The sequence below is a fragment of the Oenanthe melanoleuca genome, unplaced genomic scaffold (genome assembly GCF_029582105.1).
Source record: "Oenanthe melanoleuca isolate GR-GAL-2019-014 unplaced genomic scaffold, OMel1.0 S058, whole genome shotgun sequence".
NCBI lineage: Eukaryota > Metazoa > Chordata > Aves > Passeriformes > Muscicapidae > Oenanthe > Oenanthe melanoleuca.
The window spans coordinates 1-70231 of record NW_026612707.1 but is presented as its reverse complement, the minus strand read 5'-3'; the positions used below and the strand labels follow the sequence as shown (position 1 = coordinate 70231).

General features: G+C 48.2%; 2 protein-coding genes across 2 annotated transcripts in view; both read left to right on the top strand.

Annotated features, from left to right (window-relative positions):
- The window catches only part of LOC130266483 (phospholipase DDHD1-like), a 23767-nt gene extending 4427 nt beyond the window's left edge, over positions 1-19340 (top strand). The window contains exons 3-8 of the mRNA XM_056515752.1: positions 5914-6176; positions 7528-7603; positions 11587-11736; positions 12954-13206; positions 16099-16278; positions 18288-19340. Of these exons, the coding sequence (XP_056371727.1) occupies positions 5914-6176; positions 7528-7603; positions 11587-11736; positions 12954-13206; positions 16099-16278; positions 18288-18469 (1104 nt within the window). The 3' untranslated portion in view covers positions 18470-19340. The remainder of the gene's footprint in view (positions 1-5913; positions 6177-7527; positions 7604-11586; positions 11737-12953; positions 13207-16098; positions 16279-18287) is intronic.
- A 17543-nt stretch (positions 19341-36883) lies between these two features.
- On the top strand, positions 36884-70220 carry LOC130266484 (fermitin family homolog 2-like). Its single transcript, XM_056515754.1, has 4 exons — positions 36884-36988; positions 38182-38350; positions 56246-56479; positions 67913-70220. Exons 1-4 carry the CDS (start codon positions 36923-36925, stop codon positions 68089-68091), a joined length of 648 nt encoding a protein of 215 aa, XP_056371729.1. The 5' UTR covers positions 36884-36922; the 3' UTR covers positions 68092-70220.
- Positions 70221-70231: the final 11 nt, after the last annotated feature.

Genomic DNA, 70231 nt, shown 5'->3' with positions numbered 1-70231 from the left:
ACACTGCTCTGGCACCCCTCAGTGATTCCATCAGGGGATGTGACAGCTCCTGTCTCCTGGGGGCTCAGCAGCCTCACCAGCTCTGCTGGCACCTTCTCCTGGGCCAGGTGGAGCCAAAACTCCTCATCCTCCCTTTGCCAGCCCTTCACAATCCACCTTGAGCTGCTGCTCCTCCCTTGGCTTTCAAGGACCCTCTCCCCCCTCCTGCTGCTCACACTGCCTGGTGCCTGCTGGCTGAATTTCTGATTTGCACTTTCTCCTGAAGTTCTCTTGACATTTGGAGAGAGCTGCCTGCAGAGCTCACCATTCCTCAGATCTCCTTCCCATTCCTCTCCCACTGCAGGAACAGGCTGCAGAGTTCAGATGTCCTGCTCTCCCTTTCCTGAGGTACCTGTCTCTCTGTTTTATTTTTCATGGGCTTCACACTGTTCATGTGGGAAGATGGTGAGGATCCTGTGGAGACAGCACAGAGAAAGGAGCAGCACTCAAGCTCAGTGTTACTGCTGTGCTCAGGTGCCAGCAGGGGTTTCTGCTCCTTGTTTTCTTGGAAAAAAAAAAAACCTCATTTCCTGGATATTGGGAGGAAAATGTCATTTTCTACACTGTGCACTGAAAAGCCTCTTCAACCACAGTGAACTGCCCACAAAATGGATCAGGGGATGTAGTTCTGGATCTCCTTGGTGTGGGTCCATCCACAGATCCCAAATTCCTTCTGCTTTGCCAGGAACATGCTATCCATGCTTATTTTTGCTGGTGTCTTCAAGGCTGCTTTTCCTCAGAGGAGGGTCAACAGCTGTTTGGGGTGCTGGTGCTGGAATTTAGGGGTTGAACAGCTGATTGGGAATCTGGTGCTGGAATTTAAAGGTTGAGCAGTTATTTGGGATGCTGGTGCTGGAATTTAGGGGTTGAAGAGCTGTTTGGGATGCTGGTGCTGGAATTTAGAGATTGGACAGCAGTTTGGGATGCTGGTGCTGGGATTTAGAGGTTGAGCAGATGTTTGGGGTGCTGGTGCTAGAATTCAGAGATTTGGATTTTTCCAGCCTGGCACAGGATGCTGTTAATGCTCTGCACAAAGGGGCAGCAGCTCTGGATGTCTCACTCCTTCCCCAGTTCCTTGTTCCATCCTGATCCAGCAGTTCAGGCTTGCCCAACACCCAGGAGTGATAAAAGACATGATTCTGCTGCCCTTTTTATCAGTGTCCTTCAGCCTGGGGTGACAGGGATGTGTCACCTGACTCAGGCTCCCCATCTTGGCTTTACAAAACCCAGGCCTGTGCCACCAGGATTCCTGAATGGATGGCATAGGCTGTTATTTTTTGACTTCTTGGAAGTCACATAGCTGGGAAAGCAAAGGGCATTTTTGGCCTCATCAAGTCCAGCCTCCTGCTCCTTGGTCAGCACTCTGGTTTTTGGCTTCCCCCTGGAATTGCATGACCCTCAAGCCAGCTTTGCATGAATGTGCAGAAAGATCATTCCTTACTCTGCCTTTAATTTGGTTTCTGAAGGGCAGAGAGCTTTTAACCTCAGTTAGTCTGAATATGAGCTGCTGCCTTCTGAGCAACTTGATCCTGCAGGCTTGAGTTTCCTGCAAGGAGGATTTATTGGCAAAACTTCAGCTGATAAAGGGAGATAATAATCCCAGAATGGTTTGGGTTGGAAGGGATTTTAAAGCCCATCTCATTCCAATCCCCTGCCATGGCAGGGACACCTTCCACTGTCCCAGGCTGTTCCAAGCCCTGTCCAGCCTGGCCTTGAACACTTGCAGGGATCCAGGGGCAGCCACAGCTTCTCTGGGCACTCCCCACCCTCAAAGCCAGGAATTCCTTCCCAAATATCCCATCTATATTCTCCTCTATCAATGGGAAGCCATTCCCTCTTGTCCTGTCACTCCAGGCCCTTTCTTTGAAATATTTCAGTGTCCTCAAGCTAAGTGAGGTAGGAGGGCCAGCTGGGAGGGTGGGATTTGTTACAGCTTTTCTGGAAGAAATAGGAATTGTTCCTTTTGTTGCAGTGTTTGGTTTGCTCAGAAACAGGCAGGTAAAGGTGCTGCATTCCCCTGCTCCCTCTGGAAGAGCTGGGGGTGATGGAGCAGAGCAGCTGACAGGGAAAAACATCAACTCAGTCCACTGCTGCCTCATTTATTCTTTTGTTTAGTGTGTGGGAGAAGCTTTAGGAGATGGGCAGAAACCCTTAAAATGGGCTGGGCAGAAACTCAAGGAATCTCAGGGCTTTTTGTAAGGAAAGCTCTGTGTAGAGCTGGGATGGAGAAACAGCTCCCAGTGTCCCCAGAATGAGCTGGGAACTGGGAGGGAGGATGGAAGAGGGGGGTTGGAAAGAGAGAAGTGGGTGGTCATACTGCATTCCACTATTCCCACCATTCCTGGGATTTTTTTGGGGGTGATTCCTGCTCTCCTGTTTTCAGGCAGAGCCAGCAGGATCCCATGGAGCAGCAGGTGCTGAGGTTTGGGGCTGGCAGGAGCACCAGTGGGAAAAGGGCTGATTTCAGCAGGGATTCCTTGGATGGAGGTGCAGAGAGAGCAGGAGGAGCTGTCAGCAAGCTCAGGATGAGGAACCCACCACCTGTAACCCAACCATGGGATGCAGACATGGAGCAGCCACTTGCGTGTCCTGGGTTTGGGAGGCTGAGTTGTTATTCTGTTATTTTGAATTAAAACCCTTTAGAGGGAGTAGAAAGACAAGCTGTGCATAAAAAGATCAGCTCTTAAAAATTTTATTGTAGTGATGCCATTTAGGAGAGAAAATTTGATAGGCAGTCATATTTTTCATGTTTAAATCCAATGAAAAAATTCACTGATTTTAGGCAATGCAAAGCCACAAAGTATTTTTATATGGATTGTTAGGAAATACCAAGCTGTAACTACAAAAGAGTTGAAAGCAGTTCATTTTGCATTTACTGGACTAAAACCCTGTTCAAACCAAACTTTTCTTTCACAAGTTGGAATGTTTTATGGAGACAAGGAAGCAAATCAGGATTAAATCATAGAATGGCTTGGATTGGAAGGGAAAAACATCATCCAATAAATATTACCTTTATTTCATATACTGCTTAATCAAACAGGTTTTAGCTGGGACTTTGAATGAATATTCATTTTCTTTTTGGTTCCTTTTGTTTTTCTCCTTTTTTTTTTATCCTTACTCTGCACCACAAAGGTTCAGTTTCCAATCTTAGGACTGGCACAGGGCTGTTGGCAGGACACCAACCTGCATTAAGAGCTCCCTGCAGGTGGAGGGCTCCTGGTTTTGGCAGAGCAGCAAACCAGCCCATTCACAGTGCCTGGAAATCTGGAGCCTTTCCCATAGCAGACCTTCCACTCCACAATTACCTCAGGGATTTGGAGTTTAGGAATGATCCCCATCAGATCATTTGGTTGGACTCTGGTCTGCAAAATTCCAAGTGTGCACCTATTTGGAAATCCATGAACCATTTCTTTGTTATGTCCATGTTTGTGCCTGACTTCCCAAGAAAAGCAGGTTTTTAAGGAGGAGGAGGATTAAAAACAAGGCTGGATTCAGTGTCCAACCAGGATTTCCCAAGAATATTCTGTTTAAGCCCTCAGATTGCAAGATCAGATCTTTATAATGGAAATGCCATGATGCCAGAAGATTATTTACCCCTTCCTGGCAGGAATCCCCAAACACTTTGATTTCAATTGGTTCTTGCTATATTGTTCTGGATTTTAATCCAAACCTTTTTAAATGGAAAAAATACCAGCCAGCCACAGCTCATCCTGATTTGACATTTTCAGCTCTTGCTGAAACCTCTGTTCATATGTGAAAGTTTGTGCCCACAAACTTTCTGTGTAGACCCAAATGGAAGAAGAGGCAGCATCACAGTCAGAAATACTTGAAAATGGATGTTCTGATACTCCTTTCTGCTGCAAGGCTCTGCTAATGATTTCACAGTGCTTCAGGCAGAGGGTTTGCTGTGTGGATTTTCACTCAGTAAAATGTGTATCAAACACTGGCACTTCTGGTGCCATTCATATTTATATTCAGTAATGACTCAGGCTCTTGAAAAATCATGTTGAAATTATATGTTCCATGGCTTTAATTTCCTGTTGCTAACAAGGGAATAATTTGCACTGTCTTGTTTGTCCTCCTCCCTGCCACAGCCTGGAAGCATTGCTCAGTTTCCATGCTGGGATTCACAGGCAAAGCTGCTGCTTTTTTCTTTTTTCCTGTTTTTTTTTTTTTTTTCTGGCATTGGCCAGTTCCCAAATTTCATGGTTTCCAGTGTTTCTCTCTAAAATACTTTTGGGAAGCTGTACATTTTATCCTACAGTGTAGGGTTTGGAGCAGGTAAGCTTCTCAGAGACTGCATGAACACAGGACCAACATTTATTTATTTATTGCTGTGGTACTATAGGATTAGTCTGTGTCAAGAACTATGTTGAACCCCTGTTTTTCCCCAAAAATCCCTCCTGGAAACCTATAACCAGAAAACTGTTTTTTAAAGGAGTGTTTATATCAAATGTTCAAATTCTGACTCTGTCCCTTTTTTGCCTTCTTTCCTCCTATATCATCCTCTTCCCTGAGATGAGGATTTTTATTTTTTAGCAGCACAATTTCATTGTGATTCCTTGGGAATCATTTCCAGCAGGTGCAGGTGTAGGAAGGGAAGGAGAGCAGGGGGGAGGAGGATGAAAATTGATGAGTTCAAACCTGCTTTACTGACACTCAAAAGCAATTTGAGGATATTTTCCCAGAACCCATCCAGGCTCTCACTGCAGTGTCTGAGGACATCCATTTTAGGGGATTTCTCTCTTCCCAGTCCCAGTGACAAAGGGGAAGGGGTATGAGCTGTTAGTGGGGTGATGCTGAGGTTGTAGCAGAGATGTGAGTTGATTCCAGGTCATGTGTGGTTCAGGCTCCTTCCATCCTCCTTAAATTAAAAAAGGAGCTGAACCTCTTGATACAAGAGGACTGCTCAATGCAATGCTGCAGAAAATGGAAGAGAATCCAGCAAGAAGGGAAATAAATACCAAAAATTGTGCCAACAGTCAGTGTTGTGCCAGTGAAACCAGGTGTTGCTCACCTCAGAGGGTGCTGTTCAGTACTTCAAGCCCAGCTGCCATTTATTGAGGTGTTTATTTCAATTTGATGCCTTGGGCTGTGCAGTGCAGCTGTTTTTAGGGTCACCACGTGTCCTGTGTGGCTCTGGAGGGGAGGGTTGAACCTCTGGATCATCACCAGGCAGCTGCTGCTGGCCATGGGATCGAGCTCTTCTTCCCAGCCTGATTTAACAGGAATGGGTCAGTGTGGGGTGGGAATGTTCCTGAACATCAACTGGAGCAGCAAGATGTTGATGCTTGTAATGGTTTTGCTAGGAAAACCAGTGAGAGACTCCAAGTCAGAAATACAATTTAATAGGAAAAAAAGAGAAAAATAAAATACATGCAATAGTAGAAAATAAAAACCACTGACAGAGTCGGAATAGAACCTGACACCTCTCTAGTTCAGGTGGTGGCAGCAGTCCAGATGAAGTTGAAGCAGTGATCCTATAGAAAGGTCTGGTAGTTTTGTCCTCTGGAATCCAGTGGGTAAGGGCAGCTCTGGTTTTCCAAATCTCAGTTTTTATCTGGGTAGGAAAGGCTTGGCTCCTCCCCCTGGCTGGAGCATCTCCCAGTGGGATGATGGAATTTTATCAGTCATGCACTGGGACTCAGTGGCCATTAACAGGAGATGTCTCCTGGAGGGAGGATGGGGAAAGATGAAGATCACTGCCCCAGCTGGTTTTTAACAGCTGGCCCATTAACAGAAGATATCTCCCACAAAGAATCACTGCCCCTCCTGGTTTAACAGATGGTGATGGAATACACAATTTTGGGCACATCTTTCCTTTGTAACCCAGGACAGTACTAAAGCCTCTGTGCTCTCCTCCCTCCTGCCCAGCTGGTGAAGGGGCTGCAGCAGGAGCTGAACCGGCTCTACTCGCTCTTCTGCTCCCGCAACCCCGAGTTCGAGGAGAAGGGAGGGAAGGTCTCCATCGTGTCCCACTCCCTGGGCTGTGTCATCACCTATGACATCATGACTGGCTGGAATCCAGTCAGGCTCTACGAGCAGCTGCTGCAGAAGGAGGAGGAGGAGCTGGAGGAGAGCTGGATGAGCTACGAGGAGCGGCGACTGCTGGAGGAGCTGTACATAACCAAACAACGGTAATGCCCCTCTGGCAGGGTCAGAGGAGATAAACACATCCCTGGTAACACCCTCTGGGTGTTCCCAGAGCCCACCAGGGCTGTTATCTTTGGTGGCCGCTGTTCTGCTGCTGGGGCTGGCTGGTGGATGCTGAACACAGCACTGGAAGGGCACAGGGAGCTCTGTATCCACACAGAGCCATGGAATGGTTTGGGTTGGAAGGAATTCAAGATCAGCCAGTTCCAACCCCCTGCCATGGGCAGGGACACCTTCCACTATCCCAGGTTGCTGCCAAGTCTCATCCAACCTGGCCTTGGACACTCCCAGGGTTGGGGATGTTGTGGTGCTGTGAGACACCCATTAGGGAATCTAAAATCAGCAACTTCAGTTGCTCAAGTGGGACATGACAGATGATGAATCACAAGTTTTTGGTTCCTTCCTGAAATCAATCTGGGTATTGGTGAATTGGGAAGCATGAATATAGCAGCAGCCCTGCTGAGGTGGGAATCAGGCTGTGTCTCACTAGGGATGGGTGCAGGATGTCTGTGTCAGCTGCAGGGCTGGACTAAATGCAGGATTTCTGAGAAAAGGGAAGTTTAGAAACCTAATGAAGTGTTGCAGTGATAAGATGACCCTTCAGGCATGTCACAAACATATAATCAGGGAGAAATGGCCATTTTCACACTCTGCTCCAGCTCCTTAGGCATCCTCTGAAGTGCTTCCTCAGAAATCCCAAGTGTCATTTGACAGTGGCACTTCTGCACAGAAAGAGTGGCTGTCCCTTCTGTGAGCAATTCAGTGTGAAATGATGGAGAATAGACTGCTGCCATCCTGTAACCCCTGGAGTTTACTGGGACTGGGAACAGCTTTACCCCTCCACATGTGTGCTTTGTATTGTAGCTGCTTTTTTAATTCAGGCCAACTAGAAAAGCAGAACAACCTTTTTTCATGGGAGTTGAAAGGGTGGGACGCCATCCTTCAGAAATTCCATCTCCATGCAGAGCTCCATAGTGCCCAGACCATTTCTTGTGGCTTTGTTGTTGTTTGGGGGGTTTAAAACAAAATCAAGCAGGTGATTTGGCTGCAAAATCACCAAGGAAACAGGAGGTGAGTCAGCTGCTCCTGAGGAAGGAGGGTGGGCAGATGCTGGGGGTGGTGAACAGGGGGATTGTCCTGTCTTGATTGATTCCTTCTGTGGCCAGAGAAACAGGATTTGACAGACATTGATTCTTAATGCTGCAGGAAATACTGACTCCATCACTCTCTCTTCCCAGCAGACAAAACTGTTGGACCCCACAGGAATGCCTGGTTGGATCAGAGAGGTTAAAGCTGCATTTTTTATTGGATCTCAGAAAGATCTCTATTTTCTAGGTTGAAAGAGATAGAAGAGAGGTTACATGAGTTAAAGGCATCCACCATATCAAAGCCACCTGTCTTAAAATTTAAGGTATGTATGTTTAAGAGGTTTCTACTGAATTTTTCACACCTGCAGTGTGAATCATTCTGCTTACTTTTATTTTTTTCCCATGTCCCTAGACGTGATTTTGGCAGAAAAATTTAGATGTTGGATGAAGTGTGTGTACTATATGTAAAAATGTTGATGTATTCATAGATAATTGTTATTTATTGCAATTCTGTATTTGTAATAAATTCTGAGCAGCCTGGTCTAGTGGGAGGTGTCCCTGCCCATGGCAGGGGGTTGGAATGGGCTGAGCTTTAAGGTCCCTTCCAACCCAAACCATTTTGGGATTCTGTTATATTTGTTTACATGAAATTATATGTAAATATATAGATTGTAAATGCATTTAATACATAAAGCTACTTGTTACATTATACACACAGTTCTGTGGGAAGGTAAAAACCATTTGGCAGATGACATCAATCACATATTTTAAACAGTTTCACTTCTACTCCATTGAATAATCCATCTTCCTTGGGGACTCCTTCTAGCATGTCACATCTCTGAGCAAATCTGATTGAATTTCCTCCAGGAGTGGATTTTCCTTCCAAATTATTCTGCTCTGACAGCTAGCACACTTTCAATCTCATGAAGCAGGCTGCTTGCTAATCAGCTGTGCAAATTGCTAGAATTCCTTATCTTTGGGAAAAGGCATTTCCAGCTCCTGGGTGGGATGTGCAACAACTTTCTGCCCAACTCCATCTTGCTCAACTCCATCCTGAAGTATTAAACCATAAAAATGTGACATGATAGATGAGAATTAAATGGATTATTGTTTCTTAACTTGCCATTTTTCTTTCCTTATGAGTTCAGAAGGGCTCCTGAAAGCCAAGGTCAATGTTGAGCTGTAAAAAAAGAGGAAACCAGCCATAATTCATGTTGTCACATTCTTCTCCTTCTCATCAGCACTTGAAAGCATGTGTCAGGCTATTATCTCTTCCATCAAGGAAGCTGGAGTCAGGCTGGTCCTCCCCCAGCTCTGGGAAAGATTATTCTTCACTCAGTTTAAACTGAAGGGGTTTTGGACAATTGATTTTTAAATGGAGAGGAGAAAAGTAGAAAGAAATTTTAGATAAAGACTTAAGTAGATAAACTTTATCTACCTCAATAGATGGGATAGATCTGTAATCTTCAGGTGACATTTCCACTGCAGTTCATCCTTTTTCTTGCCCTTGCTGACAGGGAGATGTTTTCTTTCTGTGAAGCCTCACACTGGTTGGTCCCATGGCTTGAGACAGAGCTCCAGAGGGAGAAGCTTTCCATGGAAATGATGGCAAGGGAATATTTCAGCAGTGTCTGAAATAGAATTTCTCAGCAGCAGCCAGTCCAGCTCACTGAGGGTGACTGGTTTGTTGAAAGAGAACAGCCTTGCTCAGAAACCAACCACCCATCCCTTGGCTCTTCATGGCAGCTCTTCCATGGACTGGAAAAAAATAAAATTTGGGTTCTCAGGGTGGGACAGAGTCACTGGTGCCACATGAAGGAGAGTTGAGCTTGATGTTGAGCCAGCACAAAGGTTGCTTTGGGCAAGACAAATGCACAAAGAAATAGATCAGCTTGCTTGGTTCATGTTTAATATTAGAGAAAATGAAATTATTGACTCCATGGGGAGGAAAAATCCCACAAAACATGAAGATAATGGGGTGTGTTGTACTCTAATAAAATATTGAGCAAACCACCAGAATGGGACCTTGAGTGGGAGGGATCTTTGTCTCTCTTCCTCTGCTTCTCCTCAGATGGGATCATGGAATTATTTCCTACTAGACCAACAGGAGCTGTGGGGGTTAAAAGCAGAGCCAAAACCTCATTGTAAATTAAAGATTTAGAATCACAGCCCTCTCCCCATGAGCCTTGGGAGAGGAGCTGAAGGATGAGGGGCAGAAGAACAGGGGAATGGTGTGACACCAACCCCTTCATGCCCCTGGTGTGTGAAAATAGGAAACTTTTTATTGCAGGATGATTTTCAGTCATGGTAGGGAAGAGGAGAGGATGTACCTCAGTTGCTCCTTAGCACTGACATGGAAATCCATTTAAATCTGGCCTTGCAGTGTCCTTGCCCAAAAGACCTCAGGGTTCCTCAGCACCTCCCACTCAGCCAAGGCTGCAGAAACTCTGCAGGAAGGTCCAGCTCTGCCTCCCCTTCCTGTGTGCCCAGCACAGAGTGGCTCTGCTGCCTCACTTCTGTTGACTCACTCAGCTTTTTTATTTTTTTTTTCACTTAATTATGAAAATACTGCAGTGCTAAGTTGAATGGATGACTACTTGGCTCAGCTTCTGCTTAAAATACAAATAAATTCATTAAGTCTTGTGTTTATGAATCATAACCAGGAGAGGAGTGCTGCTCTCAAAGGTCATTTTGCAAACATGTCTCCTGTGTTGTTGAACATTTACAGAAAAATGCCCCATTCCTGATTCCAGGAGAAACACCAAAATTTATAAATATTTTCTAGAAAGATTTTGATCTTCTATTCCCAGTAGGTTTTATAATACAGCATCCTGTTTTTCAGCCACCTTGCAACAGCACTGACATTAAAGGATTAATTAAAGGATTTGGGGTTTAGAGTCACAGAATTAAGGTTGGAAGAGACCTGTCCACCACTAAACCATGTCCCAAGTGCCACATCCACATTAAATCCCTACAGGGATGGAACTGCAGCACTTTATCCATAGAAATGATGGGACAGCAGTGGGACAAAAGCCATGGAACCACTGAAACCAGTTCCCTTTTGAGGCTTTTCCCAGTTTCTTTTGAGTGTCCTGTGCTAAGGGCAAGCTGGCAGGCACTGTCTGATTCCTCCCTAAAGCAGAAAAAGAAACATAATTCTGCCTTTCAGATGCTTGACTGGGAATATCAGATAGGGTTAGTGGTTCTTATTCAATTTTTAAAGGATTGCACTGGGAATGTCTCTTTCTGTTGTGTTTGAAGATGAAAAAGCTTTTTGTCCAAGCTGCCAAAACTTGGGCTGAGGAAAGGAAAGGAGCTTTGCACCAAGTGACAATTTTAATGACACACCATGCAATAACCATGCTGAAAGTCCAGTTTTTTATTTTTCCATCAAGTTGGGACTTCTTTTGGAAGGAAGAGGTGTGGTACCAGTGCCAAGGCAGAGGAGGAGGAATGTTCTGTGCAGCACTGGAATCCAAGAGATGAAAAGATCCATTATTCCTCATTCCATGTGCTGACAGACAGGGAAGGCACATGGCATTCCAAGGATCTTACATTTAGCAAGAAGTCAGCAATTTCTCTTGCTGGCTGAGCATCTGATGATGGTAAAATTAAATTTCCAAGTAAGAAAATAAAGGTTGAAAGGTGATTTTGACTTAGGGAAATGTCTTTTTCCAGCGAGTTTTCCATTTGATGGTTTTGGGAGGTGATGTCTGAGGGTTGCTAGTGGGGGGGTCAGTGTTGAATCCTGACCTCAGGTTGGTTGTAATGACCCCAGAATGCAGGTTCAGTGATTTCTCAGCTGTGGCAGCTCAGATTTGCTCAGCTGGTGTTGGAGGCAGGTTTGAGAGCAAGGCCACAGCAGCCTTGGGTGACATCAGAGTGTCTCAGTGGGCTGTGCCTGTCCTGGGGCATGGTGGCACTGGTGACAAACACCATTCTGATCACTTAGCACCAGCTGTGAGCAGCAGGAAAATCATGGAGAGCTTGGTAGGATAAGAATGAGAAGGTCTGACAGGAAAATCAGGAGAAATCAGACTCATTTCTTGAGTGTCTCCCAAACTCTTCTTGCTCCATCCTCTCCAGTGCTGATGGACCTCTCTGATTTCAAATACCCAACTTGATTTTTGGTTTTAGCACCCCAACATGCAGCCAAGGGCAGTTTAATTTATTGATTTCATAGTGTTTGAACCCACCAAGACTTTGAGTCCCCCTGTTAAAATCAGGTAGAGAGAGAAACCAAACCCAGCCATGTTGGGAAGCACCATTCCCATCTTTATTTACCATGGATGAAATCTCTCCCCAGGTTGAGAATTTCTTCTGCATGGGATCCCCCCTGGCAGTGTTCCTGGCGCTGCGGGGGATCCGCCCTGGCAGCAGTGGCAGCCAGGACCACATCCTGCCCAGAACCATCTGCAACAGGTTACTGAACATCTTCCACCCCACAGACCCCGTGGTGAGTCTGGCTCTGCAGCCTCAAGCTTTTACCTGGCCTGCTTCTGAGCTCTGGGCTAGTGTGGGACCTTCAGTGTGTGAGTCAACACCAGTGTGTTCCAGCAGAGGATGGAAATGTTTATTATACAATAGCTTGGGGTTTGTAGAATTAAATTTCCTGCAAATCATTGCTGTAAATAACATGTATTTTGCTTCTCTTTTCATAGTAATAAGCATAAGATTTGGGATTATTCTGATTTTTTTTTTTTTCTAAATAACTATTTCTTCTTCAGACAAGGATTTTGTGTTTGACTTTCCAGCTTCCATTAAAACATCCAAAGATGTTAAAAAGGCTTCACAAGTAGTTTATAAGATAATATAGAAAAGCACAGACTGGAGTTTTATTTCCATAAGGATCCTAAAAGTAAAAGTTTGTTGGTGGAATTTGGGAGAGGATTATTGGTGTAGCTTTGCCTTTTCCTTATTCCACAACAACCAGTGTTGGCTGTTACCAAATCAGATTCTGAACCTTTGATCTGCATCCCCTTGGAAACTTCTCTGATGCAAGTTTGATTTGGAATTTCATGTAGAACAGCAATTTGGGGATACTTTGCTATTTGAAGTAGCTGAATTTGAGTATATTCAGATTTCAATCCAAACATGGTCATGTTCAGAATTTTCCTGGATTTTCAGGGACAATTGGCTCCACTCTGCAAATAGTAACTTCACTTAGTTCTAAACTAAAGAAGTGCAGGATGCTTTTCTACATCTAAGTGGACAAAGAGAAATAAACAATCAATAGGAAAAATATTTTTAAAATAAACATAACTCATGGTTTGCACAGGGATCAACAAAGAGCCATCAGACAAAAGGTTTACACAGCCAATTCCTCTTTATTGTGTTAGAATCAGCTTAACTTGACATGAAGTTTGTTCTCTAAGTAGAACCATCTGTGTGTTGGTAACAACATTTATAATCCAGGTGTTGCAGAGATGTGCAAAAAAAGCTCACAAGCAGCTGTACAGCTGATAAAAGTGAATATTTATTTATTTATTCACTAAAAGTGAATCAGATCATAACACCCCTGTTAAAGGTTATGTTAAACCTTCTAGGCTTTGCTTAGGACAAATATTCTGCATTTGAGGTTGGAGAGGGCTCAGGATGGGAAGGGAAAGTGATTTTTTTTTCCCAGTGTAGACTCCTAATACTGATCTTCACCCCAAACTCCCCCTGTTCCAGGCCTACAGATTAGAACCCTTAATCCTGAAACACTACAGCAACATCTCACCCGTGCAGATCCACTGGTACAACACAGCCAACCCCCTCCCTTATGAGCACATGAAGCCAAGTTTCCTGAACCCCAGCAAAGAAGCTACCTCAGCCCCTGAGCCTGACAGCAGCTCAGCTGCACCCAGCCCCACCACCTCCCCTGTGCTGGTACGGCGCCACTATGGAGAGTCCATCACCAACATTGGCAAAGCCAGCATCCTGGGTAATGTCCCTGGGGTATGGAGGGGAGATCCAGCATCCTGGGTAATGTCCCTGGGGTGGGGAGGGGAGATCCAGCATCCTGGGTAATGTCCCTGGGGTGGGGAGGGGAGATCCAGCATCCTGGGTAATGTCCCTGGGGTGGGGAGGGAAGATCCAGCATCCTGGGTAATGTCCCTGGGGTGGGGAGGGGAGATCCAGCATCCTGGGTAATGTCCCTGGGGTGGGGAGGGGAGATCCAGCATCCTGGGTAATGTCCTTGGGGTATGGAGGGGAGATCCAGCATCCTGGGTAATGTCCTTGGGGTATGGAGGGGAGATCCAGCATCCTGGGTAATGTCCTTGGGTGGGGAGGGAAGATCCAGCATCCTGGGTAATGTCCCTGGGGTGGGGAGGGGAGATCCAGCATCCTGGGTAATGTCCTTGGGGTATGGAGGGGAGATCCAGCATCCTGGGTAATGTCCTTGGGGTGGGGAGGGGAGATCCAGCATCCTGGGTAATGTCCTTGTGGTGGGCAGGGGAGATCCAGCATCCTGGGTAATGTCCCTGGGGTATGGAGGGGAGATCCAGCATCCTGGGTAATGTCCTTGGGTGGGGAGGGGAGATCCAGCATCCTGGGTAATGTCCCTGGGGTGGGGAGGGGAGATCCAGCATCCTGGGTAATGTCCCTGGGGTGGGCAGGGGAGATCCAGCATCCTGGGTAATGTCCCTGGGGTGGGGAGGGGAGATCCAGCATCCTGGGTAATGTCCTTGGGGTATGGAGGGGAGATCCAGCATCCTGGGTAATGTCCCTGGGGTATGGAGGGGAGATCCAGCATCCTGGGTAATGTCCCTGGGGTATGGAGGGGAGATCCAGCATCCTGGGTAATGTCCCTGGGGTATGGAGGGGAGATCCAGCATCCTGGGTAATGTCCCTGGGGTGGGGAGGGGAGATCCAGCATCCTGGGTAATGTCCCTGGGGTATGGAGGGGAGATCCAGCATCCTGGGTAATGTCCCTGGGGTGGGGAGGGGAGATCCAGCATCCTGGGTAATGTCCCTGGGGTGGGCAGGGGAGATCCAGCATCCTGGGTAATGTCCCTGGGGTGGGCAGGGGAGATCCAGCATCCTGGGTAGGATTTGGGGTGGGGATGAGAGATGCACCATTTTGGGTAATGTCCCCTCTGTCCCCAGGCTGGGATATCCAGCATTTTGGGTAATGTCCCCAGACTGTAAATAGGGGATCCCTGGGGAGTTTTGCTCCTCCCTGGGGTTGGGGTACAGCCCTAAGGAAACGCAGCTCTGGAGCCAGGCTGGGAGAGCTGGGGGTGTCACCTGGAGAGGAGAAAATCCAGGGAGAGCTCAGAGCCCCTGCCAGGGCCTGAAGGGATCCAGGGGAGCTGGAGAGGGACTGGGGACAAGGGATGGAGGGACAGGACACAGGGAATGGCTTCACTGCCAGAGGGCAGGGATGGATGGGATAGTGGGAATTGGGAATTCTTCAATGTGAGGGTGGGGAGCCCTGAGGTTTTCCAGAGCAGCTGTGGCTGCCCCTGGATCCCTGCCAGTGTCCAAGGCCAGGTTGGACACAGCTTGGAACAACCTGGGACAGTGGAAGGTGTCCCTGCCCTTGGCAGGGAATTGAAACTGGATGAGCTTTAAGATCCTTTCCAACCCAAACCATTCCATGATTCCTGTCCCTTGCACAGAATCAGAGAGTGGCTGAGGTTGGAAATGACCAGCCCCAAAATCCTCACTGGCAGAGGGTGGTTTCAAAGAGTTCTGTAGGTGTGTGGCTTGGTTTAATCCCAGCTGACATTTACTTTTAAATAAAAAATCAGTTTATGTGCATTGGAGTCAAAGTTTGGGGCAGATGATGCAGTTCATGCAATTGCTGCCTTATTTTTGTCTGCCTTGTTGAAGTAACATCCCAGTGATTTAACAGTTTCCACTCTGCTTCATGGAAAAAAAAAAATCACTTAAAGCTTGTCTTCTGATTCCATTTTCTGGTATTGGCAAATAGCAGAAAAATCACACCTTATAACCCATTACACCTACCTTTAACTCATGATTCTACAATAGGAAATTCAGGCTGGTTTAATATAAAGTCTGCTCCTTTCTGGCTTTCTGAGTCAAAATAAGCCCTGGTTTAAGTGAGCTTAAATTCCCTTCACTGGAGCTTATACTTGATCATGCACTTGCAGTTTTTGTTGACTCAAGGCTTTTCTTTAGCACTCTGTGTGGGATTTGGGAGAATCTTAGTGCCAGGAGTCTTCCCAATCAAATAAGAATATAAAAGCAGTTTGTCCTCAAGTAGAAATATGTGGTATTTCAGAGCAGAGTGACTTTTTGGGGGTTTCTGTAGTAACTTTAATGTCTTGTCCATGAGGTGGCAGCAGAGTCGGGATAAAACACAACAAAACTACTCTTAACTTTTATATTCCTCTTCCTGAGCAACCAAAATAGTCCTTTTAAAGGGTGATGTAACATTTTTAAAGGTCTGTTAGGGCAGTGAACCCTTAATAAAAGAAATGTCTTAAATATGCTAATATGATTTTTTAAGTGCAGAAGGCACCAATATTGTTAGAAAGCATTTTTATCTTAGAATTTATGAGAGAGGACTCACAACATATCCTTCAGAGTACCAGATTTCTCTGTGAAGATGTATTTCATGCCTTTTTTTTTTCTTTTTGCTCCTTAACAACAGCTTCCAAAATAGAGTTTTGTACATGAGATGAGCTGGGGGATAAACAGAGCCCACTCCAGTCAGATATTCCCACCCCTGGAAAGCACCAGGAGTGTTTCCCATCCCTCAGCTCTAATTAATTTGTTCTGCAGTGACTTTATTTGCAGTGACTTTAATTTTCAGTTTGATTGATGCATCCTTGCTGTTTTATTTTCCCCTCTGTGCTGGCTGCAGGAGCTGCCAGCATTGGGAAGGGCCTCGGTGGGATGCTCTTCTCCAGGTTTGGCAGGTCCAGTGCCACCCCCCAGACCATGGAGGCAGGAAAAGATGGACCTGAGGGGGATGACAAGAAGGCCACCACTGTTGGGACCCCACCTTTGCCACACAGCAGCTCGGGGATCCTTGAACCCACAGGTGAGTAAAGGGAAACACGAGTGGGGTGGGGGGCTGGAAATGCCAGAACTGCACATGAAAGGATTTGCTGTTGTTTGCTATAAATAATAAATGGTGAATAGCAGGGCCAGCTTGGAGCAGCCTGGGGTAGTGGAAGGTGTTTGTGCCCATGGTAGGGGTGGAATTAGATGATTTTTAAAGTCTCTTCCAATCCAAACCATTCTGGGATTCTGTGAATCTGTTCCTGGGTTGGATTGGAAGGGACCTTAAAGCCCATCCCATCCCATCCCATCCCATCCCATCCCATCCCATCCCATCCCATCCCATCCCATCCCATCCCATCCCATCCCATCCCTGCCATGGCAGGGACACCTCCCACTGTCCCAGGCTGCTCCAGCCTGGCCTTGGACACTTCCAGGGATCCAGGGGCAGCCACAGCTGCTCTGGGAATTCCATCCCAGTCCCTCCCCACCCTCCCAGCCAGGAATTCCTTCTCAGTGTCCAATCTAACCCTGCTGACAGTTTAAACCCTTTTTTTCCACCTAAACTCCCAGTTCCCCCATACATTTCCCATTCTGGAAACACTCTGGGTTTAGGACATGTATGATTGGAAACAGAAGCTGCCCTTGTCCTGATCTGAACTGCTCAGAGCAGAAAGTGCAATTTTAGCAGCTGGGTTTTTTTGAAAAGCATAGGTACTTCCTGTCAGGAAATTCATCCTTGGATTTATTTCTGAGCTGCCCCTTAGCCCTGCTGCAGGACACAGGGGATTTTGGGGTTTTTTTGCAATGAAGGAATCACAAGTGCCCTGTGACAGCATTCACATGATGGATTGCTGTCTGTAGATAGTAATTGCAACAGATAACCTGAGTCAGTGTTGAGGCAGGAAACCTTGGGTTAGACATGAGGGAAGTAGAGAAGCAGGACAGGGAACATCTTTTGGGGGGGTTGGCACACTGAGAGTTTCCTGCATGGATCCCACATCCCTCCTGCTGGAATCCCCTCCCTGCTCCAGGGGCCAGCAGGGCTGGGACTCAGTGATGCAATCCCACCAAGGGCTGGGCTCAGAGGGCTCTGCTGGGCTTTGGCTGCTGCCCAAACAGCCTCTCACAGTGGCCTTCCTGCACAGCCACTGGGGTTTTTTGGATAAACTCTCCTTCTTGGAAGTGGCCCTGGCTGTCTGCTGGTGTTCCTGGCTGCTGTGCTGCTGGGGAAGCAGGATGGGTGATGCTCCCTCTCTGCTCTCCTCCTTTCTGAGCCAAGAATTGAAATTTCTTCAAACTGCCTTCATTTCTCACTCAGTCTGGGCCTTTGGCTTTTGTAGCTCAGCAGGCTTTTAGGGTTTTTTTTTGTCCTTTTTATTTTCTTGCTCCTCATGGACATTTTCTGAAGTGCCTCAGCAATAGGTTAACATTGGCCCAGTTAAAATGCAGTGGTAATTGCTTTGGATGTGGCATTAATCAAAGCAGCCATTGGAATAAAAGGCTAACTGCTGAAATATTCTTGGAATAATCAGGATATTAAAAGGCAGAGCTGTGGAGGGACAACTTTGCAGGAAGGGTTTGTAGTATTGGGTGTAGTCTCCTTGTATAGACAATAAAAATGCAAGAAATCCATTCTTCAGAAATCCAAACTTCAGAAAGTTTCCTAGTGGGGCCTCAGCATTTGCTGGATATTTCTCTGTAGTTATCATTACAAGTATAAATAAATATATTTATAGAGTTACAATAAGGAAAACAGCTGCTTGAAAAAAACAACCTGTCTTTTCTCAAGCTGAGAATCACAGAATCATTCACGTTGGGAAAGACCTCTAGGAGCAGGTTTTTCTTTTTGCTTTTTGTTTTTTTAAACTGAGCACAGCACCACTCTTAGGTTTGTGCTGAATTCACAAGGTGTATTTCTATATTATTAAGTGTTGGTGTAGTTGTAAACACAGATTGTGAGATTTGTTTGTATGACAGAACCAGAAGCTCTCTGGTGTTTTTGCAGCTCTGACCCCCCTCTTGTTCCTCTCCTTGTTGATTTTCCAGTGGAACTGGAGCACAGGATCGACTTTGAGCTCAGGGAAGGTCTCGTGGAGAGCAGATACTGGTCTGCAGTCACATCCCACACTGCTTACTGGTCATCTCTGGATATTGCCCTCTTCCTCCTCACCTTCATGTACAAACAAGACCAAGAAGAGACTGACAAATCCAACTTAGACACTCTGTGAATTTTTGGCTGGGGGAAGGAGAGGAAACTTTCAAAAGCAATGGCACAAAGTGGATGTTTGACTGCAGAGCTGCAGGACCTGTGGGCATGGAGGTTTCAGGTTTTAGTGCATGCTTGGGGGGGTTTCCTATTTCTAAAGAGAAGAGGTTGTTTGTATTTCAAAGCACTTTATAGTTTTCAACGTTTTGCAGTGCTGAATTAGACCTGAAAGGATTCCAAATTCCTGTCAATGTGGACTGTACAAAGAGCCAAGACAGCATTGTAGCATCCCATGGGCAGTTGTGCTTGGGTGACATCCTTGTTAATGACCATAATTGCTGTTTAGTTCATTAAACTATTAAAAAAAAATTAGTGGATTTGAAAAAAAAAAAAAAAAAACAACAAACCAAACCTAATTTGATTTCCATTAACAAAACAAAAATACATGTTCAGTACAAACCTAAACCTGCCATGTGCTGATGTTTTATGTACCCTGTGTCATTTTTCCAGGACTTGGTTCAGCTCCACATCCAATTATCCCCACATTGGAAGCCCATCCTGACTGCTGGCTTCTGAGGGCCTATCCTACATGACACATTTAGAAACTAATGCTGAAGAGGAAAAAAAAAAAAAAGCATGAGGCAAATATTTGAAATACTGTAATTATAATTTATTATTCTCTCTAATCGTTTCATTTTATTCCAGTGTATAAAACATTACTTTTTTACTGGTTTCTTTTGACATAATTTAAGAACCACATTTATTTTCTACAGTGTTAAGACTTTTTCTCAGAAATACATATCTTTGTACTACTATTCAAATGAATATATGGACACTGTGGCACACTTTAAGTATTTTTTCATTAAAAATAAATATTTGTGGTTTCACACAAATGACATCAGTCACGTTCTTCTCAGAGGTAAGTGCCTTTGCTTTTTCAGGTTCCAAGTGTTTCTCAGGCACATTGGATTGGTTTGCAGAGGATCCAGCTGTCCTTTGTTTACCATAATTAAATCCATACATGTGTGTGTTTGTATAAAAACATATGGATGTGTATATTTATGTGCAGGGGGAGAGACAGCACCATAAAATAAACTTGGTGAGGCCTGAGAATACCAACATTTAGATGAGGTTTGTATCTGAAGTGAATGCAGAAGTCAAGAGGGAAGTTTTGGGATGAAAGGGAATAATCTCCAAGTAAAACAGCAGAGGGGCAGTGCTGAGATTTTGGAGCCACGTGGAAGCTGTGGAGCAGAAATGTTGGATATTTGCCCTCAGAGCTGCCTCTGCCTGAGGTATTTATGATCTGGATGGCACATGTGGGAGCTGCAGAGCCTAAACTCCAGTTAAAACAGCAGAACACTCAGGCTGTGGTGTGTTCTCAGTGTGCCCAGATGTGGCAACATCTGCCCAGAAGAGAGGCTGGAGCTTGGGAACCCCAGAGTTCCCTGTCTGGGGGGAGAGGTGGCTCTTCTCCCACATTATGTTTATTTGGGCTGCTCCTTCTGTGAAAGAATTGAGAGTTAGGATTCTCTGCTGGATTTAGGGATTTAGGAGTAATTCTGAAGGGGGAAAACAAAGAGAAAGGGAAGGGAAAAGGACACAAACAGCACTGCAGTGATCCAATATCCAACATTCATATGGTGAAAGGACCTGGCCTTGGTCAGGATCTGTGAAAAAGTCTCTCTGGCCTCAGAGAACTGGAGCTCTCCTGCCTGACCTGCTTGCCCTGGTGGATGAGCAATCCCAGGAAAGGAAAACAACCCCCTGGGAGGAGGAAGCCTCTGCTCCAGCACACAGCCTGGTGTTTACAGGACTGGGCTCTCCAGATAACTTGTTTAATCAGCTCCTCCTAATGAGGACAACTTAAACACAAAAAGGAGAATCTCCTTTTGTATTTAGAAGGTGCAAAACGTTTCCAAATGTGCATGGTTGGTGTTTCTGGGTGGTGGGGCTGCTGCCTTCTCCCTTTCCACCCCTGGATCCTTTTTTAAGGGCTGTAAACAAAAGGGGTTAATTCCTGCAATTCTTGTGGTCTGTGGAAGCCCTGCTGCTGCCCAGGACATGTTTCAGATTTATGGAATAGCTGTTCCCCTGGCCTCAGAACATGCTGGTGCTTGCTGAGTGCTCTCCATATAAGGGAGGAGATCCGACTTCTAGGTCCGTGCCCCTTGGAAAATCAGGGGGAAGGCAGAGCTGAGGAGTAAATCACACTGCTGGGAGGAGAAGGGGTAATGAGAGCCAATACCTGATCATCCCTTTGTGCTTTTCCTGAGTTAATGGGTGTGTTTATTTGTGATTAATTAATTAGCAACTCCCCGGACCACCTACTGATCTCCCGAATATAAAACACACCTTGCAAGAATCAGTGGGGATTTATTCTGAATTGTATGCAGAGATGATAAACAGGCTTTCATCTTTCCAACCCTCAAAAAATGCCCCTGATCCTGCTGCAAAGGTGGAATCCTCTTTGCAAAGCAGATGGTGCAGGTGGTGGAAGGGTGGCCCCGTTTGTGCAGCTCAGAACTCAAGCAGGGTCACGTCTGCTGCTTCAGACTCAGATGCTCTGTGCCATAGCACAGCTGGAATGTCCTGGCTTCCAATTGCTGCCTTGTTTTCTTCTGCAAGGGCCATGTTGAGCTTTCCAAGCTGTGTGGAGTGGTGGTTTTTCTTGAGAAACCAAGATAAGAGGAATGCTCCTCACTGCTGTCACTCTGATACCGACCTGTTTTCCAAAATTGGCCTTGAGGGCTTTGTCCAACTTCATTGCTTACAATGGTTTAGCTGCAAGGTCATTTTTGCAGATAATGAGCATGAATTTTATTATTTTTCTTAATTCTGTCCCTTTGCTCCTAATTATTCTGTGCTGGTTCTGCTGCAGCTTCCTCTCCATTTGCATTCGCTCCCTCCCTGCTTCAGTGCCAGAGTTTCTGGAGTCAGACACCCTTTGCTTTATTTCACCATGGACAGTCTGGCTGGCCAACTTCAATTATTTTATCTCCTTTCCTAATTAGCATTATCAGGCTCAGCTGAAACATATTTCACATTCCCATACTTCTATTTTGCCTGGTTCCCACCTGTTTTCCCTGGTTTCCTGCTGTCCTGGTGCTCCTTTCCCATGTGCTTGGCTCTTGAGCTGACTCTGCTGTACCTGATTCATTGGGAATTTATTTATTTTGTTTTTCAAGTTGAGTTCGTGAATCACTGTGTCAACTGTTTGCACTGAGTTAGTTCAATGTATATTTGTGTGCCCTCTGCCAGGCGAGTTTATTTGGATTTTCTTGTTCCCTGTTTCTCTGTTTTTAGCTTGGAGATGAGATTTCTGCTTCCATACATCTTTTTTCTGCTGAATTTGGACTGCAGGTGATTGACCTGTACAGGGTCACCTCCCCAGGCTCTGCCAAACATCTTCAGAAAGAAAAATCCCCACCATTTCTCTTTGTTTGGCTTTTCCCTCCCTCTTCCACAGGTGGTTTTTGTGCTTTTCTCTCTTCCGAACCTGCTCTGAAGTGCTGGGATTTCATTCCTGCTGGAATCAGCGTTTGTTTCCTGCTTTCTTGAGCATCCTCAAGATTTTTAGGGGAAATCTTGGACGCTGTTGGAACCCCAAGAGGCTCATGCTGTTATTTTGATGTGTTTTTTTTGGATGTGTCCAGCTCCCAGGAAGGCTTTGCAATGTTTCTCTTGCTGCATTTGTGTCACTCTGGCTGCTGCTGCAGCTCAACTCCAGCACTGACAAAGCACTTTCTGTCCTTGTCAATGAATTCTGGCACTCCAGCCAGCAGTGGAGCTGGGCTGGGCTCTCCCAAGGCTGATTCCTTGCTCCTCATGTTTCTCCTGCACCCCTGGGGACCCATTTGACCCCCACTTTGCTATAGAAATCCAATGTTCTGTGTTTCCCTGCGTGCCTTTGCAGAAGCTCCAAAATTGGCAGCACAGCTCAGAGTGTGTCAACACTTCTCCTCTTGCAAGAGAAGATCCAATCCATGGAGAGAAATACCTGGCTCTGAAGTTTCAGGTCACCCTGGGGGTCAGTGCTCTCTGGTGCCACTGGGAAGCAAATTCAGCCTTTTCCCCTCTGTCCCTCTGCAGCTCTCCAGCAAACCTTGGCCACTCCTTCACCTTCAGGGCTGAGAAGCTCCCTGCAGAAAGGAGCTGTCCCAGGAGCCATCACTCGTGGTTTTGAAATCCTCAATGATTTATCCAAAAAGAGAGGGGTTTCATTTGAGGATTCTGCGAGCATCTGCCACGGATTAACTCCTCTCTTTGTTTCCTAAATAAAATAAAATAGTTCTTGCAGCTAGGCTGCTCTTTCCCTGGGGCCTCACTGGTTGTGGCCATGGACAGAGAATCCCAGAATGGTTTGGGAAGGGACCTTGAAGATGATCTGATTCCATCCCCCAGTGGGCCTGAGATGGGAGAGGGGAAGCCCAAGTATCTCCAGCACACTGGAGCTCCAAGGACCCCACATCCACTTTGTTCTTGCTCATTTTATGGCTTTTCCAGGATCTCATCTCACACTGGTCCCAGGCTGTCTCTTAAAGGGCAGCTCTGTCTCACCATTCCACTGCTCCATTCTGGTTTTCTGTTCCTGTTCCTGTTCCTGTTCTTGCAAAGCTCAGACTGGTTGGAAACCAAAGCCATGGGAAGAGGGAAAGGAGAACAACTCTGCTGACCTTGGATTTGTGATCTCCTTCACCTGCTGGTGTCTCACCTTCCCAAAGCCAAAAATGAGGTTGTGCTGCCACCAGAGAATCCCAGAATGGATTGGGCTGGAAAGAGCCTTAAAGCTCATCCCATTCCCCCCCTGCCATGGCAGGGACACCTCACACTGTCCCAGGCTGCTCCAAGCCCTGTCCAGCCTGGACATCCCTGCCAGGGATCCAGGGGCAGCCACAGCTGCTCTGGGCACCCTGTGCCAGTCCCTCCTCACCCTCAGAGCTGAGAGTTCCTCCCCAATATCTGAACTAAACCTCCTCCTGTGAAACCTGGCCGTGGTTTGGAGCAGGGCTGCCCCAGTCCCTGCCCTGTGTCACTGTGAGTCCAGCTGGGCAGGAACAGGGCTTTCCTGTTGGAAATGCAAAATGGCAAAATAAAAGCTCTGAAAGATGAGAAGAGCCAAAGCATTCACAGATGTTTTATCTTCCCACCTTTCCATCCCACTCCTGCTGTGCTGAGCTGAATGTCCACATGAGGAACATCCATACTTTGAGTCTTACAATGCCAATGTCCTGCTCTGATGACTTTCCAGGATGTTTATGACTGGAGGATTTGTCAGAAATTTTCACATTTGTAATTACTGTTAAGTGACTAGCACTGAAGTTTAAAAATAGCCTGATGTACTTTCAGCTTTGCTAGGAGCACTTTCAGTATGGAAATTTAAGTTAGAGTAATTTGCAAAGAGGGACAGACCACTTCCAAAACAAACTCCACTTTCTAGGACAAAGGGGAAGGGTTTTAAACTAAAAGATGAGAGAATTAGATTGGATATTAGGAAGGAATTATTGGCTGGGAAGGTTGGAAGGCCTTGGCACAGAGCAGCTGTGGCTGCCCCTGGATCCCTGCAAGTGTCCAAGGCCAGGCTGGGTGGAGCTTGGAACAAACTGGGACAGTGGAAGGTGTCCCTGCCATGGCAAGGGGTGGCACTAGATGGTTTCAAGGTCCTTCCAACCCAAACCATTCTGGGATTTTAGAATTCCATCTTCCAGTTTCTTCTTTATAGCTGTTCAAGCAATCCCACCCCTACACTCCGCCAGTATTTTCCCAAATAGTTTCACAGCTTCTGGGCAAGGTGAGATCCTGCTGGAAAAGGAATCCTTTAGGATCTGGGATGAGGCACTGGGGTATAACTGTGAGGGAGGGCTCACACTGAGACAGCAGCTGAAGATTTTGTGTCTCCAAAGCCTGTTCAGGTGGGAGGGTTCTGTCCCTTGGCAAACTCCTTGGGAATTCTCCTTTACGCCTTCCAGGCTGCCCTCTCCTCACATGCAACTGAGTGTGGGGGGTTTATTTTTGCATCCAACTGAGTATTAAAAACCAGCAGGAGATAGGGAGGGAGGTGAGGCTGCTTTGTGGTGGCTGCAGGGAGGGGAAGGGGCAGAACCGTTCCTGCCAGCGCCGCGTGTTCCGCTGGCACGGACCCACCTTGGCCTTGGAGACACCACATCTGCCCAGGGAGGGGGCAGGGGAGACAGCCCAGGCAGGAGAGGAGCTGATTAAATCAAGGAGAAGTTTGGCAGTGCTGGGGAACAGCCTGATGGGGATCAGCCAGCACGTGTGCAACACATGTCAGAGCTTGATGTTCACAGCCGGAGCCGTGGGTGTGCGCAGGGCAGGGAGGGATGGGATGGGATGGGATGGGATGGGATGGGATGGGATGGGATGGGATGGGATGGGATGGGATGGGAGGGATGGGATGGGATGGGATGGGATGGGATGGGATGGGATGGGATGGGATGGGATGGGATGGGATGGGATGGGATGGGATCCACGGAGCTGCCTCCCACCAGGGCTCACTCTGCCCACAGCACCCTCTACTCAGGGAGTCCTGCAATGGGCTGGCTTGGAAAGCACCTTAAAGCCCATCTTGTTCCACCCCCTGCCATGGCAGGGACACCTTCCACCATCCCAGGCTGCTCCAGGCTCTGTCCAGCCTGGCCTTGGGCACTTCCAGGGATTTGGGGCAGCCACAGCTGCTCTGGGCACCTTCCCACAGAAGGATCTCTTCTCAATATCTAATCTAAACTATTCTCTTTTTGTTCAAAACCATCAACATTTGTCCCACCAATTCTATCATTCACCATGAGCACACAAAACTCACCCTGTCTCAAGGTTGTCCTGGTGGGATTTAACCCCTCCAGTGAGCACACACAGTTCTGCAAGGCAGCTGATGTCCTGTGTGCTGAGATGGGATCTCCCAGAGCACAGTCTGTGTCCAGGGAACTGCTGGGCTCTGCTCCCAGGGAACAAGCAACAGGACAAGAGGAAACAGCCTCAGGTTGCACCAGGGGAGGTTTGGATTGGATATGAGGGAAAATTTCTCCATGGAAAGGTTTGTCCAGCCCTGGCACAGCTGCCCAGGGCAGTGGTGGGGTCCCCATCCCTGGAGGGATTTAAAAGCCATGAGGATGTGGCACTTGGGGACAGGGTCAGTGCACTTGGCCTTAGAGGGGTTTTCCAACCTAAACAATTCCACAGTTCCCAGCCTGTCCCAGCCCTGCTGCACCATCTCTAGCCCATTTTCAGTGGGCAGCCTCTCAGGAGCAGCTGATTCCTGTCCCAGAGCCTCCTAAAGCTGGGAATTGATGGATTCACCCAGAAGGGGCTGATGTGGCAGCTCCCACCCAGCACCTCCAGGCTGCTTTCTAGGGATTATTCACTTCCCTTCCCAAGTCCTGGGGCTCTCTGAGAGTCACAGCTTTGACATCTGCAGCCACAGAGCCTTAGGGAAATGAAAAAGAAAAAAAAAAAACACATAAACCAAACAACCAGTCGAGGTTTCACTGCTTCTTCCTGCAGTGAATTTCAGTTCCAGTGCCTGGGAATGCCTGGGAAATCTGCAGCCCTGTCAGTCCCCAGCCCTGCAATGCGTCCCTAAAGAAAAGCAGAGTCATATGGATTTTTGCAGCAAACATTTTGCCAGTTTCTAGTTCTCCTTCATAATCCTGATGGCATTCTTGGCCTCCTTGGGCTCAGGATTTATGGGGACACGTTCCCAGCCTCCTGGGGGAAGTAGGAGCTCTGGCTGCAAGCTGTTCCTGGGGAAGGACCAGGCTGCTCCTGGCTTTATCCTGGGCTCTCAGGAGGAGCTGTGTGTGGAATCTGAGCAGGGATGGATTCATTTTGTGCATCTGCAGTGCTCACTTGTTAGTCCACAGCCAAAGCTGGGTTTAAATCAGGCCTTTTAAAGCCTAAAACCTGCTGCAAAATTTCCCCCTCTCCAAACAATTCAATTAATTATCCAGCCAGCTCAGCTCTGACTGGCTCTCCCTGCACATACCCCGTCCTGAAGGAGATTTTTCCTTAGATTTGGATGAAATGCAATGATTGAGTCATGATTTTTTTCCCTGGCTCAGTTGCTGGAGCAGGGAATGTTGTTCACAATACTGGCTGTTGCCATATGCTTTTTTCATCAAGTTAAAGGGTGCAACTTTCTTTTTTGCTTCCCCCTCCACTGACTCACTCCCCAAATATGTTTCTGGTTAGGATGCCTTGCGACTTCTTCCTGACATAAGGTTTTCTAGTTTGCAGGCAGCTTTGGGAATGGCCTCTGTGAGCTCTGAAACATCCCAGCTCCCAGAAGTGTCCTGGAGAGGAGCAGCAGCAAGATGCTTACCTGGAGTTTGGGTGCTTGCAGTTTTTGGGAGCTCTCCTGCTCCAGAAATGGTTTTCCACAAGTCCCACTCTGATGGTTTTTTTTGTGAGGATTGTTCTGCCTGAGGGGATTTTGAAAAGATCTCTCTTCTACAGAGCCAGGAGCTGGACTGGATGATCCCTGTGAGTCCCTTCCAGCTCAGGATATTCTGTGATTCTGTGATTAGGTGAACTTGGCTTTTTATCTGTTTGCTTTCAGGAATGCTGTGAGTGAAGGACAGGAGATGCTGCCTGCAAAGGATCTTGGAGGGACAGACAGACAGATTTGTCCCTCCTGGAATTCCTTTAAGGACCTCAGACCTTCACCACTGATGCCAAATCCCCTTGGAAAGGTGAGTGAGGAGCCATCCCAGTGCTCCCAACACCCCAGCACGTGGCCAAGGGGAGGAAACACTCCCCAAAAAACAAGCAGGCTACAAATCACTCCAGTGGCACTTCCTGATCCTGAGCTGCACCTGTGAGCGTGGCAGTGACTCTGAAAACCAATCCCCCAATTGTGGATGTGCTCACTTCCCAAAACCCTCCCAGCCCAGCAGATGCCAGAGGCTGGGAAGAAAATCCTGCTCTGTTCCAGCTGCAGGAGCTGAGATGCTGAGAGTTAAGTGACTGGCCTGAGGCCAAAGTGCCTGGAAAGGAGCCCAAACCTTCCCTGTATTAGCTGGGATCTGACCCTGCAGCCTTCCCTGCCCTGCTGGAAATGTCACCCATGATCTCTGGAGCAGTTATCCTGCAAAGAACATCTCCTCCCTTTTTTTTTTTTTATCTCCTTGAAATTGCTTTTCCTCACTGGACAATCCCCATCTGGTTTGATCTCGTGGGATGCAGGATGCAGGAACGTGCCAGCCTTTCTTTTGTAGCATTTCTTGTTGGAAACTTGGAAATTGAGAATTTTTCTGTGCTGGCAGGCACTGATTCCCCCAAAAAACTTCTGTTTTTAACCTGAGGCTGTGAAGAAGGCTCCCAAAATTAAATAATAAAACTGAAATCATTACTCTATGTAGTTTGAATAGAAGTACATAGCAGAAAACTTAAAATTTAAGGTTTTATAATATAGTAATATGTAGAAAGCAAGATAAAAGTTTTAAAGCTGAAGTTTTGTCTTTCTTCTTCACCTTCTTCTTCATGGTGATCTTTTGTAATTAAATAGAAAAATCTGCATTGAAGCCATGAATAATTAATTATTAAATTAAAAGTAAAAAAAATGTAGGGGTCTGTTCTTAATTAAACAGTTTAGCCTTAAAAAACCATGTAAAAAGTAAAATACATCTCCATTTTTAACTTGTTAGCTAAAAGTACTGCAGAACTCACTGTAATGTAAATAAAAATTAATAAGCATCTAGGTTTAAACAATACTGTATCTCAAACTTTTAATCCCAACTCTAACACAAAAAAAAAAAAAAAAAAAAAAAAAAAAAAAATCCCAACACAATAATTTTTCATTTCCTACATCCTTGCAAGGAACAAATGTTGGAATAACCCAAGCACACTGGAGAGCTGGAAGCAAACCTGGCCACTCCTCAGCCCTGCCAGGAAGGACAGGGGACCAGAGGCTTGGAAAAAACAGCCTGGCAGCACAAGCTCATGGATTTTCCCTTTAAGAAAAAAAAAAAAAAAAACCAATCCAGATGTGTCAGGATTTGGGTTGTTGGATGGGGATGCAGCCAGTGCTTGGTGCAGAGAGTTTTGGGAGCCAAGCAAGGTGATCAATCCCTGGCTGTTCATCCCTTGGCATCATCCCAAGGTGGGAGAGAGCAGGGGCCTGGGGTGGGATCCCAAATTTGTGCACTGCCCTCTGTTCATCCCTGAGAAGGTGGCTCTGAACTTCCCACCTGTTCCTTCAGTTCCTCAGTTCCTGGTCCTCTGGAAATTACAGATCCCAGCTGAGAGCACGACATCCATCATGGGAATAACCATCCTCCATTCTGGTGTGACAAGGGGTGACACTGCAGAGGGCAGGGATGGATGGGAGATTGGGAATTGGGAATTCTTCCCTGTGAGGGTGAAGGGTGCACAGAGAAGCTGTGGCTGCCCCTGGATCCCTGGAAGTGTCCAAGGCCAGGCTGGATGGGATATCTGGGAAGTGGAAGGTGTCCCTGCCCATGGCAGGGGTGGAATGAGATGGGATTTAAGGTCTCTTCCAACCCAAACCATTCTGGGATCCTCCAATCCCATGATCTCTGCCATGGTGACCTCTTCTCACCTCAACCAACTCCCCCAGTGCCATTCCCCTCCCCAAGAGCTCCCTGATGTCCTGCTAAGGCACTTCAGGGCATTGACCTGATTTTCTCCTTGTCTCCAGGATGTTTCCTATCCTGCTGCCACGGGCTTTGGCTTCTCCTCCCACCCTCCCACGGCTGCACTGCACATTCCTCCTCCTGGAATCTCTGCCTTGCTATCTAAGGAGCTGAAGGATAATTCCAACCCAGCCCTGCCAGAAAATGCTGGCACCCACCTCCATCTGCAATCCTGCTGCACACACATCCAGCTCCTCCAGCCCTCTGATTCTCTGCCATGTTTAAACAACATCACTGACAGGCAGCTCTCCATCCAGCAGGTTATTTTCTTTCCTGCCTGGAGGGTTTTTTTTTCCTCCCCTTTTCCAAGCCCCAGCTGGTTTCTGCAGTTTCCTCTCCTAGTGCCTGGGTTGGACTCTTCCTGCTGAGTGTCCAGGCTGAGATTTACCTGCAAGTGGGACTGGAGCAAGGCTGTGCCTGGCAGAAACTTCAACCCACCTTTGCAGAGAACCACAGAATGGTTTAGAAGGGATCTTAAAGATCACCTGGTTCCAACCCTGCTGCCATGGACATGAAGCTGGAATGGAGCTGTTGCAGCTCCAGCATCCTCCAGCTCAAGCAATGAGCTGCCAAAAGGTTTTTCTGGACAGAGAATGTGGGAGAGCCCTGCTGGCACAGAGTGGGCACAGTGACCACCCAGGACTCTGTTTCTGGCTTTTAAAACCCTCTGATGGTGGGGTCACTCCTTCACTCCCTCACATCTAAACTGCCTCCCCAAAGAGCCAGTCTGAGCCCTTCTCCAGGTGATTTGTCCATTGTTTTTTGCCCCTCCCTCGTGGAAAGGCAGAACAGGGCATTTCCTCCCTCTTCCATCCCTCCCTCCCTAGATAAACCCTCTTCTATCTACCTGGAGATGTTATCATCATTCTTTCTTTCTCTAGGGTAAACAGCCTGAATTCTTTCAGCCTTCCCTCATCGGTCACTGTCCTGTCCCACCAGGATCTGCTGAGGAACTGGGACTGGGGGTCCTCAGTGGGGCCCTCCATGAGCCCCCCGACCCTTATTTTCCAGGGAATGTGGGGCTGCACCAGGAGCAGCACAGGACCCCCGGCTGCAGACACCATCAGTGTCTCCCAGGAGCTCCCAAATCACCTCCATTTCACGGGATTTGGGGGATTCCCAGCATTTTGCCCATTCCTGGCCAGCTGAGAGCCCACCTCCCTTTCCTGGGGGAGATGCTGATGCTTCAGAGTGCTCTGCTCGCAGACAGAGTTCATCCCACCCAGCTGATTCAATAACATCGACCTTATTAAACCACTCTGCCCTGCTCTGTCTCTATTTTTCCAGCCCTAACTGCATTACCATCCCTCCTGCATCCGATCTTTCCGGTGGAGGCTGGAGCTGGAAAAGCACAAAGCCCTGCAGCTGTCTGGGCATCATCCACCTCCCCTTCCCCCAGCACGACAGGTTCCTGAAAGTGCTGCAGCTTCTCAGGTGGCTGAGGGGCAAATAAAAGCTATCAGCCCCTACCATAGATGGGTTTGTTGCTGATTATGTTCCCCAAATCTCTTTTTTCAGCTCAGGACACTTGTCTGAGAGCTGAAGCGATCCACAGTGGAGAGGTGTGGATGTGACTGGGAAATTTGAGCCTGGTCTCCATCAGGGCACAGCCCCTCTGTTTCCCAGTGTTAATTTCCCTTCAAAAGGAAGCAATTTGGGGTTATTTTTTAACCAGTGCTGCACACAGGGGCTGTTGTGCTTTTTCCACCCCGACCATCCTGGGCAGTGTGATCCCTGCTTCAGTGGGGATCTGAATCCTCAGGGGGTGTCAGTCACTGCCACGTGTTCACTGGACTTCTCCCTCTGGAAAATGGGGAGAAAATTGCTGTGATTCCCTTGGCTGCAGCCATTCATTGCAGGACATGAATTTGGGTGACCACAGCAAGAGCCAGGATATAGGATTCCCAAAATCCCAGAATGGTTTGGGCTGGAAGGCACCTTGGAGACCATCTCATTCAACCCCCATGCTATGGGCAGGTATCTTTGATTTTGGTTAAAAACTAGTCAGCAGGGATTTTGGGGGGCTGCAGAGCCCCATGGACCTGTGACTTGGGGTCTGGGCCAAATTTGGCTGCCTCACACAGGGTGAAAGTGTCCTTCTCCATCAGGGCCGTGCCCCAAACACCCCACAGAGCCCCGTGGGTCAGTGCTTTGCTCAGGGACCTGTTATCAGCCAGCTCTCCCAGAGCTCTGACGTGGGAATCGATAAAAATTCTCCTTCCGTGCTTTTTGGTCTCTGGGAGCGCAAAGGCAGCCAAAGCCAATGCTCTGTCCTTGGTGCCCTTCTCCTTCTCCTCCTCCTCCTCCTGTCTCCTCTTTCTTCCTCCTCTCCTTCTCCTCCTTCTCCTCCTTCTCCTCTCTCTTCCTCCTCCTCCTTCTTCTCTCTCTTCTTTCTTCCTCCTCTTCTCCTTCTCCTCTTCCTCCTCCACTCCTCCTCCTCCTCCTCCTCCTTCTCCTTTCTCCTTCTCCTCCTCCTACTCATCCTCCTCTTCCTCCTCCACTTCTCCTCCTTCTCCTCCTCTCCTCCTCCAGGCTCGCAGTTTCCACAGCAGGGGTGGGATTTATCCACAGGGTGTGATTTGTAGGACAGGTTTGATTTATGGGGCTGCTGCCACACTCAGGGGGGCTTTGCAGCCTTGGAGAGCTCCCTGCACCTGTGTGGTTTGCTTCAAGTCCTTTATTCCCGAGGTTTTGGATGTTTCTGGGATCAGGCAATGGGAACAAGAGGTGGTGTTTCTGCTGCCAGCCTCTCCTTCCTTCTGGCTGGGCTTGGGGACAGTTCCCATCCTTAGGGAGCTCATGGCCACGTGGGTCCTTCTCAGGATGCCACATGAAAGGGAGGTGTGGGAATTTTGGGAGATAATTGGTACACAAGTGTGTCCCAACTGCTCTGCACATCTGGGTGTTGCCAGTCCCCTCCCTGAGCTGCTGCTGCCATACCCCTGGTCATGGGGATGAAGAATAAATCCGCCTCAGAGCATTTCTGGGGGATGTGGGGTGGGGACAGGACCTGGCACCAGGTGGGCTGGTGGTGGAACCAGCAGGGAGCATCCCAGTGCCATCCAGAGGGGATGGGTGGCCCAGGCTGGGCCTTCTGGGAGTTCCACAGGAGGAAAATCCATCCCCATCATCATCATGTCCCTTGAGCACTGCTGGCCAGCCCCATCCCCAGGGCTGGATTTCCTTCTCCATTCCACAATTTCAGGATTTTTGCCAAGCTCCAGAGCAGCACCAGAGCGCATCCATAGAGTGGGAGTTGTCCAGAGTGTCTCAGGGATGCCCCAGGCCTCAGTTCCCTAAAAAAAACTTGCCAGACCAGCTTCACCTCCCCCTCAGAGAGGGAAAACTGATGGGCTGGGAGCCAATTTCCCGAACGGTTGGGGAGGGAAGAGCTGGGGCTGGGGAGATAACGGGATGGGTCGGTGCCAGGGCTGGGCTGGGGCTGGGTGTGGGGCTGTCCCTCTGCAATCACAGGGTGCTGGGGGCAGTTTCCCTCCCCTCCTTCACTGAGATACCTGGGTGCCAGCACAGGGTAAGTTCCCACAGCTCCACTTCTCATCAAGTGGCTTCCCCCAAAAGGGTCTGAAGAGCAGCTGTGAATAATTGATGGTGGAATTTGGGGATTTTTGGTTTTTTTTCCCCTCCAGTAAATCATTCCCAAATAGATGTTTCACACTATCTGGCCAGAGAAATGTCAGATCCATCAGAGGAATTATTTGGGATTTTTGGTGTTTCTTCTTGCTGACTAACAGTGGATAAATGATTCAGGGTGTTACTTCTGACACCCCAGAGTCACCAGCCCCAGGGATGGTGATTGAGTGTTGCCTGACATTTGGATTTTCTTTGAGCCTCAGCTCCATGGGAGAAATTCAGCCTTCCAGCCTGGACTTGGTATTTGTAAAGGCAGAAGAATAGGAGGCCTTCTGGAGATGGAGGAAAGCCAGAACGGGAGTGGCAAAGGCTCAAAAAGTCTGATGGACAATAGAAAGTGGTTTAATATGTTGCATATTGTGGGAGAAGAGGGGGTGTGGGAGATGTTTGAGTTTTTGGGTTGGATGGAGGCAATGCTCCAACATCCCTGAGGGTTCTGGAGATGTCTGAAAGATGGATGAGGACAGCAGCACCTGAGAGGGACAAATTCCTGCATCCTGCATTTACTGTGGGAAGTCACAAGGTGAGGATGATGAGTGGTCCCAAAACCATCAGTCAGGCACAGGTGATGCAGAAGAAGATTAGCAATGGGAGGAATTCCTGGGCATGGCTCCTGGGAGATTTTGCAGCCCTGGGGATGAATCAGCTTTTAGGAAAATTTACCTGGGATTTATCCAAATTCTCCATCACATGGATTCAAGTGTTCAGCTAACAATTCCCTTTGGCTCAAAATGATGTTTTAGGATGCTCTAGAACCTGCCAACCCTTCTAGAAGGACTCAAAATTCAAGGGCACTCCTGACACTGGGGACAACACACCAGAAAATGATTTGGGGCACGTTGCTTCCTGTGTGGGCCAAAGCAAGAGTCACACTCAGTGGAGGTCACTCCTGGCAGCTGGAAACAGAAGGACACAGAAAAAGGCTTAAAGATAAATGACAGCACAGGAATTAATGTCAGCAGGAAACCAGTGCCTGACAGGCCCAGCCAGAGAGCCAGCAGAGTGCTGTGTTATAAAGAGCTGATTGCAGAGGAGAAAACCTCCCAGCCTGAGGCTTTGGGAGCTTAATTAACCCAAATACCTGGGCAAGAAGGTGAAGAGGGGACAGAGAAGAGCCCTGCAGGGAGGTTTGTCCTGCAGCACAAGCCTGGCAGGCTCCAGTGCACCGTGGCTGATTTCAGGAATTAGAGGCAGGAAAATGAGAGGGGAATTTGTAGCTGCAGGGCCTCAAAACCTCAGCTTGACTTGCCAAGGAGGAGGCACCTCAATCCAGCTTTGTGCATCTTATCTCAGCATAACTATCTCTTGCAGCCTGGGATTTATCCCAAATTCTGCCAGGAGAAGCTGTGGATGGCCTGCAAGTGTTCCAGGCCAGGTTGGAAAGGGTTTGGAGTGACCTGGGCTATGGAAGGTGTCCCTGCCCATGGCAGAAGGGGATAGGGATTATTTTTAAGGTTCCTTCCAACCCAAACAATTCCAGGATTCTATTCTATTATTTTGTAACCTTTGGCCATGAAGGAGTGTAGAATGTTGGTCCCTGGCTTCCTCCCATGTGGCCTTGGCCATCAGGAAAGGGACATGGGCAAGGGATGGAGTGACAGGACATAGGGAATGGTTTCCCACTGCCAGAGGGCAGGGATGGATGGGATATTGGGAAGGAATAGGAATTCCTGTGAGGGTGGGAAGGTCCTGGCACAGGGTGCCCAGAGAAGCTGTGGCTGCCCCTGGATCCCTGAGCGTCCAAGGCCAGGTTGGATGGGGCTTGGAGAGACCAAACCACAATCACAACCTAGAAAGACTAAACCTCCCCATCTCCTGTGCCTCTTCAAGATCCTCATCACAAATATCCTTCATCCTTTCATTACAGGAACACTGGATTCACTCCATGCACGACCCAGGTGCTGGCACATTTCTGGGACACGTAGCCACGACAGCATCATTGCTCTGCCTTTACATCCAAAAAATAGAAGGGCCACATCATGTGGATGCTTCTGAAATGACAAAATCAGGGAAGAACGAGCGTGGCCAGGAATAAACAAGGAAGCAGAGTTACCCTGCATGTTTCCTTTGCCAGGAGTGTGACCTTGTCCCTGCTGGGAAATGGTCATTTGTGAAAAGGGAGCCTTGGCTGTGGCCAAAAGATGAGGGGATGAAGAGGTGGGGGATTGAAATGAGGTGGTCTTTAAGGTCTCTTCCAACCCAAACTATTCTGCAATCCCACGACTTTGTGAAGTAAAGAGCTTGCAAACCCCACATGAAGAGTGGTACCAGTGGCAGTGGTTTGGAAGGGAGAATATGGGCTGGGAAGTGCTGGAGACACAAAAAGTGGAGGGAATAACAAGCACCTGCATTTCTTCTTTTTTTTTTTTTTTTTTTTTTTTTTTTTTTTTCCCTGAAACTTCATCCTCTTTAAGAAAGAAACTGTAGACAGGGAATATCAAAATCCAGGTAAAGCAGAGAGGTGACAGGAGCCTGCTCACCACCAGCTCAGAGCATGTTGTGCTCGGAGCATTTGAGGAAACAGAGCCTTTGTTTACAGAGGGATTTGGGGAATTTCTCTCTGTGTATGGGCACTCAGTCCTGCTGCTTTCCCAGCTCCAGGCACCCAGCAAAGGCACCCACATGTGCAGGGCAGAGTTCCATGGCTGGTCACCCTGGGAAGAGCCAGTCTGACCGGCTTGCCCGGAGCAGCCGAGCAGGAACACAGCTGCTTTCAACAACTGCCCATAACACTTTAAAAACCAAATTAGAGATCACCAGCTTAAATTTAAAAAGGGACACAACGATTTGGGGACAGGGAAATTATCACACTGGTTTCCCAAGGATGCTCATGGAGCCGTTTCACTGGAAAAGTATCCTGGCTTGCAGGGAGAAGGGGCGGAGGGGTTGGCAGGTCTGGTAGGTATCATCCCAACCCCGATGGAAGCGGCCACGCGTTTCTGCACCTTATTTGGCCATTGCTGCTGGTGGGAGCGAGGGCTCGCTGCAAACAGTGGGAAGAGCCCTGGGGATGCTTGGCTGCCTCTGACGCAAGAGCTGCGCCGGTGCATTTTTGACCTTGCTTTGCCTCTCAGCCGGGCACTGGGGCTCAGGGAGCCTCTCCCTCCACGCAGGAAAGGAGCCCCCGGGATGCAGAGGGGCTTCCTCAGGGAAAGGGAGACTCTGTGAGCGGGTTTAGGAGCAGAAGGAGCCGGCAGCCTTTCCTCAGCCAGCTGTACTAAAAGGTTACCAGCTCCGCGGGGCCGTATCCAATTGCATCAGCTGGGAAGCTCGTCCAACACGCCGGGCCGAGAGTAACCCTTTCTATTTATTGCCCTATTGTTTGAGGCTGGAGGAACACGGAGATAGCATCTGGGAAAGCTTTGTTGTTACAGACCGGCTTTCGCCTGCGCTCCAGAGTCACCCTCTAAATCACGCTGCGGCTTCCACGTTTGGGGGGATGGAATGGGGGCTCCCCTGAGACCCCAGGAGGGTTTGAGGGGGCAGCGTCACCCAATTTCCCCCTAGCAGCATCAGCTGCTTTAGCAACAACACTTGGATAAAACCTGGCTAAGTCTGCCCAGAGTGACCTCAGGAAAGGTTTTATTAGTGTTAAAGGTGTATTAGGTATTGAAGCAGAGGAACAGCCTTTATAAATATCTCAATTATAACAGCAAAGCGAAAAGTGGAAAAATGTTACCATCCTTTTAAGAGGTTTTGTTACCTGTGTGGTGCCAAAGCAACCTGGTCTAGTGGAAGGTGCCCATGGCAGGGGGGCTGGAACCAGATGGTCTTTACAGTCCCCTCCAACCCAAACCATGCCATGATCCCATGCTCCTAAATCTCCCACAGCCATTCACCGGGAATGCGGGAATGGTGATCATGGAGACATTGCTGGGCTGGCTGGCAGAGCATCCCCCAGGCTGCCAGGCGGGCACAGCTCTGCCAGGATGTGAATTCCCATCACCTGGCACGGGGCAGGACACATCCCCAGCGCCGGATCTCCAACCACAGCCCCTTCCGCGCGCTGGATTTTCAGGAAGCGCGGTTGCTTGGCGGGATGTGTGTATCACTGGGTGGAGGAGCTACAGGAAGCGGATAATATTTTTTTTTCCTCCATTTGTGCCGGTTCAGACCCTTTCATTTAAAGACAGTTCCCATTTCCCATATTCACACAGATGATGAGGATGGAGGGAGCCGGCCCATCTCCCAGCCTCAACGGGGGCACGGGCTACTATGCCAAGGTAGGATTTTGCCGAACAGGAAGGATTTTTCCTGTGAATTTAGGGCCAGTGTTAAAAAAAACCCAAAGGACGCAGAGCGGGCACGGCTGCCATGGAACCCACGCGTGTTTGGGGCACGGGGTTCCACCAGCCCGAATGGATGCTCTGCGGACTGGCTCCCGAATTTTCCTCTCTGGATGCCCTGGGACCATGAGCCGAGCTGGGCAGGGCTGAGCAAAGCCGGGCATAGCGGGGCTGGGATGAGACAAACTGAGATGAGCTGAGCCGGGCAGGGCTGAGCAAAGCCGGGCACAGCGGGGCTGGGATGAGACAAACTGAGATGAGCTGAGCTGTGCAGGGCTGAGCAAAGCTGGGCACAGCGGGGCTGGGATGAGATAAACTGGGATGAGCTGAGCCGGGCACAGCAGGGCTGGGATGAGCTGAGCTGTGCAGGGCTGAGCAAAGCCGGGCACAGCGGGGCTGGGATGAGATAAACTGGGATGAGCTGAGCCGGGATGAGGCGGGCCGGGATAGGCAGAGCCAAGCCGGGATAAGCCGAGCTGTGCTGGGGCCGGGCTGGGCAAAGCCAAGCCGGGATAAGCCGAGTTGTGCTGAGCCGGGCCGAGCCGGGATAGGCAGAGCCTAAGCGGGATGAGCCGAACCGGGATGAGCCGGGAGGAACCGAACTGGGATGAGCCGGGATGAGTCGAGCTGGGATAAGCCGGACCGAGCCGGGCCGGGTTGAGTCGGGCTGTGCCGGGATGGTCAGAGCCAAAGCGGGCTGAGCTGAGCTGTGCTGAGTCGGGCTGAGCTGCGCTGTGCTGAGCCGGCCCGAGCCGGGCTGGGCCGGGCCGAACCGGGCCGATCCCAAGCCGGGCCGGTCCGATCCCGGCCGGGCCGCCCCCCGGCGATTCCCGGATGTTGGAGCTGCCCCCACTTGCTCCGTCCTTCGCTTCCATAAAAGGCCAAGGGGCCCGGCTGCCACAGGCGCGTTTTTCCTTTAATTATTATCCCCCTCCTCCTCCTCCTGCTCCCTCCCTTCGCTCTCTCCCCTCCCTCCGCCTCCCGCCCTGCCCGCCCGCGCCGCTCCTCCCGCGGCGGCCCCTCAGGAGCGGCGGCCGCGATCCGCCCCACGCGCCCCAGCGCTGCCCCGGGGCGCGGAGCGGGCGCCGCCGGCCCTTCCCGCCGCTGATCCCGCTCCGTGCCAGGCGCAGGAGGCCGGGGCCATGGCGCTGGACGGGATCCGCATGCCGGACGGCTGCTACGCCGACGGGACGTGGGAGCTGAGCGTCCATGTCACCGACCTGGGCCGCGACGTCACCCTGAGGGTCACCGGCGAGATCCACATCGGCGGAGTCATGCTGCGCCTCGTCGAGAAGCTCGGTGAGTGCCCCGGGACTCCGCGAGCAGCCCGGCATCCGCACAGTGCTCAGCACCCTGAGCCCGTGTTGATTTAACTCCCAGCGCCCAGCTCAGTGCAGTGCCCAGTGCTCAGCGCCCTGCTCCAGCACTGCTTGAACTCCCAGCACCCTGATCCAGTATTGCTTTAATTCCCAGCACCCTGGTCCAGTGCAGTGCCCAGTGCTCAGCGCCCTTCTCCAGTACTGCTTGAACTCCCAGCACCGTGCTCCAGTGCTGCTTTAACTCCCACCACCCTGATCCAGTATTGCTTTAATTCCCAGCACCCTGATCCATTACTGCTTTAACTCCCAGCACCCAGCTCCAGTGCAGTGCCCAGTGCTCAGCGCCCTGCTCCAGTACTGCTTTAACTCCCAGCACCCAGCTCCAGTATTGCTTTAATTCCCAGCGCCCAGTACTGCTTTAGCTGCTAGCACCCTGACCCAGTGCTGCTTTAACTCCTAGCACTCTGCCCAGTGCTCAGCACCCAGCTCCAGTACTGCTTTAACTCCCAGCACCCAGCTCCAGTACTGCTTTAATTCCCAGCACCCAGTACTGCTTTAGCTGCTAGCACCCTGACCCAGTGCTGCTTTAACTCCTAGCACTCTGCCCAGTGCTCAGCACCCAGCTCCAGTACTGCTTTAACTCCCAGCACCCTGTTCCAGTATTGCTTTAACTCCCAGCACCCTGCCCAGTGCAGTGCCTGAGCACTCCAGTTTAGCCCCCACCAGTCTGCTTCAGTACTGTGCTTTAGCTCCCAGCACCCTGACCCAGTACCCTGACCCAGTACCCTGCTTTAGCTCCCAGCACCACTCCAGTGCAGTGCTCCAGCACCCTGCTCCAGGACTGTACTTGTGTCTCCCAGTACTGTGCTTTAGCTCCCAGCATCCTGCCCCAGTACAGTGCCTGAGCACCCAGCGCTGTGCTCCAGCACCCAGCACCCTGCTCCAGTATTGCAGTTCAGCTCCCAGGACCCTATTCCAGCACTATCTCCCAGTACTTTGCCTCCCAGGTCCCAGCACCCTGCCTCAGTACTGTTTTAGCTCCAGTGCTCTGCCTTAGCTCCCAGCACCAGGAGCACCCCAGGTACCCACACCCTGCCCTATCCCCCCATCCCATCCCATCCCATCCCATCCCATCCCATCCCATCCCATCCCATCCCATCCCATCCCATCCCATCCCATCCCATCCCATCCCATCCCATCCCGGCCCTCTTCCAGGCTGCCCCTCTCACCTCCTCACCAGCCAGGCTTTCCCACCCCGGGGCCTCAGCCTCATCCTCTGCTGCTGCACACGTAGGATTTCACACAGAATTAGGATTTCATATAGAATTGGGAACAGCTCCGCGTTCTGGGGCTGCGGCTTTGTGGGCGCTCCGCAGTTCGCAGCAAAACTTCATCCTGGAGTTCCGTGCGAGCAAAGCGCTGCCGAGGGCCCGTGTGGCCATCAGCGGGGTGGTGTGGGCGAGGGGACCGTGGGGACACGGTGGCTCTGGGGACACACCTGGACAAAGCCCGTGTGTCCGGGACGCGGGGGAGCTCCAGGGCTCGGTCCCTGCCCCAAGCGGGGAGCCCGGCCCCGCCGAGCCTCCACCCCCTTGCCTCTTTATCGGCTCTTTACGGCTCGACTGTGTTTGCTCAGCGGTGCAGCCGGGGCTGATGGCTGTAATTGCTCAAATAAAATATTAATTGCGAGGTCCCGCGCGTGCCTGCGGCTGTGGGAGTAGCGGAGCTGTCAGCTGCAGGTCCCGCTCCGCTGCAGAGCCCGCCTGTGGCTTTTGGAAAACCCATCTCCCCCCGCCCCCACCGTGCTTAGGTTTTGATTTATTAATTATCTGGAGTCGCAGGAAGGAAGAGATGGGTATAAATATGCTGTGTTTCTAAAGGAAGCGAGCACTCGCATCAAAGGGTCTCGTGCTGGAGGTCGCCTGAACTCCCCAAAAATTTGATTTTATTCTGGGTTGGTTTTTTTTAACACTGGAGGTGCAGAAAGTTTTGCTGAAGCAGAGCACTCCATAGCTGGAGAAAAAGCAAACAGACTTTCTAGAGGTGCTAAAAAAATCAGCCCGTGAGCGAAGGAGCGATGCTCCCCGCGGAGCCGGGAGATGCCGGAGTGATCCAGGGCCCAAGCGTGTGTGCAAAGGAAAGCCAGGCATGGAGGACCTAAATTAGCTGCTGACGTAATCCATCCCCCAAGAAATGTTTGCCCGGATCCTCTCCACTTGTTAAATTAGGGATTGTATGAGAGGGAAGGAATGCGGCTGATGGAGCTCCCCGGGGGGCTCATCCCTTCCCGGGATGGTCAGATCAGATCACATCCATGGCTGTCTCCGGCTGTTGCCTTCCCTTTCCCCTTGGCTTTGGTCACCCAGCCAAGCTATACGTATTTAGTTCCTTTTAATCTTCCTGCGTGTCAGCTCTTCCAGCCCTCTCATTATTTTTATGGCTCCTCTTTGAGCTGCTGCCAGTGGAGCGGGGTCGGGTTTAGCGGAGCGGGGTGGGACAAGGCTCGTTCCTCATCCTCCTCAATGCCTCCCTTCATCCAGCCTCTGCGCTGCCTCGTCTCCACATCAATTCATTTTGCAATTTTTCCACATTGAAACCCTTTCCCTGCATTTTTAACCTTTTCCCTCCCTGTTATTCCTCTGTTTAATTCCTTACTTCAACAACTCTCAGCGTTAAAAAAAAACCAAACATTCTTCTCCTGCCAAGCAGATTTTCTGCTGTGAGTTTTAAGGAAATTTCCTAAAATAAGGTTTCTTTGCAGTTCTGTGTTTCCCTGTGGGATCCCCCATGGGCACTGCTGGGGGAGGAAGGAACACGGGTCAGTGCCTTGGGCTGGGGTTTGCCTGCTCCATCCTTTGGGACAAACTCTGCAGGCTTTGGAAAGGAGATTTCTGTGGCTTGCCCAGAGTTTCAGAGAGGTTTGGGACATCAGTGGGAATCTGCAGCAGATCAGCCACACTGTGGTTGTAGGGTGATGGTAGGAGCTCTTCACCATCAGTGAACAAAGGGAAAAAACACCTTTCCTCCTCCCAGCAGGAAGGAGAGCTTGGAAAAGAGAAAAATCTTGCATCTTATTGATGCTTGTAGGAGAAAGAGTGCAGTAAATATCCTGTTAGGAAGAAGCAGCAAAGTCTTCCTCCTTAACTTAAGGTTTGCAGGTATCCATAAATCCCACGGGCTCAGTCCCTGCCTGTGCAGAGTGGCTACACTCAGACTCCTTGGGAACAGGCAATTAAAATCCGTGGCTGCTGCAGGCAGGGCTTGGAGGAAGCCCAAGCAGCAGATAGGGATTCTGGTAACTCAAGTGAATTGCAGTGACCTGTTGGCTCCCCTGTTATTCATCACCCGCTGGATTAAGCCACTCCGTTAATTGAGCCGTGCCAAGTTCTTGGCAAAGTCATCCCTGAAAAATAAGCAAAAAAACTGCTGAGGTTTTAAGAGCAGCAGCATTTAGTTGCTCAGTGAGGGCTGGGGTCTGTAGTGGAAACTCCTGGTGCTCTCTCAGGGTTTTTTAGGAATTTTGCCACTATTGACTTACAAACAAAAAAAATAAAGCGAGGCTTAAAATCACTGGGTGCAGAGGAAGGAAGGAAGTGAACGCAGGTTATTGTTGTTGTCAACTTGTTTTAAACACATGGAATTAAAAAAATCCTGCTATTTGTGAAACGTGCTTGGGAGGAGCTCTGTGGGGTTTGTGGAATTCTGTGGGATGTATGTGGGATGCTCTGTCTGGTCATGGGAATAAAGGAATAGCTGACAGAAACAGGGCAGGGGGCACAAATGGTGTCTGGCAGAGGCACAGCCTTAGACAGATGACCTAAATGTGCACTGAGCAGATTCAGAAAGTCGGTGGGTAGAAGTTTTGTGATGGAAATGTGGATTTCTCTCTGGGACTCTTTTACAGGCAGGGTATGGGTAGCAGGTGATTCCATCTCCTGGGGTTTGCTGGGAGCACTGAGCACTTTTTTGGGTTTGTACCTGAGGAAAATAGATAAGTGAAAAAAAGGAATTATCAATGTCCTTCTGGACCAAAAGGGGTTAAGGATGAGTAGTGTGGTAGCATCTCTATTTTAGTGACCTGGGATGGGCAGGAGAGCTGACACAGAAAAATGTCAGAGCAAACCCTCTGCCCTCAGACAGGCTGGCAATGGCAGGCAGTGCTGACATCTCCTGAAGGGATTTTTGGGGTTTTTGGTGAATTGAAGCTGGGTTAAGGGTTTGTGCCTCTGGTTTAATCTCCATTGTTCCCTTTGGCAGCTCCTCCACTATCTCCTTTGTGTCACCTGGGAGAGGGTGGGATGTCACCTGAGGACTGGCACAGGAGTTGTCCCATGCAGTTTTGGTTGTAGCACTTTAAGCTCTTTTTTAAAGTGGTTTCAGCCTTCAAATGTGTCTGGGTTTTACCCCAGGGGCTCTTTTCACCATCAAATAGACTTTGCTGTGTTTTCTTCCAAGGATTTCAGCTCCATTCCTTGCAAGATCAATTCTAAATATTAGTGTTGTTCTGCCTGTGAAGTCTCCTCTCCTTAATGGACCCCTGAAAGGTTTATGAATAAAACACCAGCAAAGTGCAGTGTCATTGATTTGCCCAGGTTTGTGTTTGAGGATTTGCAGTGCTTGTAAACACTCCAGGCCCTCGTGAGACTGGCTGGGGAAATTCTTTGCCTTTGCAACTGGAATGAACTCTTGAAAACAGCTTAAGGCTATGGGGGAGAGATGCAGAGTCCTTGTCCCAGCCCATTCCTGTTGTAAACACAAGGCAGGAGGAGGCTGCAGGGTTTGTTCCTTGTGCTTTGGACTTTGCTGGAAAGAGGCATCCAGATCTGGGGACTCCAGCACAGGAAGGACATGGAGCTGCTGGAGCAAATCCAGAGAGGCCATGGAGATGCTCCAAGGGCTGGGGCCAGGCTGGGAGAGCTGGGGGTGACACCTGGAGAGGAGAAGGATCCAGGGAGAGCTCAGAGCCCCTTCAGAGCCTAAAGGGGCTCCAGGAGAGCTGGAGAGGGACTGGGGACAAGGGATGGAGGGACAGGACACAGGGAATGGCTTCACTGCCAGAGGGCAGGGATGGATGGGAGATTGGGAAGGAATTCTTCTCTATATAGTGCTGGCCCAAGTTGCCCAGAGCAGCTGTGGCTGCCCCTGGATCCCTGCCAGTGTCCCAGGCCAGGTTGGACAGGGCTTGGAGCAGCTGGGATAGTGGAAGGTGTCCCTGCCCATGGCAGGAGATGAGCTTTAAGTTCCCTTCCAACCCAAACCATTCTGGGATTCTCTGCTTGTAGCCACACTTCCCAGAATTTGGTGTCTGAGCATCACTGCTTGGTGCCAGGCATGAGCTCAGGGCATTTCTCCAATCTGTGCCCATGATGTCACCTGGGCACCTTCACCTGGGACATCCACAGGTGCTCATCTGGCCATCATCTGAGATGAGAAGGATTTTTTCCTTCAAAATCAGCACTGGTCACTCCTCAGTGTTGCTTTCCAAATGCATGATGGCCATGAGAGGATTTCAGTCCTTGGGGAGCTGTTTGTGTTCCTTCTGGGGCTGGGTGCTGAGAGCTTGGCCCAAATCATGTCACAAATGGGGATGGTGTTTGTGGTTTGGGCAGGCACTGACCCTGCTCCAGATTTCCCTGGAAAATTTCTTCCCAAGTTTCTAAACAGCAAAACCTGCCCAGCTGGCAGACAGTGGGATGGTGAGCACAGAGGGGGATCTGGCACCTCTGAGCACCAAATCCTGCTCCAGACCCAGGCAGGATTTTGGGCTGTTCTCAGCTGGAATTGGTACCTGGATTTTCCATTTGGATGCTCCCACTTCAGCAGCATCCTCAAGGAGACCAGCAGAGCTGCTCCCATTCCCTGCATTTCCACATTGCCACTTGATTCATCCCTTCCCTGTGCTGATCCTCACCCTCCAGGCAGCACATTTTTGGTGACATTTAAATGACAACATGCCAGTGCTGTGAACACACACCCCAGCCATGCACATTGATCTGTGAGGGGCCAGATCATTCCTTTCCATCCAGCTTTGGACTCCAGGAAGCTCCTACGTGAGCTCAAGATTGATCCTGGCTCAAATAAAGTCCTCTTTGTGAGCCTGAGTGGAATATTCAGCTGAGCTGCCAATGGCCAGAGGAATTCAGGGTGGGGGGAGGTAAAAGCCACATAGAGGCAGCTCCAAGCTGCAGTCACAGCAATTAATATTTATACTCAGAGTGGTGGCTATTCTTTAGGGGCTAAAACAATGAAAATTTTATTTTTATTTATTTATCTTTTAAAATTCTGTCACTCTGAGCCATCTGATTTGGCTGGGAAGAGCTCACAGGTCCCAGTGGGAGGGGAAGGAGTGCAGGGTGGGAGGTGGTGTTGGTGTTCCTGCAGGTCCCAGAGCCTGGGTTTGTCACACCACAGACAGGAAATTGTTGGGTTTGCTGCACCCACCCAGCCCAAATCAGTAGTTTCCTCTTCCAGCTCCTTCAGGTTTTGATTTGACATAAGGCACGTGGGGAAGCTGGTGTGGGGAGCTGAAAAATCATAGAAATCATCACACTCACAACTTCCCCTTTTTCTAATCCTTTTTTTTTTTCTTTCCTTTTTTTTTCCATTTTCCTCCCCATCAGGGCTTGTGTTTCACTGAGTCTAAACCATACAAAACTCCAAGAAATTGTACTCAGAATAGAATCCCTGGAAATGTTCAAGGCCATGTTGGACTTGGAGCACCCTGGTCCACTGGAAGGTGTCTTTGGGGTGGAATTAAATGGTTTTTTAGGTCCCTTCTAACCCCAACCACTGTGAATCTATGAGTCAGCAAACCAGTCACCTGGATTTTAACCCCCGGTCTTTGATGTGATGATTAAAAAAAAAAAAAAAAAAAAAAAAAGTTGTGGATATCTGCCTGAAATAGTGGATGTGGGGAATGTTTACTGAGTTGGGAAAGATGAGGGATTATTTGCACTGCAAACTTCAGTTGTTTCAACATCACCAGGGACACCAACACTGCCTGCTCCTGCTTTGGGTGTTTGGGGGAGTTTTTTTAGTGGTGGTTTTTCTGACAGATGAGGGGAAGGAAGGAGATTTACAGCCCTAGTGGAGCTCACTGATTTCAGCCCAGCATCCAGCCCTGGGTAAAGTCTTGTGGTGTGAAAACAACTTGGAGAAACTGCATTTCTTCATTCCCATTCTGAAATGTGAATTAACTGATTGCTTACACAGGGGCAGAGGAACAAAACTGAGCAAAACTCAGCTGGCTGAGAATGTTTCAGTTCTGAATGTTGCAGTGGCTTTCAAGGGTTTGTGGTGTGTAACTTGGAAAAATGCTGAGGCCCCCAAATTCCTGTTGGATGGAATTTTAGCAGAGTTGCTGTAATTTAATTTTATTGCCCAGGTTTGTTTTTGACACATTGATCTCATCCAGGCTGAAGCTTTTACCAGGTAGAACTGTTGGGATAGACCATGAGAAGTGCCCAGGAAACCAGAGGAAATCTTTATTTATTATTTCTGGAGAACTGATCTTAGTTTTTCTTTCATTCACCCATTTTCCAGTGAGGATGCAGCTCCCACTCTGTGGCCATCAGGTCAGCTGGGAGTTGTGTGCATGGCATGGCCCTGTGCCAGCACTGATCCCACCCTTCCAGACCAGGTGGGATCTTGGGAAACCTCTACTTTTTGGTAAAATGTGGCTGAATTTGGCCAACAGGTTAAGAACTGCTCTGGGAGGGGATGCACATAAAAAACCAACTCACACCAGCAGCTGCAGAAACTTTCCTCTTTACAAATCAGCTGATTTTTAGCTTGCAGAACATCATGATAGCACCCAAAAAAATCTGTTTTACCAATGGATTTTAAATCTCTTCCCAGCCCATTACACCTGCTTGGCTGGTGGTTGTTTTCTTTATTTTCCCCTGTTCCCTGCAGGCACTTGTACTTTGGGAAGGTTTAATTGCTGAAACTCCAATTCAGTTAGAAAGTTGGGAAGTGGAAGAAGCTTTGTCCCTGTCTTGCTCAGCTTCCCTTCCTGGCTGGTGCTCACAGAGCTTCTGCTGCAGGAATTGTCCCCTTCCCTCATGTCCTGCCCCAGGGCTTTAGTGCCAGGATGGGTGAGGCAGATCCAGGCTGGAGGTGTTAAATTCCTTTAAAAGTGTTTTGTCTTCATGAATGAGCTTGAGGCAACAGGCAGAACCAAAAAGAAATCTTGGAATGGTTTGGGTTGGAAGGGACCATCTCATTCTACCCTTGCCATCAGCAGGGATTCTTTCCACTATCCCAGGTGGCTCCAAACTTTGTCCAGCCTGGTCTTGGACATTTCCAGGGATCCAGGGGCAGCCACAGCTTCTCTGGGCACCCTGTGCCCTGTTCTTCCAGCCATGATTCCATGTGGATCTGTAAGAGAAGGACCAACACTGACAGTTATGGAGTGGGGTGAGGCTGCCTGAGGAATCCTCAGGGCTCCAAATGTCACTTTGCAGGATCTGAGCTTTAACCAGGGATTAGCCATCATTAAAGCACTTGGGGAATTTGGGAATTCAGGTTGCCCATCATCCTGCTTTCCCTGCATCCTCCCTCCCAGGACACGTCCTCTGGCTCCCTTACTGGCTGTGATGTCTTTTTGGCAGGACCAGCTCCTCTGGCTTGCACATTCCTTGGGAATGAGTCAGGACTGCAGGCTGCTGTCACCCTGGGACACTTGTCCTTTTTGGAGAGGGGAGGGAGTGATCTGGGGTCAGGGTGAGGGAGGCTGGGCTGCTCCTCAGGACAGCTCCCTGGAGAGGTGCTTTTCCTTCCTTCCTTCCTTCCTTCCTTCCTTCCTTCCTTCCTTCCTTCCTTCCTTCCTTCCTTCCTTCCTTCCTTCCATCCATCCAGGAGCAGCCAGTGAAAGCCTCCTCTGGAGGGGTGCTTGGTGAATGGGAGGGAACAGTTGGCAAAATCAGGTTGTGAAGATCCTCTTTCAAAAAAAAAAAAATCCAGTTAAGAAAATACTAATCCACCTTTGCTTTTCTTTGTTCTGTGCTATAGAAAAATGAGTAATCCACATTTCTCTGGGTTGCTGGTGCAGGGATTTAAAGGAATTCTGCACAGAGCTACCAAAGACCTTCCTGAGCCCACCAGTGCTGGGGTGTTGGGGAGCTGAGGTGACCTCAGCTTGTGGCTCCTCTGGAGAGTTTCCCAATATTCCAGCTGGGTTCAGCATCACTGGAAAACCTCTCTCCCTACTGGGTATGGCTGTGCAAGCATTTAAATGGAACATAAAGCTACCAAATATCCAAAAAGCTAAAAATTACAGGGAAGATTTTGCAGGAAAACGTGATGCCACATCCCTGGAAGTGTTCAATGCCAGGCTGGATGGGGCTTGGAGCACCCAGGGATGGCGGGAGGTGTCCCTGCCCATGGCAGGGGGTGGAACAAGATACAATCCAAGTTAATAAACTTTCAATTGCTAATTGAGCAATCCTGTTAACACTGGAAAGAGCTTCCTTCCTGCAGTTTACTTTAGAAAAACACTGGCTTTCAGGCTTGTTAGGATTTGCTCTTCTCCCTGTATCCCATGGGCTGAGCATCTTGAGCCCTGCACTGCAAGGAGCAGCACTTTGGGATAGCTGGTGTTGATGTATCAGCTCTCAGGACTCAAGTTACCACCCCTGCCTCATCAAGACACGGATTTTCCATTGCAAAGCTGCCTTAGAATCCCAATAAAAGGCAATGAAAGAATCCCACTCGTTTTTCCAGCAGTGCCTTCGTGCGTTCCCTCACTAGCAGCAGACACTGTGTAATTTCCCTGAGCAAGGACAGACACATGGAACATCCACATGCAGCATTGCATCCCAATGTGCTCAGTCTCCTCCACTGGGCTTGTTTTTTCCCCCTCCCTCCTATTTTTTCCTTGTTCTTGAATCATTCTGTGCCACTGCACGGGGGCTTTGACGTCAGGGTTTTGCCCTGGCAGGGGGAGGGCTCCTGAACTGGGCCGTGCTCATGGAATCACAGAGTTGGGAACAAGGCTCCTTTTGTCCTTGTTTGTTTGGTGCTTGGTTTTTACTTTATTAAGTCAAACTATTTTTCATGCAAGAAATATTCTTTTCAGATTGAAATTCCAGCACAGGTCCAACCTTTTTTGGGCACCTCTGTGGTGCTGAATGTCCTGAACATTTGTTTTCCTGAAAATGAAGTAGGATGAAATTTCTTCAGGGGCAGGTAGTGATAGGACAGAGAGGGATGGTTTTGAAGAGAGGAGATTTTTAATCCCAGCTCATTCCTGTTGTGAACACAAGGCAGGAGGAGGCTGCAGGTGTCTTGTTCCTTGTGCTCAGGGCTTTGATGCCTTCAGGTCTGACATCTTCATAGGAAGGAGATGGAGCTGCTGGAGCAAATCCAGAGAGGCCATGGAGATGTTCCAAGGGCTGGAGCCAGGCTGGGAGAGCTGGGAATGTTCACTGGAGAAGAGAAGGCTCCAGGGAGAGCTCAGAGCTCCTTCCAGAGCCTAAAGGGGCTCCAGGAGAGCTGGAGAGGGACTGGGGACAAGGGATGGAGGGACAGGACACAGGGAATGGGACACTGCCAGAGGGCAGGGATGGATGGATAGTGGGAATTGGGAATTCCTGGCTCTGAGTGTGGTGATGCCCTGGCACACATGCCCAGAGCAGCTGTGGCTGCCCCAAATCCCTGGCAGTGTCCAAGGCCAGGCTGGACAGAGCTTGAAGCAACCTGGGACAGTGGAAGGTGTCCCTGCCCTTGGCAGGGGGTGGAACTGGATGAGCTTTAAGATCCTTTCCATCCCAAACCATTCCAGCATTTCCATGAAAACCATGGGGAGAGTTGCCCATGGTGGCAGATCCAGGAGGATTCCAGGTCCCATTCTGTGTCATCCATGGATAAAATCCCTTCCACAGGTGGTGGCTGCAGAGTGGCTGCTGTTAGAAGTTGCTAATGGAAAACTTGGAGGGAAAAAGGGAATTCTACTCCCAGCCTCACACAGAGAAGAATTCCTTCCCAATATTCTGAATATCCCTGCCCTCTGGCAGTGTCCCATTCCCTGTGTCTGTCCCTCCATCCCTTGTCCCCAGTCCCTCTCCAGCTCTCCTGGAGCCCCTTTAGGCTCTGCAAGGGGCTCTGAGCTCTCCCTGGAGCCTTCCTTTCTTCAGGCTGGACATTCCCACCTTTCCCATCTTTTTTTCCTTTCCTTTATTAATACTTTCCAGCCATCCAACACATTTTTTCCCCCCTAGAAAAACCCCAGGTTTCCAGGACAATCACCTGGATCTTGCTGTTTACCCTTTTTATTGGAATAAAAATCAGCTTTTATTCAGATTTTCTTGTCTCTTTTTAATTTCCAAGAGTCTGGTCTGAAGAGCTTTTCCCACAGTTGCTCCATTCCCATAAAACCTTGAATCCTTTGAGGTCCCAACCTGGCCCAGTCTGTGATTTATTTGCTGTAAATTATCCAGGTGTCACATACATGTGGGAGATGTGATTAAAACCCCTCTCAAGTCCCATTAGCTCCAGGAGCATCAGTTTGTCCTGGTTGCAGCTTTATTTCATCAATCTGATGATAATTTTATGGGCTGTTTATCTCTTCATTTCAAAGTATAATTTCTCAAGTGTTGTGACCAGAGGCTGGAGGGATTTTTGTTCCATTTTGAACTTTGCTCTGCAATTAAATCCCTGCTGGGGGATTGAGGGGACTCTACTCCAGTGCACTCTAGAACACTCATATTTTCCTAAAATTATAGATTTTGCCTCAAGACAGCAACTGTGTCACCCAGCAAACACATCAGCATTTCTGCTGGACTCGTGATAAATGAAGATAGCTCTGTTTTTAAATGGGTTTGGTTTTTTTTTTTTTTTTTTTTTTCTCCATAATTATCCTGGAAGGAGTGGCTTTGGCATGTTTAAAGGAATCCAGATTTCCAGAGGTCAGTGGGAGCAGTGGGGAGATTGGAGGGAGGGAGCAATGGGTTCAGCTACACAGGTACAAGAGTGTTACACTTCATATATATATATATGTAAAATAAATATATAACCAATATGAATAAATATAAATAAAAAATATATATTTTAAGAAAAATCTTCAGCACCTTCACTAATTCTCTTGGCTATTGGGGTGTCCAGGGCAAGGAGTTGGGCTTGATGATCCTTGTTTATCCATGCCTTTAACTCAGGATTTTCCTTTCCCTTTCCTTTCCTTTCCTTTCCTTTCCTTTCCTTTCCTTTCCTTTCCTTTCCTTTCCTTTCCTTTCCTTTCCTTTCCTTTCCTTTCCTTTCCTTTCCTTTCCTTTCCTTTCCTTTCCTTTCCTTTCCTTTCCTTTCCTTTCCTTTCCTTTCCTTTCCTTTCCTTTCCTTTCCTTTCCTTTCCTTTCCTTTCCTTTCCTTTCCTTTCCTTTCCTTTCCTTTCCTTTCCCTCTCTCTTTTCCTGATTTTTCTCCTTTTTTTCCTTCTTCCCTTCTTTCCCCTTTCCTCTTCTTTATCCCTGCCCTTCCCCATCACTGCTGTCCTTCTCCATGCACCAAATTAGCCTTTTTTTTTTAGTATTTCTGGGTGTTTTAAGAATATTTGCCCTCTTTTCTGATTTTTAGTGCTGTGAGCCTGTTCCTTCCCCACCCTGAACACCCAGAAAAGGAAAAACCCACCAGAGCAACCACACAAAGTTCTGTGCAATGAATTTTGATGGTTGGTTGTGATGGAGTTTTTTTTCTTTTTTTTTTTTTTTTTCCACTTTCAGCCTTAAATTTCTCTCCTTCCCAAATTTTTTAATACTTTTACCTTTTTTTCCATCCCCAGTGAGCAGGAGAGGGTATCCCCCATCCCTGAGCTCACCCAGGGCATTCCCAGCTATTTATTCCTGGAAGTCTCTTTTCCTTTGAAGGATTTTTCCCCTCCTCCAGCTTCCCCAGAGGGGAGTGGATGCAGCCAACACCCAGCTCAGGGCTTGGATTAAGGTGTTATCAGCAGGAATTTGTCTTTAAAGGTGCTTTAATCAGCTGCCTGCACTCAGTGCTTTTTGTCTTTCAATTCAGTGTGAAGTGCACATTAATTTTAAAATCTAAAAATCAACAAAAAGAAAAAAAAGAGATCACTTTTATTTTAATATTCTTATGAAAACCCTCAAGGAGTTTCAGCCCATCAGCACCAAACTCAGTAAGAAGGTAGAAAACCTGGGGTTAGATTTTCAAATACAAAAACATGTAGATTACCAAATACAAAAACATTTTGTGTAGATTATCAAATAGAAAAAATTACTTTTTGCTTGTGAATTGGTTTCAGTCATTGTATCTTGGAGACATATATATATATATATATATATAATATATATGTGTGTGTGTGTGTGTGTGTGTGTGTGTATGTGGATATATTTTTATATGCATTTATTTTGTGTGTTTATGTATAATTATATATGCATATAATTGTCTCTTTTGTATATGCATATATAAATATGGGGTTACTATTTATGTGTATGTTTTTATACATAATATATATTATATATTATGTATATATATATAAATAGATGTTTATATATATTATTTTTATATATAATTTTAATATATCTATAATTTTAATATATTTTTTTTTAATTATAGATATATAAATTTGAGATAATGGAAAGGCATTTTGCCACCTCAGCTTCCCAAGTGTGCCTAGAGCAGAGCAGGGATAATCCTGATTAAACCCACCCCTGGGAAGGAGCCAGGGAAAACTGTGGAGCAAATTCTGCTCCTGTGGAAAACCCCCCAGAGGGATGGATGGGTTTGGCTCTTGTGCTCCAGAGGGGGATGGTCCTGTTGGGTTGTTCCAGTGGGAATGCTGAAGATTTGGATCCATTGCTCTAAAAGCCATCATTTATAATTAAGGAATGAGCTGCAGCCTCTGCTCCAGCTGCATCTGCTGCCTTGCTGAAGGAGAGGAGAATTCCAGGAAAAACAGCATCAGCTGCAAATCCTCTGCTTCCAAAAATCCACCAAAAATCCACCAAAAATCCATGATCCAAGCCAGGCAGGCTTGCAGAATTCCCACTCTACCTCCTCAAGCTTATGCAGCTTTTAAATTATTTATTATTAACCCCCAGTGTTAAGGTGATGGAGGCATTTGCAGGGTCTTGGCTGCCCTGTGGATTAATTCTGGATGTGAAGGGAATTTGCTGCCATCCCTTTCCAGAGGTGGGAGCCACCCCTGCCTTCCAAACACCCTCCAGTGGGATTTAACCATGCACTGGGAAGGGGGGGAAAAAAAGAGATTTATTCAGTCATATCAGAGCTGTGTTGTCCTGAGCAGTGCAGGGAAGGAGAGCCCATCTGCAGCAGGGGATATCCCAAAATAACAAGGAAAATGCAGTGTTTACACTGCCTGTGAGTCCTGAGCTGGCCCAGAGGAGCTGCCAAGTGACGGCAGAGCTTCTGCAGGAAGGAGCTTCAATAGCTGCTGCAGCAGGAAAGGCACTTACAAAACCATGGGTTGGCAGAGGGAGAGCTTTTGGGAGCAGCCAAGTCCTGGGATAAATGGGATAAATGGGATAAATGGGCTATCAGGCAGGGCTGCCTCCATTTTCTTTGCCCTTCACCCAGATTCAGCCTTGCTGCTTGAATGCTGATTGTGTTCAGCAAGCCCAGAATTAAATCTCAATTCAGAATTACTGCTGCTTGGTTTCTAGGTGGGAATTTAGTGGTGGCTGTGGGAATTAAAATCTGCAATTGTAATTCGTGCTGGGCAAGCAACTGCAGCCAGGCACTGGTGTGGATGGAAAGCTGAGGATGTTTCAGGTTTAAAACACTTTATGGAGCAGCCCTTCACTCCTTCTCTCACTGATGTGTCCTCACAGAGGTCCCTGCAGCCATTTGTGTGATTTAAGGTGCCTCTCACATTCCCAGGACTGTCTGAGTGGCTTTCCAAGGGTTTTGCTGTATAAAACATCCTGATGTCATTGCCTCTTGGCACAGTTCTGGAAGGCAAATGCAGCACCAGGATCTTCCTGGAAAGATAAAAAAAATGACAGCTGTGTTTTCCAGCCCTCCCAGGCTCCAGAGGTTTGGGTTCAGGCTGCAGGGAGAGGGGGGAAGCAGGGAGCAGGGTTTATTTTGGGGCTGGGAAGGAAGTGCTGTGCTTCCCTTTCCCGAGGGTGTTGCTGCTGGGCTTGGGCTCCCTGAGCTCCCTGAGCCCAGCCCAGGCTCCAGCTGATGCTGGCAGCTCCAGCTGCCACATCCCTGCTGCCTGCACCTGGGGATTCCTTGTCTGGAAGGGTGGCAGTGGTTTCTGGTGACCCTTACATGTGTGCAGATCATTTAACACAATTCTGGAAGGGTTTGGGTTGGGAGAGAGCTCACCCACCTTCCACTGTCCCAGGCTGTTCCAAGCCTGGCCTTGGACACTTCAGGGGTCCAGGGGCAGCCACAACTGCTCTGGTACCCTGTGCCAGGGCCTCCCCACCCTCCCAGCCAAGAATTCCTTCCCAATATCCCATCCATCCCTGCCCTCTGGCAGTGGAAATCATTCCCTGTGTCCTGTCCCTCCATCCCCTGTAAATAGTCTCTCTCCATCTTTCCTGCAGCTTCCTCAGGCACTGGAAGGCCACAGTTAGATCAGCTCAAAGCTGCTTTATTCCAGGGTGAACAATCCCAGTTCTTCCAGCTTTTCCTCACAGCAGAGGTGCTCCATCCCTGGGATCATCCTGGTGATCCTGCTCTGGCCTTGCTCCAGCAGCTCTGTGTCCATCCCTCCAGCTCAGAGGGGCTGGGTCTGCAAACACCACTGAGATTTGCTGTAGGAAACTTCTAAATCCCAGGTCTGGGATCTCTAAGGTGAATTTGCAGTACTTGGAGACTTACCTGAGCTCTGACAAATGAATGCCCAGCTCATAAATTTGTAATAGTTGATAAGTAAAAATAAGTTGATGAGTGTGATGGGTTGATAAATACAAAGTGGCCAGTGACTGATGGTAGTAGATGGGAGGAGCTTGAGCTGAAATATTCAGTGTTGTGAAGCTGTAACCCAAACAAATCAGTAACTCATGAATTGGGACTCTGGTGAAGGTTTCTAAACCTTTGGTCAGGTTTAACCAGGCTGCTGGCATTCCCTGGCCTGCAGGGATTGCTCCAAGCAATCCTGGATCCCTTGCAAAATGTGCAAAACTCAGCCCCACAAAGCAGCTGCTAAACATTTGCCAGCCTCTTTTATATATAACTACCCCATGGGACAGGCACAGACCTTCCCCTTCCTGCTAGAACCAGCATCTCACTGTTAATTGAAAGTGTTAATTACTCTCAGGCCCAGGGACTTGTTTTTGTGCCCCTGAATGGTTAATCTGCAGTGTAAACCCAAATCTCCTTCTGTTAGGCATGAGTGTTACTGATTCCAAATGCCTTTGGTTTCTTCCTCCCCCTGATTTTTGGTGCCAACTCCTTCAGCTTTCAGTAGGGCAGAAGTTGGACTTCATTACCAGAATCCATTGTAATGATTTCTTGGATTTTTTTCCTGGTAGACAAGGCTTGTGCAAGTTTGCATGCTTTTCTATATTTGGTTTTGTTTAATTTGATTGTACAAAGCTGTTGAAAAGTCCAGCTGAACGTTTCCACTTTCTGCAGTCCTGATTGTGCCATTAAACCAGGAGTTCAAAGGGAAAATCCAGCTCCTGCTGGGTTTTCTCAGTAACCCCGAGCTCGAGATCTGGGTTTGAGATAGGGACAGACAAAAGTTCATTTGTCATTTTGTTCTCATCTCATTTGAATTCAGATGTGGCTCTTGGGGATAATCTTCACTATCACAGGATCATGGAATATCCTGAGCTGGGAGGAACCATGAGGATCATCCAGTCCAGCTCCTGTACAGGAGATCAAGAATCACAGCAGGATGTTGGTGCTGGAGTGTTTTCCTTGGTACCTTCAGTCCCTTTGGCATTGTGTCTGCTGGGATTTTACCTAATCCTGGAAATTCTCCAGTTCTCTGGAATTGCTCCTGCCTTTCTGGCTGGTGCCCTGCAGTGCTGAAGGATGGAGACAGGAGGTGTTGGAATAAATGTCAGCTGGTGTTTTTAACTGGGGTTAAACTGATGTTTCATGATGGAAATCCAGGATCACGGGGATCTGGAGCTGAAAACTGAATTATTCTATTACTAAATATATTATTATATTCCATATCATTCCATTCTCTTTCCCTGTGTGGTGCAAGGGCATGGCACTGTTGCTAATTGTCAGAGTAGAAGAGAAAATGCTGTGCAGGAATGGCAGGGCCAGATGTGGGTGAAAAATATTCCAGGTGTTAGGGCCAATATTGCAAAGGATTTGTCTTTTGGAGTTATCACCATGCTTTGGTTCCCCAAATGCTTCCCAACCTGGAGGTGACCTCCAAGGACCCCATGGTTGCATTCTTGCTGGAAGGAGATGAGGCTGTTGAGTTGTGTTGTTCCTTTGGGAGGCAACTTTTCATTTCAGTTGGGAATTTTTAGGGTTTTTCTGTAGAAACTCAAAATCCTGTTGAATTCTCTGTGCAAACCTCCTCTGGGTTCTGTTTTCCATGTGTTCCAAGGTGGCTGGGCTCATCTTTGGGTAGCACAGGTGTCCTGGATGTGGGAAAAAACCCAATAATTGATAGTTAACCCCAAAAACTGTGCAAAATCCCTGCTGGGGGAGGTGTTGGGTCACTCATGACCCCTTGGCTTTGTGTTCCAGGCAGGATCACTGGTGATCCACAGACCCCTGGTGTCTCATCCTCATTCCCCTTCCTTGCTTTTACATCCCATCAAACCCCTACTGAATACAAGCAGTTACTTGCATCCAAAAAGGGCTGTTGGGAGTTTTTTTGGGTCAATAATTCCTCCTCATTTTAAAACCTCTTTTGTCCTTTGAAGGCTCATTCTGGATCTGCTTTTAACTGGGGAAAAATGGGTTCTTTGTTGCAGATGTCAAGAAGGACTGGTCAGATCACGCTCTGTGGTGGGAAAAGAAGAAAACTTGGCTCCTGAAAACCCACTGGACGTTGGATAAATATGGGATCCAGGCAGATGCCAAGCTCCAGTTCACCCCTCAGCACAAGCTGCTGCGCCTGCAGCTGCCCAACATGAAGTATGTCAAGGTGAAGGTCAACTTCTCTGACAGGGTCTTCAAGGCTGTTTCTGACATCTGCAAAACCTTCAGTAAGTGCTGAAAAACCCCCACCCTGGGCAGATTCCCTGTTGGTTTGGCTCCTGCCTGTCCTCTGGTGCACCTGTAAATTTGAGGAATCCTTGGGGTTTTCTGGCTTTGATCACCCTGGAGTCACTTGGACACCAAGCAGCTCAGATGTCCATTCTTCTTCCCTTCCACATCTCCTCTTTTGTGTGGAAATACTTAATTAACAGGACAAATTAAGCCAAAAAGTGGTAAAAAAATGCTTTTTTTTTGTGCTGAATTCTCTTCCATAGCAGGGCTTTGTCACAGATGAGGCTGTACCAGCCCTGCTGGATGTCCAGGCTGCTGGTGTTGGGTTGTGATTTTTAATTTTTTTTCCCCCCTGCAAATTTATGTGCTGGATGAAAAGCAAGCCCTGAAATGGGAAATCTGCCAGCCCTGTGGGTTGTCTTCTAGTGGAAAATCATATTAGAGATTAAGTGGTGATGCCTCACTGTAAAACTGTCTGGTGGAGGGAAGGAACCGAGTCTTGCTGTCTCCTCTTCACCCTCATTTCCTGGTGGAGGAGAAGCTCAGGAGAAAAGGAGAGATCATTCCCTACCAGGCATAATGTTTTACCCATCTTCACAAATTCCTCATCCTAAAACCTGGTATTTTTTCCTGCCCACCAAATAAAAAGAAAAAAAATTAAAAAAGAAGAAGAGATAGCAACTCCACCCTGAGGAACTCCAGGAAGCTCCATATGGGAATTCTCCCCTCCCAAAAGAGCCTGTAACCCATCCTCAGCTGTAGCAAATCTATTCCTGCTCTCAGAAGGCAGCTGAGGTTACTCTTGGCTGACCCAGTTGTTTGGGGAGGCAGGAAGAACTCATCCCTACGTGCTGTGTCCAGCTCATCCGTGGTTTGCTTGGTATTTTTAGCTGGTTACAGATCTTTGCTGTTTCTTTCCTGTTTTGTTGTTTTTTGTTGGTTTTTTTGTTTTTTGTTTTTTTTTTTAAACCTAAATATTGGGCAATTTCTACTTAAAATAGAAAAGGCTTAGCCAGCTTTCTGAGTGGATTTGGTTTCCCCCACCCCCATGTCCCACTGGCACTCAGGATGTCGTGCTAGACAGGGAGGTCCCAGGCTTGGAGGCTGATGAATCTGTCCAGCAGTGAGTCACATCAGGAAATTCTGATATGCTTCATCACGGGACAGGAGATCTGTCACTGATGCTGTCAGAACCTTCCATGGGCCTGAAGCAGCCTTTGCTTCCAGCTGCAGAGCTTTTGGTGGATTTATGAGCAAAGCAGCAGAATAATCCTGATGTTTAAGGGTTTGGGAGGGGGGAAAAGCTCTGGGATAGCAGAGGTTGGAGCTCTGAGCAGGCAGCAGGGACACATCCATCAAGGGTGGTGCTGGCTTGCCTTCTGCAGCATCTGAAGTACTGAAATGAAGTTCCTGATTTTGGGGAAAGCAGAGCTTTTACTGGAAATTTCACTTTCCTTTGAGTGACTCTCAGCAGCCTGAGCTGCTTGAGGACAGACACAAACTGCAGTGATTAAGTTGTTTAGCCCTCCCTGTTGTGTTTACTGGGAGCCAGATGTTCAGCAGGGCTACTGGGAAGATGATACATGAGCTTGGCATCAGCTTGAGGGAAGAGGGATTGGGATGTGGGGATGCAGAACTGCTGGAGTTGGAGGGGCTGGGATGCTCTCCCCAGGACCACAGAGGTATAAATACAAATTATGTGTAAACACAGTTTATATAAGTTTTAAAATGCCACTATAGCTGTCAAAATAGCACTATTTTTATCTAATGTATTTTAACATTTATATACTTAATATTTATAATATAAAAGCATATAAAACCCCATGTATTATAAATATATATATTACATATTAGGAACAAAATCTTGGCTGTGAGGGTGGCCCAGAGAAGCTGTGGCTGCCTCTGGATCCCTGGAAGTGCCCAAGCCAGGCTGGACAGGGCTTGGAGCAACCTGGGATAGTGGAATGTGTCCCTGCCCATGGCAGGGGGTGGAATGAGATGATCTTTAAGGTCCATTCCAACCCAGACTATTCTGTGATTTTTTTTTTATTCTGTGACTCTGTGATTCTCCTTTTTCCCTCCCCAGTTGTGTTTATCCTGCCCAGTTTTTCTCCATTACCTTTCCCTGCCTTCCTCAGCATCCCTCCCTGCACAGCTTGGCTGCAGAGAGCTCTCATATCCCACATTAATTAAATTGTGTCTCCAAGGAAAAGTGAGCAGATATTTCAAGGTGGAAGGGAAAGTGCTCCCAGCACATCTTTGTCTCTGAAATCCCTTGATTTCTGGGCTCCAGGGAAGTTAGGACAGACCTGTGCCTGGGACTTGCTCATATTTTGGCTGTACCTGTTTGCTGTTGTTGCTCCTGGATCATTTCGTTTCACACCTCAGTAACTCCAGCACAAAGCAACATCAATAGAAGTAATTCCTGATGTTCTCAGGACTCTGGCTGGTTGTATTTATAAAATCCTCTCTACACAAGCAGCAACACCCATGGATGAATTATTTAGGGCTGTCCTTTGCTTCTGTTCCCTTTAGATTGTTACCCAGAGGTGTCAACCCTGCAGAGTGTGGCTGATTTTTAAAGAGAAGTCTCTGTTCTTGTGCAGAGGGAAGTTATTCCAAAGGGCAGCTCCCCAGGGCTCCAGGAGGTGCCTGTGGGAAGATGCTGGAGCCACTTGCACACCCCTCACTTTCCTGGAGGTCGTGTGAAGCTGGATAAAAACCCAATCCCATTCCCAGGGGCTGGATTGCAGCCCCTGGATTCCCACAGAGTGTTCAGGGGGGTTGAAGGCAGGGATTGACCCCAGCACACCCGAGGAGAGGAGCAGGCAGTGCTGGGATGGGCAGCCCTCATCCAAAGGGTGGCCTGGAATCCTGCCCAGGAGCAGCTGCTGGCAGGCAGCTCCAGCCTGAAGGGCCAGCTTTGATCTGCAATTAAAGACCAGAGAAAGAGAAAGTAAAACTTCACTTTTTTTTTTTTACTTTTTTTTTTTTTTTTTCCTTTGTGCTTCCCGCCTGGCAGGCAGCAGACACGGGGTTGGGATGGGATGTTCCCGTGTGCCTTCCTGCTCTCATCATCCCACTGGGAGATAAATCCACCCAGAAAACTGCCCAGCAGATACCCAGCTGCAATTTGATAGCACTTTATTGGTGGGAGTGGGAATATCCTCATTGGGAAGTGGGATTTGGGGAGGCAGCAGGTGCTCACCCATCACCCAACATAACCACAAATTGAATGTGGAGGTTTGTAAAGATTCCCTGAAATTTTTCTTTGCCCAGACCTGGAGAGTCTCTTTTGGACCTGACAAGGATCAATCAGTGTTTGATTTTTAATAATAGTCCTCTTTTCCTGTGTGAATAGGGAGGAATTCTTGGCTGTGGGGGCAGTGAGACACAGGGTGCCCAGAGCAGCTGTGGCTGCCCCTGGATCCCTAAAAATGTCCAAGGCCAGGCTGGACATTGGGGTTGGAGCAGTTGGGATAGTGGAAGGGTCCCTGCCCATGGCAGGGAACTGGATGATCTTTAAGGTCCCTTCCAACCCAAACCATTCTGGGATTCTGGGATGGCTTCACTTGATTCCAGCCTTGCAGCTGTTCATGCCTTTAAGCTGCTTCCTTCCAGCATTCTGCCTGTATTTTTTTCCATGGATCCCAGGAGCTCCAAGGGACTCCAGGCAGGCTCTGTGAGCACGTGGGACAGGAAAAGCAAACAGCAAGATGCAAGTGTGAGAGTTTTTTCCCAGGCCTCGGCGTTTCCTGCCCCAGCAATGCTCCTTCTCCTGGGGACACGACTTGTGCTGGAGCTGCAGGGTGAGGGGAGATGCTGTGACAGCAGAAAAGCTCCCACCCTTCTCCTGTTCTCCTGGCTGTGAAGATTTGGGACCTCTGCTGCCCTCCAGCCTAAGAAGGGGAGCAGGGAAAATTCTGGTTGATGTTCATGGGAGCACAGAGAGAAAAACTCAATGCCAGAGCTGGGAGGAGGCAGCTCTGGGAGGAAACACTCCAAAATTCATGACCAATATCTCCCTACCCACCCTGAGGCTGTGTAAGGCAGAGAAATTCCCTTCAGGCTCTTTTATTTCCCCAGAGCCTGATGTAGCCTCACACCCAGCTCTTGCCTCAATAATCCGTGTGAATTAGTCACCTGCTTTGGAAAATGGAGCCTGGGGACATCCTGTGCCCAGCTGTGGCACTTCCCATGCCCACATTCCATCCTGCTCCCCTTCTTGCACAGGGTGAGGGTGCTCTGATCCTGAGGAGTTTGTGAGGCTGAGGATGCAGAGAATCCCATGATAGTGATGAGCTGCTGCTCATCATCCCAAAAATAAGGATGTTCCCGAGACTCAGGGAGTGCTGGGAGGTGACAGCCCAGCCACCAAATGCAACCTGAGCCCAGCTGGCAGTGGCATTTGGTGACAGTGGCATTTGGGAGTGGCAGGATGCCAGCCCAGCCCAGCCCAGGGAAGGAGACACTGTCCCAGTGCTGAATGTGACCCTACCTTTTTTTTCCCTTTCCAAACACTCCCCGCTCCAGGACAGAACGTCCTCTGACTCCTGAAGTATTTGCAATATTTCCACGCCCTCCCTTGCCAGAAAGACTTCTATAAAAAGCCACTGTTTGTTGCTTTTTGGGTTTTTGGTTTTGTTTTTGTTTTTTGCAAAACTGAAACCCTTTGGTGGGTGATGTGCAGCATTCCCAGGGCTCTGTGACAGGCACGTGGAGCTGCATCCATCCCAGTTGTTTTCAAGAGGCAAAACTTCCTGGAGTTTGTGGAATCACAGAATATCCTATTGGATATTTTGGAAGGGACCCAGAAGGATCATCAAGTCCAACTCCTGGCCCTGCACAGGACAAGAATCCCACCATCCCTGGCCACTGCAAACCTCTTAAACTTTCTTTTCTTCCTTCACACCCTGCTGGTAAATAAAGGAGTGTTTTCCCTTAAATCATGTAGTCCTGGTGGATGCACATGAGCATCTCAGGGAGAATTTGGGGAGCAGCACCAGCATTCAGGAGGAATTTCTTCCTGGAAAGGGTGGTCAGGCATTGGAAGGGGCTGCCCAGGGAGGTTTGGATTCCCCATCCTGGAAGTGTCCAGGGAAGGACTGGATGTGCCACTCAGTGCTCTGGGCTGGGCACAAGGTGGGGATGAATCACAGGTTGGACTTGATGATCTGGATGTCTTTTCCAGCCTGAGTGACTCTGGGATCTGGGGATGCAGGCTGTGGATGCTCAGGAGGATGCTCAGGGATGACGTTCAGGGGAGACGGTGAAACACCAAGGATGGATTTGCTGCCTTTCCCTGCCATGAGCAGAGAGGTTTGGCAGTGGCACAGCTATTTCTAAATATGTCCAGGGAATGGGTGTGGAAGGAAATCTTCCCATTTCAAGAGCTGGCCAAACTGCAACGTCCTCAGCTTTTTCAGCTGCAGGGCCCAAGTGTTCTCTGCCAGCGGCGTTTTCCCCTTTTATTGCCTGCCCGTGCTCAGCTGTCCTGCAGGATCCAGACCAGCCCCAGGAACTGGGGTCAGGGAAATAACCAGATTCAATTACAAAGTGTCTGAGATGGAAAAAAAAAAAAAAATCCTCCCCACTCTCCCCCCCTGACCTCACCCCAGTGGTGTTCTGCGTGTGGAGGAGCAGCAGGTTTTATGTCACCGTGTGAGTCAGTGAATTTTTTCATCCTTACTCTGCTGTTGACTGAGACCCTTTAAATAGAATTCTATCCTGAAGATATTAGGACATGCTGGCCAAGCCAGTGCTGCTGCCTTCCTTGGAATTAGTTGGATTGCTCTTTGATGCAGAGGGAAGGGTGTAAGTGGGTTGTTTTTTCTCTTGTTTGTGGGATTAAATTAATGGAGTTTAATTGGACTCGAGCTGCAGTTCAGCCACTTCAGGGGCAAGGCTGGTAGTGCTGCCTGTGCTCCAAGAGGGAGCCTGGGGATTTCATCCCACTTATGGAAAAAAACATCCAAACATTCAAGTGTTTGTTGACTCTGCCTCTCCAATGGCTCTTTTTATTGGCCTTGCAGTAATGCTTGGCTCCATCACCACTGCCTGCATCCTCCTCCTCCTCCTTTTCCTTCTCCTCATGGGTCTCTCTGAACTGCTGGTGCCCAATTTCAGCTCTGGGAGCCACTGGCAAAACCATTCACACCACTCCAAACCCCACTGACCCCATTTTTGGGTGGTTTTTGCACATCATTGCTCCCTTGGCAAATCCATAAGTCAACAGGCACTTGGATTTTCCACCCACAATTTGGGAAGGCTCCAGCAAAACCTCTGCCAGGGTCAGCCCCGTCTGATTCCACACCCATAGCACTCCTTGGGCATCTCCAGAGACTGTGTGGGATGTCCTGAGAGAGCTGCAGGGCCCCAGGCAGTGAGTGGAGAGCTTGGCTTTTGCCCAGATAAATATTTAAGTTCCTGGGCATCTGAAGAACCCATAATAAAATGTACTGAATGTACAAACCCAGTAAACTGTGCTGGGAGGTGAGGACCTGCTCAGTCAGATTCTGCCCAGTGTCCAGCACAACCACAGCCTTATCTCCAGGCACTCCTCAAGTTATGTAAGTCCTTTTTTAGTTCCTTTCTGAGGTTTTTTTTCTTTTTTTCCCTCTGGTCTGTTTTGCAGAACTTTATCTCAAGAGAATTTATGTTGCAGATAAGTCAGATGCTTCATTTTGTAAACTTAACACTGTGAAAAAACATCCACAGAATTCACTCATTCCAAGAAAAAAAGAAAAAAAACAACCTTTATTTTTGGTTTTTATGTCTGAAATGGATGAAAAATGAGGTTTGAGGTCTCATTTTTCTAAGACTCGTCAGAGTGATGCACAGAGGCTGTAATTTTTATGAGTCACTGGTTGGAGGGAGCAGTGATGGAGTGCAGAGAAATCCCACTTCCCAGAGATATCCCACTTCAAAACACGTTTCCTGAAGGAGGGTGGCTGGATCAGCATTAAAGAGAGGATTTCCCCTCAATGCTGTCTGTGCTACAAGTCAATTTATGGAGTTTTTATGTTCAAGAGTTAAGGAGATGAACCAGCCCTCTGGCCTTTAGGGGTGTCAGACATGGGAAAGGAAATTGGGTGCCAGAAGCTTCTTAGGAACATTAATTTTCTTCCTACATCAAAATTTTCTTTGTATCTCATATTATTATCTGTATTTATGAGAACTGAATACTGAAAGTAGTGTGATTTCCCATAATTTCAGTTGTTGGGAAAGTTGGTCCACACTTAGCCATTCCAGACAATGATGTCATGTTCTATATGTGGGTGATGTAAGGAAATCATAAATCTGATTTCTTGTGGGAATGGGAGCCCCTGGATCCCTGGGAGTGTCCAAGGCCAGGTTTGGATGGAGCTTAGATCAATCTGGGACAGTGAAGGTGTCTCTGTCCATGGCAGGGGGTGGGATGAGATGAGTTTAAGGTCTCTTCCAGCCCAAACCATTCTGGGATCCCCATCACAACACACCTTGGTGGATAAAGATGCAGCAGCTGCAAGATTTACTTGGTGGATTTAGTGCAAAAGAGCATAAATTGGGAATTTTACACCCTGTAAGGGAGATTTTTTTTTTTTAAGTCAGTTTACAGGGTGCAGATGGTGCTTTGTGGAGGAAGAGGGTTTAATCCCAGCTCTGGAGTTTGTCTCAGGGTGGGAGATAAATGAGCACAGCTGGGCTGGGTGAGCTGTGCAGGGGCTGGATGAGAAATGTGGGATTACACAGGAAAAAAAGGCCAAGGACCTCCCTTCAGCCAGAGACAGCAGGCACAGGCAGGATCTTGCAGGCAAATGGAAGAGAAGATGCTGCAGGCAGCAAAATGCCTTCATCCAAGAGCTGGATGAAGGAGATTCCAAGCTGCCTTTCTGATCATATTTTGAGCTCTAAAACTCTTCCTTCCACGCTCAGGCTGTTCTGTCTCCTTCCCATGGAATCCCAGAATGGTTTGTGTTGGAAGGGATCTCAAAGCCCATCCCATCCCATCCCACCCCATCCCACCCCTGCCATGGGCAGGGACACCTCCCATTGTCCCAGGCTGCTCCAGCCTGGCCTTGGGCACTGCCAGGAATCCAGGGGCAGCCACAGCTTCTCTGGGAATTCCATCCCAGCTCCTTCCCACCCTCAGAGCCAGAAATTCCTTCCCAAAATCCCACCTAAACCTTCATTTGAAGCCATTCCCTCAGCTGCCCTGGTGGGTTTGTCAAGTCTTGGATTCTGCAGCGCATCCGTGGGAGGAATTTGCCTCTCATCCATCAGATCCCTGCTGGGCTGCTCCAGCATCCCCAGGGTGTGCTGCCTGCTCCATGCCCTGCAGCCACACGTGCTGCTTGCAGGCAGCTGCCCAAAAACTTGCCCTGGATCCTTTGTATCCCTCTGGGAGCATCAGGAACAACTGAGGGGCTATAAAAAGTCTCTTCGGTATCAGATGGTCAAACCCTGGGATGATTCCAGGATTGCATCCAGAATCCCAGCCTGGCTTGGAGCCTTCTCCTGGCCTCCCTGAGTGCTCCCAGCTGAGAGGCTCTAATGCACCATAAATAAACCTCAGAGCCTCAACCTTGCTCCAAAATACCAGGGGAACTCCTCGATTTAGGCTGTGCTGCCTCTTGTCCCCTGCACATGACCCCGGTTGTCCCAGCAGATTCCTGCTCCATGAGGTAAGCTGGCTGGGATAAATGGGAATGTGTGGAGCTGGCTGCACTCAGCCTCTGGGTATTTATTGCTAGAAATGGTCAAAAAGTTGGGCAGGGTAAGTGGTGGGGGCAGGGATGGGGTTTAGTGGCATGAGGTGTGTGGAGTGATGATAAATCAGGGTTAAATTAAAGTTGAGATTAGATAAAGGTTATAAATTAAAAGGAATAAAGTAGTTCATATAGGAATAAATATCTCTAAGTACAGAAATAAAACTAAATTATAACTTCAAAAAGTTTATATATAAAATTATATGTATATGTATATGTATATGTATATGTATATGTATATGTATATGTATATGTATATGTATATGTGTATATATATGTATATACATATATGTATATATATATGTATGTATATGTATGTGTATATATATATATATATATATATATATATATATATATATATATATATGAGATATTATTTTTTATCTTTTTATAGATTTAAAATCCATATAAATATCAAAATCTATATATTTTTAGCCTGGAAGTGTTCAAGGCCAAGTTGGACAAAGCTGGAGCAACCTGGAATAGTAAAAGGTGTTCCTGCCCATGGCAGGGGGTGGAACTTTAAGGTGGACTTTAAGGTTCCATCCAACTCAAAGCATTCTGGGATTCAATGATATAATTGAAATAAATAAATAAAAATCTATAAATAATGCTTAAATATATTATGCTTTCTAAAAATAGATATATATCAATATATATGCAATACTTATATGTGTAAATAGCATGTGTACTAGCAACAGGAATATAGATAAAATTAAAACTTAAAGCTAGGTTATGGTTTGGGATGGGACACCTGCAGTATAAAAGAAGTGCCTGACCTCTGGATTCAGGAATGCCAGAGCCAGTGGGATCCATCCCTGAAAATGCCCTGGCTGGGGTGAGTTCCCAGTGTGGTTTGCAGGAAGGAAGGATGCTGGTGTGGGTGGCCAGTGTGGGGCTGTGTCCTGCTCAGCTCCCGTGCTGGGGACCAGATTCCAGTGTTAATTATAATCCCATGCCTGGGAGTGCTCAGGGAACTCCCACTGGTGCCAGCACGTGGTGAGGTCCCAGCCCTGTAACTTCTCCTGGCTGGGATAATGGTTGATTGTGTCCTTCAGCATTCCTGGGGAGGGAAAACACAGCCTGGCTGCAGCCAGCTCCTCCTCCTGATCTCCCTGCTGCAGGGCTGGCACAGGGGCTGCTCTCCACAGGGCATTCCAAGGGGAAAGCTTTGCTGCTGAGCATTTTGGGGTGATAGGTGCAAGAAGCAGAGCAAGAAACAGCACAGGAGCTTCAGAGGAGACTCCAGAGCTCCTCCCAGGCTCAGGCATGTCCAAGATCTCCATAAAATCATCAGAGAATCACAGGATGGTTTGGGTTGGGAAGGACCTTAAATCCCATCTCATTCCATCTCCTGCCAGGGCAGGGACACCTCCCACTGTCCCAAGGCTGCTTCAAGCCCTGTCCAGCCTGGCTCTGGGCACTGCCAGGGATCCAGGGGCAGCCACAGCTTCTCTGGGAATTCCAGCCCAGCCAGGAATTCCCAATTCCCACTGTCCCATCCATCCCTGCCCTCTGGCAGTGAAGCCATTCCCTGTGTCCTGTCCCTCCATCCCTTGTCCCCAGTCCCTCTCCAGCTCTCCTGGAGCCCCTTTAGGCTCTGCAAGGGGCTCTGAGCTCTCCCTGGATCCTTCTCCTCTCCAGGTGAACACCCCCAGCTCTCCCATCCCATATTTTCCCAATCCAAGCTGTATTCCAGAGCTCTCCAGGCTTGTTGCAGCCTTTCACCACTGCTGGATGGCTCCATGGCCAGGTGAACCCTTTTCCAGCTCAGCTCCCACACATTGAGCAAACCCAGGTACTCCTGGTGCTGCTCCAGTCCCTGGTGGTTTCAGTGGTGCAATGGACAGCAGGCTCTGCTTTCCCAGGAAACTCCTTCCCACTTGGAACTGAGTGCAGCACACCCAAAGTACTGCCTTGGTGGGAAGTGAAAATTCCATTTTTCTTTGCTCCCCATATTCCCATGGCTTAAAACACAAACACAATGGGATGCTCCTCGTTTTAAATGGGTTTTACTTTGTTCAGGTTGGTCCCAGGCAGGAAAATGAGAGAGGCAGGAAAATGCTGTGAAAAGAAAACACTTCAGCCAAAATCCCTTTGAAAAGTGGGTAAATTATGGGCTTTAAACTTTCCAGTCTGATGTGTAAATAAATGGCTTAACTCTTGGATTGCTCCTATGGAAGTGAGAGGATCCAGCCTGTTACCTGCATGGCCAAGTAGGGATTTGTGTGCTTATTTCTATTTCTATTATTTCTATTCTTTCTATTTCTTTATATTATTTATATGTTATTGTGTATTATTATATATTATTTATAATTTTATATTATTAATGTGTGGGGGGTTTTATTTTTATTATTTATATTTAATATATGAAGGTGTTACTAGGTTTGGTCACAGGATCTACCAGTGCTCAAATTTACATTTGAGTGGCTGTGCCTGGGAAATTCCACATTTTATCCAAATGTTGTTACCTTTCCAGCCAAGGACAGTGCTTGTTTCCAACAGGCTTGCAGGGAAAATGTCTTCAACTTGATTTTTAACCATTACAGAGCAAGAAATTCATCCAAGGGAGATACTGGACATTGCTGGATGTTGTTCCTAATGGAAGGATATTCTTTTTTCCCCTTTTTTCTCCTTTTTTCCCATTCTGCCATTCTAAAAGTGGTCCATTTTCCCCTCCAGACATCAGGCATCCAGAAGAACTCTCCCTTTTGAGGAAACCCAGAGACCCATCAAAGAAAAAAAAGAAGAAGTTGGACGATCAATGTGAAGACGACACCTTCGAGCTGGAGGGGCCGCTGATCACGCCGGGGTCGGGTGAGCTGGGGAAAAAATGGGAATGGGGGAAAAACTGGGGCTGATTGAATTTCTGAAGGTCTGTGCAAGAAACAGACCCCAGATCCATGGCACAAGTCCTGGCAGGCTGCAGCACTGGGTTGCACGGATGCATGTCTGGAGCTGGAGCTGTCACGCATTCCCTGGAGCAGAGCAACCCCACAGAACCAACCAGAGCCCAAGTGTGGCCACTTGAACACTCAGATCCTGTTGCTGAGAGCTTTTCTTACCCTGTTAAGAAAGGAGTGAAATGGAAAATCATTCCTAGTGTCACATTCCTGGCATGGTTTAGGCTGTGCCACTGTCGACTCCCTGTTTACAGCCCAGCCAGGGCAGTGTTTCATTCATTGCTTTAGTGTTGCCTTACCTGAATGGTGTAGCTGTGGATTGTGATGCTAAATAAATCCTTTTATTGCTGGGGGCTGGTTGGCCAGTCTGGATCCCAGAGCCAGAGCAGGATTGGGAAGGGAATTTCTGGTGGAGTAACATCCCTGATGGAGTTACCACAGGCAGCAAATTGATGCAGGTGTTTGCAGGCAGAGGGGTTTTTCAGCTTCTTTCCATGGCTGCTGGAAGTCTGGTGTCTGAAGGCAAATGGCAGGAGTTTAAACCATAATTTTGGCCAAGTGGGAGCACTTTATCCCAAATGGATTTGTGGAGAAAGCAGCAGTGGTGAGCAGGAGAGACGTGTCTGGCTGCCAGAGCTCTTGGGTTTAAATCCAGCAATCCGAGGGCAGCAGGGCAGCTTTAATTTAAAAAAACACCTTGGAATTGTAAAGTTGTATTAATTGATGTTAAATCAGCTGCAGGGAAGGTCGTGGAGTGTGGTTAATGCCAGTGGTGGCACAGGGCTTGCAGAAAGGAAGGTTTTGGCTGCACAGGGTGACGTGCACACGGGTCTGGAACAAGGAAAAATAATCCTCCTTTTGCTCTGATCCCACTCTTTCTCCTCTCAGCTACTTAAAAATACTTCTGAGCTTGTCCTCTTCCACTCCTGGCTCAGAGAAGTTGGGCAAGGCTCCAGTCAATTTTCATTTCCATTTGGCATTTTCATCTTGAAAGTCCATTCTAAGCCTTTCCAACAGCCAGTGTTCACAGAGAGCATCTCTGTTAGATTAATAGCAAAGACTTGGCCACCTTTGAGGGAAATGTATGCAAAAGCTGGGGTTTATTTTAATTATTTATGGCTCTTCCAGTGAGTCACTTGGCTGCTTTTGCTCTCCTTGTGAATGAAATCACTCACAGCAGGTTGAATTCCTGCCTGTTCAGGTGCCACTCGATAAAAGTCCTGGGTTTCATCTGAATAAATCATTTCTAGTGTTGTTCCAACATCAGTTTGTGTGCTGAAAGCTTCTGGAAAACTAATTAATAATTCAGGAGGTGCTGATCTCAGTGTCTTGGGAGTGTTTTGCACTGAGCACCCCAAACCTGGAAATGAAACCATTTAAATCCCAGTGGGCAGGGTTGTTAATACACCCACAGGATGTGTTGCCCAACACTTTCCATTAGAAGACCTGTAGTCACTTGTTTATATAAATTAGCCAAATTTGTAGCTATTTCTGCTGGAACTTTCCATGACACTGCCTGCCTGGGGCAATTTTTTTAAGGGAAGCTTCTTTTGAGATGTTTCAGGTGTTTGGAGAAAGAGATGAAGAGAGCAGTGCTCTGCTCTGATGGAGCAGACACTCAATCAAGGAATGTGGGGGATATTCATGGAAAAACTTGCCCAAAATTTGGGGCAAAAAGTGGGATTTTCCTTTGCTGGCCCAGTTGATGCTGAGCCCTGTGTGCTGGAGCCATGTGAAGGCTGAAGCTGCAGTGCAAGTGGATGGGGGAAGAGGGAAGAGTTTTTTTGGGAAGTGGTTTATGGATGGTGATGAGGGTTTAGGGCTGGTTTTTGTTGGAGTTCTCTGCTCCAGTGCTGTAGCAATCCATGGGGAGAGCACTTTTCTCCTGCTTTTATAATCACAGGAATAGCTCAAATAGGAAGGGATCCTAGGGATCATGGAGTCTCAGCTCCCAGAGTGCAAGTCTGAAAACCTGAAATCATCCCTGACCTTTTCCTTGCAAATGAAGGTGGATTTTTCCATCCCTTGACCATCCCTGCTGCTTTTTTGCTCATGCCTGGTTTGTTGGAGCTGTCTTGGTGACAGGCACCCATGGTGC

Excerpts from the sequence above, each read along its gene's own strand:
- LOC130266484 (XM_056515754.1), top strand. The coding sequence starts at position 36,923 with ATGATGAGGATGGAGGGAGCCGGCCCATCTCCCAGCCTCAACGGGGGC. Across the intron at positions 36,989-38,181 it reads GCACGGGCTACTATGCCAAG|GAGGCCGGGGCCATGGCGCT; the intron begins GTAGGATTTTGC and ends TGCCAGGCGCAG. Across the intron at positions 56,480-67,912 it reads TGACATCTGCAAAACCTTCA|ACATCAGGCATCCAGAAGAA; the intron begins GTAAGTGCTGAA and ends TTTCCCCTCCAG.